The 72,089-nt window shown below is 37.7% G+C and overlaps 1 long non-coding RNA gene across 1 annotated transcript; it reads left to right on the top strand.

Annotated features, from left to right (window-relative positions):
* The first annotated feature begins 21,153 nt into the window (after positions 1 to 21,153).
* Positions 21,154 to 71,751, top strand: LOC131401340 (uncharacterized). The gene is made up of 4 exons (XR_009217643.1): positions 21,154 to 21,256; positions 62,671 to 62,749; positions 62,988 to 63,217; positions 70,927 to 71,751. It is a non-coding gene; the product is annotated as an uncharacterized LOC131401340 (long non-coding RNA).
* The last annotated feature ends 338 nt before the right edge of the window (positions 71,752 to 72,089 follow it).

Here is a 72,089-nt window from a genome sequence, read left to right as displayed (position 1 = left end):
CAACTTCAAAAGCTTAATGTTTTTATTTCTAGTGTAATTATATTTTTGTATGACTTTATCCTCCATTAAACTGTCAACTCCTTAAAACCAGGGATTGTCTTATTCATTTTTTTATTTCCTATGTCTATCACTATGCCTGAAACATAGTAGTATCTTTAAAATATTTTGCTAAATTCATTAATTTGGGCTCACAATTGAACTATATATATATATTTTTTTTATAATTTTATTTATTTTTTCCCCCAAAGCCCCAGTAGATAGTTGTATGTCATAGCTGCACTTCCTTCTAGTTGCTGTAAGTGGGACGCGGCCTCAGCATGGCCAGAGAAGTGGTGCGTCGGTGCGCACCCGGGATCCGAACCCGGGCCACCAGTAGCGGAGTGCCCGCAGTTAACCGCTAAGCCACGGGGCCGGCCCCTGAACAATATTTAATAATAAAAAATATAAAGACAAAATATTTTCTGTGAATAATCACAAATTCAGAACTTCAAGAAAGTCCTGCCTGACTACTAAAATCTTAGTTAATAGCAGCCTTAACAATTGTAAACTGGAAAGCCATAGTTGGCAACTAAGGATAAGTCAAGAAAAGACCCTAAGTACACATGCTCTCTGTAACTGTGTGTGAAGCATTCGGATAAAAGTCAACAGTTTCAGGTATTAATTAAGGATCATAATTCAGAAATTGATAAGTCATGTACATTAACTGTAAACTCAGGTTGCATGTTAAGCAAAGAGAATCCAGATAACCAATAGCTTTACCTATAGTCCTCTAAAAACTTCTAGAGCTTACTGCTTTTAATCTGTGTGGTTTTGACTGAAGGGGGAAGAGTAATTGACAGAGATTTATCCTTGGCTACTAAATTGTGCAAGGGAAAAACTTGAGATTTAAATTGTTTTGCTAATTTCTTTTAAAAGCACTTTATAATTGCCCTTTTTTAAGAAATTGTTTTTGCTTTTGTTTTGGATTCTTTTTAGAATCACCTCTAGCTTCTTAAATTTCTAATTAGACTTTACTCTTAAAAATCTGCCATTTCTAGGGGCCGGCCCGGTGGCGCAGCAGTTAAGTGCGCATGCTCCACTTTGGTGGCCCGGGGTTCGCGGTTCGCAGGCCTGGATCCCAGGTGCACACGGATGCACCACTTGTCAAGCCATGCTGTGGTGGCGTCCCATATAAAGTAGAGGAAGACGGGCACAAATGTTAGCCCAGGGCCAATCTTCCTCAGCAAAAAAGAGGAGGATTGGCATCGGATGTTAGCTCAGGGCTAGTCTTGCTCAACAAAAAAAAAAAAAAAAGAAAAGAAAAGAAAAAAATCTGCCATTTCTAATTGACTTTGGAAATTTCTTAGTTATGTAATTTTAACAGTTTACTTTTGTGTTCTAAGGGTGTTTTCCTCCTTAGTTTAAGCTAAAGAGCATTTAAACTTGGCATTTTAGAATCAGAATCTAGAGCTACATAAGACCAGTTACAGTTAACCTTGTTCAACTGCCTTAGATTTCATAACAGAAAAGCTGAAACTCAGGAATTCTAAGTGTCTTGATCAAGGTCAAACACCAAATAGCACTACCACCGCTAAACCAGATTTCCTGCCTTGTATTTTCCACTAAATAACAGTGTCCTTTTCCAAGTTTGGTTGGCTGTTTAGCCATGATTCAGTAATTCAGTAAAGATTGATTCATGATTCAACAAATATATATTGGATGCTTACAATGTGCCAGGCACTGTGCTAAGAGCATGTATTAATTTTTAAAGCTTTGCAACTGCTCTTTGATGTATGCAGAGGGGATACAGTGGATAAATAAAACAGACAAGGTCCCTGGCCTAACAGTCTGATGGAGGTGCAGATATATTTCTTCCCTCCCCCACCTCACCCCTAGCTCTCACTTTCACTACCCTCTCTCTTCACTAACACATTCAGTTCTCTCCACAGGAGGACAAATGACTCATCTAATTGGTCAGATTCAGTCACTCACTGAGCCATGTTCTTCTAGTGGCTGAAAAGCAGGAAAGAGGCTCTGCTTTGTCTCTTCCACTATCTGCCTCACCCATGGGTAAGAAAGGCAGCATGATCACCACTTGTGGACTCCTCTGTGTCAGCAGACTCTGCTCTCTTTTCCTGCTCCTCCCAGGGTGGGTAGATTGGCCAGATTAGCACTAGGGCCTAGGAACCTTCGATCCAGGGGCTGAGGGAGCAGGAAGACCCATTTTAGCCTCAGGCCTATGTCCTCTATCAATTTTCCCTGTACTTCTGGGTTATTAGCCACTACTCTCCATCCTTTGTGTACATATTCAGTTGGTTAGAACCCAGGAGGGAAGGCAGTGAGTGATGAGCATCCCCCTAAGTCAGTCTAGTAGGAAAGACAGAATCAAACTAATAACTAAAAAACAATTAACCACACTTATACTAAGTACTACAAAAGACAAGTTCACAATGTTACAAGGGCATACATATCAGAGAAGACTTCCTGAGGTAGTGATATTTAACTAGAACCTAAAAGATAATTAGGAGTTTAGGTAAGCAAACAGAAAGGGGAGGGGGTAGAGCAGTCCAAGCAGAAGGACCAGCATGCATGAACGCTCTGAGGCACAAAAGAGCATGATACATTCCAGGAACTGAAAGGAGACCAATGGGTCTGAATCAGATAGTGTGGAAAGTGCTGTATCATTCACTACAAAAAATAACACTTTATTATTACCATTTCTTAACAATACATAATCTTGAGTTAACGCTAACACAATTGCACACACATGAATGAAATTGGAGAAGTATTATGCTTGTAGGGTGCCTATATGTCAGGAGGCTTTGCTGCATAAACGAGTTAATAACACTCAATTAAAACAACAACAACACATCTAGCTAACCAAAATGCCCTTATCTCCAACCAAGCCAGTCAACTGAGGTATGAGCCTAAGGTATCTGTAAAATACCCACATAAGACATGATCTCCCTATCACAAAGCTAGAATTAATAAAAGCTCTTTCATAGCTCCCTGTTTATCCAGTCCCATCTTCAATCGTGAGGATGTCCAATTTATTAACTTCTCAAGATCTGTTTTTGCCATCCACTAGATTTTCTTTTTTCAGCAAAACAAACTGAAATATCAAAAATAATCTATCTTTTTTCTCACTCATTAACCCTTGGAAACAGTGTCAATATGCAATTATTTTTGCCTAGCAATATGCTCTTCTCAGAGGCCTAGTGACAGCCTACCATTGTGACTGCACTGTGCACTGGCCACTCGTTACCCCTGAAGTGCTTGTTGGATTTCAACTTTTATCAGTAGCTTCTGTTTCTTTAGGAGCCCCATCATCACTCAGCATTTGTTTATCTGAAACAACCTGCTTTATTTTTTTTGTAATTGCTGCAGCAAAAAGCCATTATGGTAGAATTTTAAATTAGGCCATAACACAGGCATTCACTTATTTATCTGCACTGTTTGCCCCACATACCATTTCCTTTCTTTTAGAAGTTTAAATTTTCACTCAAGATTCTCTTAATGTTTCTTCAATGTCCTAGATAGTTGAGAAAGCTGAGGAAAGGAAAATCTACTTTTTGTTTCATTCCTAACAGCAACAAAGCAGATTCAGAGAATTTATTGCTGGATGGTACCTTGGTGACTAGACCTTCCCCTCTCATCCAAACCCCAATTCCCCCTAGTACTCCTACATTTTTGGTCTCAGGAAATGATCTATTTTGTTAAAGTGAAATCCCCCTAAAATGTTATCCCCAATCTACTCTTAACGTTATCATGTTTATTTCTATAGTTATTTTGTCTCCCTTTCTATAAATCTCAAAGGAATAGGCAGCACTTCACTTTTTCTACTGCTAAAACGTCTCTTATTCTAGATTTTCTTTCTTTCCGTCTTCCTTTGGTTGTTAATTGTGAAGATGATGATAGCGATGAGGAGGATTATAACTAACATTTATTAAACACTTTCTCTGCGCCCAGCACCACCTTATTTTATCCCCACACCAACCATATGATATAAGCACTATTATCATCCCCATTCTACAAATGCAGAGACCGTGATCCTTATAAATATCTAGATTTTAGGTGATTCATACTTTTTACTTGGTATTTTCTGTACTGTTTGGATTGTTCACAGTGAACTACATACAACTTTTAATATAAAACACAACAGATACAATAGAGCTTTTTTCATAGAAGGTAGTGAATGGAACCATCAGGACAGTTTACTTCCAGTCTTTGATCCTTTCTCCACTACAACCACAAATGGGCCATTCTATCTATCAAGAAATATTTGAGTGCCTACCATGAGCAAAGTACTGTGAGGGAAACAAAGCAACATAAGTGGGAGTTGAGGTCAGTTAACTGTTTCAAAATGGGTGGTGTTCACGCTACCAAGAGTTTAGAGGAAGGAGAGTTCATTGTGACCAGAATATGAGTAAGATTATAGCTGGGCCTTAAATATGAGGGGTTGTCAGATATCAGGAGAGAGCAATTCTCAGAAAAAGGCATGTCCCTATCCTGAGTCCCATCACCGTCTCTAGCCTCGCTCCTTGCATGCTACTTTGCTTTCCTGATTGAGAAGACAATGACAAAAACTAACAGTGGGGTATGAACATAATTAGGAAGACGTCTGAAACCTGGCTTGATTATTTTTCCCATGACTGGCTTTCCTGACAGTTTCTAAGTCATGAAACTAAACCTTGTGTTATTTCACAGTAAGCAAACTTCTAGCTCACTTTCAGACCTGCCTTTATTTACCTGGTTTAGGTTCACTCGGAGGAGAAACTTTTAAGACACATACACAAGAATATATAACAGGAGATATAAAGTGACATCTCCCTCAGTCTTGTCTACCTCAAATAAATTGCAAATTGCTTCTAGTACAACTGTAAGCACAGTACTGGGCACATTAAAGACACTTAATCACTTGTAAGGTGATTGATCACTAACTTCTATAGATTTAATTACCTTTGTTCCAACATTTCACAATAAATTACCAACTCCTACAAGAGTAGAGTTTCACAAACTAAGGCAATTTATCTCTGTTAAGATTTAGAGATTAAAAAAAATAACATTCATGAATTTAAGCTCTTTTTAGTACCAAAATAAACTTCAAACCATAAATAAAGCCCATCAAGAAGATGGGAACCCCACCATCCTGATCCCTTTATATATGTCTCTACAAAATCTAGATCAATTTAATAGATCAGAACATAAAAGTTTATTCCCTTCTTTCATCAACTATATAAATTCTACAGTGTTAGTTGCCATAGCAAAAGACATCTCAAAAATCCTTAGAGTTAGAAGTTACTTCAATTCCATCATATCCAAACACTGAAAGATTGCTTCACTCTTTCTTCAGTATTGATCTTCTCTCATTTTTTTCCCTCAAAGCTGGCACTCTTTTCTATTTTGGAATGCTCATATCTAAAGTGAGATTTCCTAGAAGGTCAACATCTGACAGCATCTTTCACGTTAGGTAAGCTCATTTTCATCACAAAGACTGTAATTACAAGAGAGAAAAATAAAATTTGTTCTTATAAGAAGATCTTTATAAAAATAAAAAGGCATACAATTAATCATTACAACAGCCATAAGATTAGTTTTTATTTTTAAGACCTGACTCCCACTCCAGATGGGTGCAAGTCTAAAAGGAAAGTGGCCCCAGTTTTAACATATCAATTTGTTTATTGAAGAAATTTGAAGGAAAGATGCAAAATGCACAGGATTAGGATCCTGACATTACGAAATTATTATTAATTTTCGGAAAGTCATTTTTCCACATTGGCAAGTAATTAAAGAGTGCCATATAATGCTTTTCTAGGTTGCATAAGAGAGTTAATAAGTAGAAAAGTGTACAGTAAAATTTAAAAGACTCAAATAAGGGCCTTATCTAAAGAAGATTCATCTACACAGACTGAAATTATCCTTTTCTCATTCCACGAAGGTTTAGAAATAATGCCTGATGGGATCATAGCTGCATTGGCCCAAGGGGAGGGGAGGAGTAGACACCAGGGCAGGGTGTGAGTACCTCATACTTGGTTCCAACTGGCTTCATTAGCCAGGAGAGTAAATCTCCCCTATGGAGCATAGCAACAGGAAGTTCCAAGAAGGCAATACTTAAAGCCAGGAAGGTAGAAACATCATAGTCTAGGGAGGGTGATTCATTTAGAACAGACCTCTTGAGCCAGCAAATGGTGGGTCTAAGGAACAGGATTCAGTGGTTTGTGGAAAGAGACTAGAAAGGACTGGCCACAGCCGGGCAGAGCATCAGAGCCTCAGGATAATATAGTTTGGATGTGGAGAACAGACCCAGGACTAGGAGGAATTGGAGTGCCTTGAGACAGAGACTCAGTTCTGCTGATCAGGGGAGGGTACAATTAAGCAAGTATACCAAATGAGGTTAGATGTGCCTCTCTGAGCTTCAGTTTTCCTCATCTGTAAAAGGGGGATAATAAATTTTCCTATTTCATAGGGGTAGAGAGACTTACCCCACTCAATGGCAGAGGCAAATAGCTATCTTTCTATTTGAGTACATGTAGTTATGGAGACAGTTATATAACAGGGAAGCAAGGGGTTGAGGGGAGAGAATATAAGAGCAATAAATTTTCAGTGACAATCGGAAGGAAGAGGGATCCCTGGTATAACTAATAGGCAGCAGCATTGGGAACTGAACTCAAGGCCATATCCATATGATTCAGATGTCCCTAATTATGTATGACTATATATCTATGTCTGTGTATCTACCATTTATTGAGTGCTTAGTGTGAGTCTGTCATGGTGCTAAGCGTTGTACATGAATTATCTTATTTAATTTCACTGATACCCTGTGAGTTAGGTACAGTAGTCATCCTCATTTTACCAATGAGGAAACTGGGGCTAATGTAGGACAAACTGAAGTAAGGGGAAAAAATAGATCAAATTAACAATATTAGATTCATTATTATTGAATGGCATAGGCGGGAAAAGTTTACATTGAAAGTGTATTTGTTCCTTGAAAACAAAGCTAATTGTGACATAAATTATAAATTGAATCTAGCTCAAGATGGCACTACAATGGTACAATGCCAAGTATCAAGTAATTCAGCATAACTAGCGGCCATTCAAGGGCAGCAAAGTGCTAAGAACTGCCAAGGAATGGGTCAAATGTTGCTAACTTGAGAGGGGCAGCCTTGCTGGCCAGAAGGCCAGAGTGGAGGAAAGATTCTGTTTTGAACATCATATTCCAAAAAGAGTTCTCATTTTCCCTACAAATAGCGTAACAAGGTTGGGACAGCATAAAAACACTGAAAAAGGAAGCAAATTTGAAATTATTGAGCCTTTACTAGCTTTACATATATTTTCTCAGTCAATCTACCCAAAAAGAAAGACAGTCTTATTCTTGTTTTACTCAAGAGAAAGCTGAAGATTAGAAAGTAATCCCTATTCCAGTGTTACAGAGCTAGTAAATGTCAGAGCCAGGACTCAAACTCAGGTCTGCATAACTTCCCTCCAAATGTTGCCACAGGAATTGATGCAAAAGAGTGACCAGAACAAAAGCACTCAAGACAGTCTAACACTGAATCTGAGACTAGACATCACAAGGCTGTCACACTGAAGTGGTATGAAGGAGGTATGGAACCTGAAGTTCATGCCCCAAATATAATGATAATAGCAATAATAATAATAGCAGCTAACATTCACTGAACACATTTTATGTGCCAGGCATTGTTCAAAGCATTTTCTATGTTTAATTCATTAAATTCTCACAACTGTATGAGATAGATACTATTGTCTCCATTTTGCAGTTGAGTAAAAGACAAAGAAGTTAAATATTTTATCCAAGGTGGTAAATGGCAGAGCTAGTACGGGATATTGGAATTCAAGATATGGCTCAAGGAAACTCTCAAAAAGACAATTCTAACTATACAATTGTAAATTATAGTGATGTAGCAGAAAAAAAATGAAGTGAATATCTAAATAAACCAGAAAGCTGTCCAGGGTGATGGACGACAGGAGGAAAGTAGACTCCCTTAAATTCTGTTTTGTTTCTGTCTTCCCTGTCAAAGAGAATTATTTTCAGACTGAAAAGTGTAAAAAACAACCATTGCTAAGAAATAACTTGAGCCTAAGATAGTTGAAGAGATTGTAAACACACATATACACACACACACACACAAACCCTAGTATTCTAGTGTTTTAAATGCCTTTCGATCTCCTGGGATGTATGAATGAAATCTAAGAATGTAAAAAAGTGATGAACCTATATTAATTACCTTTGAGGAATGATGGAGAAGAGATGAAATCATGGAAGACTGCTGGAGATGCACTCCTTTCTTTTTTTTTCTATCTTTTTAAGATGAGGAAAAAGGTAGTCTCCATTCTACTCTTTTTTTTTTTTTTGGTGAGGAAGATCAGCCCTGAGCTAACATCCATGCCAATCCTCCCCGTTTTTTGCTGAGGAAGACTGGCCCTGAGCTAATATCCGTGCCAGTCTTTCTCCACTTTACGTGGGACGCTGCCACAGCATGGCCTGACAAGCGGTGCGTCGGTGTGCACCCAGGATTCGAACACGGGCCACCAGCAGTGGAGCGTGCGCACTTAACGTCTAAGCCATGGGCCTGGCCCTCCATTCTACTCTTGCTCCTTTACAATTCATTCTTTGCACACAGAATTAAAGAGCAATTAGACTCTTTGAATAATGTAAATCAGACTGTGAAACCCTGTTGCCTGTTAGAACCCTCCCTGCACTTAGAACAAAGTCTACACTCTGGACCATTGCTGCAACCACGTTGCCTCCCTCTTAAACTCCATTTCTTATTATTGCCCCATTGTTCAGTATGCTTCAGTCACATTTATCTTCTTTCTGTTTCTTGAACATTCCAAGATGGTTCCCGCTCTGGGCCTTTGCATTGCTGTTATCTTTGCCTGGAGTATTTATTCTTCCCCTACATGTTTGCAGACTAAATCGTTGTCAAGCAGATCTCAGCTAAAATACCTTTCTCCAACAGAGGCTTTCCTTGACCTATCTAATGTGACTGTCCTGCCCCCACCCCAGTCACTTTCTGTTCCATTTCCTTATTTTATTTTCTTCAGAGCATTCACCGTTACCTGCATGTAACTATCTTAGTTGTGTGTTTGTTTATTGTCTGACTCTCTCACGAGTACATAAGCTCCATGTGAGCAAAGATCTTGTCTGTCCTGCTTGCTGTTTTAGCCCTAGTTCTTAGAATAGTTCCTGACACAAAGCAGGAAATAAATAACTATTTGTTGAATGAAAGATTGTCTATTTGAGTCATGGAAAGGATTCTAAAATAGATTATTAAAACAATTGTTCACGAGCAACTAAAAATGTAAGCGATGGTCAGCCTTAACTAATTTCATTTTATTATCTGACATGGACAATAGCTTGAAAATCGGAGATACACGGTGTGCAGAGTACACATATACAAAGGCATTTAACAAAGTCTTTCATGGCATCCATGCATTCAAGACGGAGAATCATTGGCTGGAAGCCATTCAAATAGATTTCTTTAAGTGATCGAATAACAGAAGCCAGAGTATTTTCATGTCATTCTAGAATATGAGTTCCTAATTTCTTTGGAACATGCACACCTTCAAGAATATGATGAAAGCTATGGTGCTTTGTCCCAGAAAAAAATACACAAGTGCACACATTTTGCTTAAAATTCATCAAGCTCCTATTGGTTCATGGATTTCAGGTTAAGAACTGCTGTACTAGAATATTCCCAATGGAAAACTTCCTAGTTCTCTCTTTTCCTTTTTTATTTCGTTTTTCTGGCTTAAAACAACAGAAATTTATTCGTTCACAGTTCAGGAGCACAGAAGTCTGAAATCATGATGTTGGCAGAGTTGGTTCTTTCTGGAGACCTCGTTCTTTCATGTTCAACACCTTCATCAATGATTCAGATGAAGAAAGAGAAGGCTCACCTGTCATGTTTGGAGATGGCAGAAGATGGCAGACATATAAGATACATTAACCAAAAGTTTAAAAAGAGCATGAAGGACTGGTTGTGATGGATAGTATACAATAGGAAATTTAAATTAAAGTTTTAGCCAATAGTAAGTTTGATATGGGATAACATTGTGATGTGGCCACCAAAAGCAGCTAATTTGATTTCAGGCTGCATTAATAAAATAAGGCAAATGATAGCACAAACTATTCTGCATTGGTTGCAGCATAGTGTGAATATACACAGCATTCTAGGTGCTACTTTTAAGAAGTATATGGAGGGGCCAGCCCAGTGGCGCAAGTGGTTGGGTGCGTGCGCTCCGCTGCGGCGGCCCGGGGTTTGCAGATTTGGATCCCGGGTACGCACTGATGCACTGCTTGTCGAGCCATGCTGTGGCGGCCTTCCATGTATAGTAGAGGAAGATGGGCGTGGATGTTAGCCCAGGGCCAGTCTTCCTCAGGAAAAAAAAAAAAAGAAGAGGAGGATTGGCATCAGAGGTTGGCTCAGGGTTGATCTTCCTCACAAAAAAAAAAGAAAAAAAGAAGTATATGACAAATATATTCAGAAACACTTAACAGGGATGGTAAAAATCATGAAATGAGTCTTATAGGTAACCACTAATTGAAATGGAAATGTTACGCTGAGAGTAAAGAAGATTCTGGTGGAGAGACCTTGTCAAACATTAGCTGGTTCCAAACATGTGAGAGGCCTCAAGGTGAAAAAAGTAATTAGGCTTATGCTATATGGCTATAAGTCATAAATCTGGGACCAAAGGTTATAAAAAGACATTTTAGTTTAATATCAGGAAGCACTTCCTAAATAGTGAAAGCAGTCCAAAGATGGAATGTGCTGCCTTAAGTAATAGAGGGTGTCCATCACATCTTCAAGCCTATTAAGCTCCTTAGCTTTTTTTATTTTTTTTTACCCAAACACAATATATTAAAAATGACCTTTTCTTTTAAATATATAAAAAATGTTCAGATATCTTCATAGCACAAGCATAAGAATTATGTATGATAACACTGGGAAAAAAACATCTAGCATTTTTTCCTAGCAAAACAATGACTAGTCTTTTCCAAAAGGCAGGCTGCTGACAGTTTGATAGGTTTGGGGAGAGGGGGAGTGCAAGAATGAATTCAATCCTCCACAGCTGCAACAATTTTTGTTAGGTAAAGTGCTGATTACAAATTGCAAAAATGTTTCACGTTTCATATCTATGATAGGATCATTTAAATATGTCACCCAGCAACAGCAAGCAGATCCAATCAATTGTGGACATTGCAGTGGTCTGGTACCTTTACTACTATGAGGAGAGAACTTGCATAAAATTGTTTTCTAAATGTCCTCTACTTAATAAACAGGTTTGTCAAGCCACACAAGATACCCACATTTTCTGTAAACCCAGCAAACCTCCAGAGGGAGAGAAGGAAGGAAGGATTAGTCAGGATGCAAATGGAAGAAGGTAAGGAAGAAATGGAGGGAAAGTATAAGTGGAACATATTTTGATTATCTACTAGTTCGATGTTTGGTGATTTCACATATATTATTAATTCCTCCCCACAAACATGAAGCAGAAATAATCATCTTCACTTTTAAAGGCAGAGTAGCATACTTTAAAGCAGTTAAGTAACCTGCACAAGGGCAGCAGTTAAGAAACGATTGAACGTGGATCTGTCTCACTCCAAAGACAATGATTTTTTCATTATAGCATACTGTCCCCTACAATGTGTTGAGTTTAAGAATAGAAGGTATAATATTTAGTAGCCTTCACTGGCTTTCAACCATCTTCAGCATACAAAGCCCCTGCCCCTGCTCACTTCTCCAGATTCTTCTTTCATGACCTCACCCCTCAAACTCTACAGGCCAGACAGATTGAATACCTTGTGGGTCCCCAGAATGTGCCAGGCTATCTCAGCCTCCTTGCTTTTGTACATTCTGTTCTCTCTGATTTCTTCCTTCACCTACTGCCTAGCTCCTCCTTTTCCTTCAAGATTAATTCAAGCCTAACTTTTCCAGAAAGACTTTCTTATCCATCTCAGCTAGGTAACTGCCTTGCCTCTGCTATTCCATAGTACCTTGAAGATCCTTATATTACATTCTTTATCAGACAGAACGATTTTTTCTTATTTCCCTCTCACACTAGAATGCAGCCTCTCTAAAGCAAGCATTTGGACTTGTTTTCACATTGTACTTCTAACATCTGGAATAGTGCCTAGAATGTAGTAAGCACTTACAAACGTTGAAAGAATGAATGAATGAATGAACAAACAGCAACCATAACAACAGCAAAATGAACAAATGAGGTAGGCAGGTCCAATTTAGTAATAGGCAGAGAGATTGCATGTGACCCTAAGTAAAAGATCTCAGATGAACAATTTCACAATAAATCAGGGAACATTCAATTAAACCAGGAGTCTCCATTTTCTCTTTGTTAAAAGAAGAGCCATATTCTCCAACTAGACATGAATCTTTTCTAAATTGTCCTTCTCCCTCGGTACCAAGGTCGGTGCACTTAATAAGGAGTGGTCTACTCCCTTTAGTGTCAGCACCCACATCTAGGCTCCAAGCAATTTAGAAGCAAAGATCCTGGCAGCTACAGCCTTGGTCCATCTCTCTACTGAGAGAGACAGATGTAATTGCCTGTTTACACTCCAACAATGAGTAGACGTTTGTTTGCTTTCCCTAATGTACGCACCCTCTGCTCCATGCAGCATTTGGATTGCCCTGTCTTGCTTCGAACTATTCTCATAGCTTCCTTTGCCTCTTGATCCAGAGACAAAAACAGAAAGGAACAAAGAAATAAGCCACATATATCATTTTTCAATTTTCTTGTGTAAAACCCTGTGACTGCCTCATTTCAATCAGAAGGAAATTAGTTCTTTGCCCTTTGAAGTGAGCTGAGTCACTCATAATTTGAAAACAATGCAACTGTGGAGATATAGAGGAGTGCCCAGAAAGGAATGCATGTAAGATGACCTGGGTTCTTTCTAGTCCTAGCTGTACCACTAGCCAACTATGTGACCTTGGACAAGCCACTTAACCTCTCCAGGCTTTGGTTTCTTCATCTGTAAAATTAGGAGATTGTGCTATATGATCCCTAAAGTCTCTTTTTGCTCTTAAATTATGTCTTGAACACACAAGCATGGATACAAAGTGGTTTCACCACAGTACAGAACCCTACATTTTAAAGAATTACAAACTCACTCTAGGTATAAACCTATAAGCCTATTCCCACTTTCTACCCCTCTGTTTTTCTGGTTGAATGCACATTTGAAACACGTGAGTCAAATTCAAATACAATATTCTCAGCCTGCCAAAAGGACATTGCTGGAGACTGCAGCCTTGCTACTCTGGTCCAAATGCCCCAGACTGGCTTCTGAAGATCCTGATTTCGTCTGTAGATGTCATTGTGTCGATCCTATGGGAAAGGTCACATCCATCATTCATCTGACCCCATGCCCACCTCCTAACTCACCTGACTGGGTTTTTGTCAACATTGGGAAACTGTGCATTATGGAGAGAGGGTGGGAAAGTGGAACTAAGGGTTTTTATAAGATGTGAAATTCACAGTCTAAAAAAACTAATGGGTTAAAGGTTGCAGGAGGCAATGAGTCATAAGTGAGGGGTTTCTATTTACCAGTAGAGAGCAGTGGTCCAGAAACTAGGTAGACATGGAAATTAAAACCTGAAAAGCATATATACCAATTAGGTGAAAAGAAAGAAAATGGAGAGTCAAAGTCTGGAGCAGGTAGATAAGAACTTGACATGGTCAAACTCCAAATGACAAGATGGCTGGTAAAGCTCTGGGCCAGTGGTTTGGGCCTAAGTGATCCTCCACAATCAAAAGCACAGGACAAGGCGGACAGGAGAACAGATATGAGTTTTCGACTGTCAAAGGGATCTTGATTCTAATCTAAGCAGATACTTTCTGCTGGGAAAAGAATCATTCCAGAGCACACACAGGCAAGTAGATGAGTGAGGCCATCTGACTAGTCTGGGGAGTTAAAAGTAACTGGCAGTTAAAGGTAGAGAGTGACTATCCACCTGGCTCATGGAAGACTATGGCACCACGGTGTCAGAAGCCACCCTTACAATACAGGGATCCTCAGAAAAATAGGACAATATGACCATATTCCCACCCACTTTCAAGGGGTGATCCCATCAACAAGCAGAAAAGTAGGTACACTGGTGTCAAAGGCCAGATTCCCCTCAAAACTTCTCTAAATGTGATGGGAAAAATTTACCCTGGCCATAGCTTACTAAGATAAGGGAACCTAACTGAACATCGAAGAGGAGCTGGCCAGGCAAGATAGGACTGAGCTGATAGAACTGAGCCTAAGAGAGAGCAGCAACTCCCAGTCTAGGAACGGCAATTGCTTGGCAAATTTGCACCCACTTTCTACTTTCAGGTTTACGGCACACATTGCTACCTAATCTCACCACTCCTTCCAGATGAGCCTGGGAATCCTTCTCAATACATAGCTCTTGACAGCCACTATTAATTGATAGGTCAACACTGGCACATGAGATTTAAGTATATTTGCCATCTATATTGCAATTAATTGCTAGAGCAACTACAGCCCAAGACTTCCTGAGGCCTCAGAGAACTTCTTCTGTGTTGACCTTACAACCTCAATCCCCAATGCCACTCTATAGTCCACAGATGCTATCCGGGGCCCTGGGATTAAGGACAAAATCATCTTACTCACGTAAGCCTGCTACATAGATTCGCAGTAATTGACAGAGCCTACCCAACCATGCTTCCGCCTTGCATTTTGCGGTTAATCCTTCATGACCCATAACAATGACCTTAAGGTAATGTAACATGCAGCCAGAACCACTGCCCTGCTGACCCAGCCACAGTGGATAGAGTTTTAGGTTTTAATTCTGCAGGACCATTCCACACGCCGCTCATAATATTTTCCATTTTTCTAAAGTGATCCAATTTCCTGGGGAAATCATTCTTGAAAAAGTTATTACCTTCTTCGTAATTCTTCAGGTAAAATAGTTCCAGAGGCTGGTTGCAATGGCACCTTTCCAATTGAATGTACAAATCAGAAGGTTCGCCTACTTTAAAAGATTTCCTCTTATCAAATAAAAATCTTTCTTTGAAGAAAACCTGCTCTGGTCTCCTGGCCTGATTTATAAGCAATGTAAACAGACTGAAATACACTCCCTTTCTCATTTGAGGGTTCTCGAACAAATGAAAGCAGCTTGTTAAATAGAGAAATGATAGGGCCATTTTGCATGACTGTGCTGAAGAAAATTCTTTAGTGATAAGCTGCCTTATGTTTTCCCATAAGTTTAAGGCACAAGAAGCATCTATTTTTCCCTCCTTTAATTTAGATGGACCTTGATAACATTTGTCAGTTTAAAACTAAACCCAAAAGTAGACAGGTCCTCAGAAAGATATTATATAACTTTCAAAAATCTAGGAAAAAACAGTTGTGAATTTTAGTATTTGAAAGCAAGTTTTAAAGGGAGGTGATTTTATTAAGAGTATTTGCTTCTATAAATGTAAGCAGTTTCACTTTATGGGAAAAGAAACTTCTGTTTCAAAGAATCAGAGTTACTGTTTCACTTCATTGTTTTGCTTTTAGACAAAGTCCTACTAGTTCTCAAATAGATCCCGAGTGCTATAGGACTCTCTTCTAAAGTTAATGGTCCTTACAAATTTAACTCAGTAGTATTTTGAGCACGATTCAAATATTTTCTAAACAAGCATAATAAAAATTAACTGAAGCCCATTCAATTATAAAACAACTGTTGAGAGCTTTGAGATGCTTTTTTAAATTTCTAGAGTGACTGTAAAAATTTAAAAAATAATTTCATGTGACAATCAGGAACTTACATAATTTTTTATTAAGACTTTATGAGGGAGTTTATTCCTGGGCTCTCTATTTTGTTCCATTGGTTTATATGCCTATTTTTATGCCAGTACCATACTGTTTTGATTACTATAGCTTTGTAGTATAGTTTGAAATCAGGAAGTGTGATGCCTCCAGCTTTGTGCTGCTGTCTCAGGATTGCCTTGGCTATTCTGGGTATTTTGTGGTTCCATACACGTTTTTTGATTGTTTTCTCTTTCTGTGAAAAATGCCATTGGAATTTTGACAGGGATTGCGTTGAATCTATAGATGAGTCAAAGAATATTTGACAAAGGAGCCAAGAATACTCAGTGGGGAAGGATAATCTCTTCAATAATGGTGTTGGGAAAACTGGATAATCAAATGTAAATAATTAAATTGGACCTGTATCTTACACCACTCACAAAACTTAGCTCAAAATGGATTAAAGATTTAAACATATGACCTGAAACCATAAAACTTCTAGAAGAAAACATAGGGAAGAAACTCCTTGACATTGGTTTTGGCAATAATATTTTTTGATATGACACTAAAAGTGCAAGCAAGAAGAGCAAAAATAAACAAGTGGGGCAACATCAAACTAAAAAGCTTCGGCACAGCAAAAGAAACAATCAACAAAATAAAAAGATAACCTAAAAAATCAGAGAAAATATTTACAAACCATATATCTGATAAGAGGTTAATATTCGAAATATATAAAGAACTCATACAAATCAATAACAAAAAAAAAACCCTCACAAACAATCCAATTAAAAAATGGGCAGAGAAATTGAATAGACATTTCTCCAAAGAAGACATACAAATGACCAACAGGTACGTGAAAAGATGCTCAACATCACTAATTATTGTGAAAATGCAAATCAAAACCACAGTGAGATCACTTCGCACCCATTAAAATGGCTATCATCAAGAAGAGACAGCAAGTGTTGGCGAAGATGTGGAGAAAGGGAACCCTTGTGCACTGTCGGTGTGAATGGAAATTAGTGCAGCCACTAGGGAAAACAGTATGGAAGTTCCTCAAAAAGTTAAAAATAAAACTGCCATATGATCCAGCAATTCCACTTCTGGGTATATATCCAAAGGAAATGAAAACAGGATATGAAAAAGATATCTGCACCCCCATGTTCATTGCAACGTTATTTACAATAGCCAAGATATGGAAACAGCCTAAGTGTCCATCAATGGATGAATGGATAAAGAAGACGTGACATATATGTATACAATGGAATACTACTCAGCCATGAGAAAGAAGAAAATCCTGTCATTTGCGACAACATGGATGGAATTTGAGGGGATTATGCTAAGTGTGATAAATGAGAAAAAGAAAGAGAAATACTGTATGACCTCACTTATATGTGGAATCTAAAAAAGCCAAACTCATAGAAACAAAGCAGAATGGTGGTTACCAGGGGCTGGGGGTGAGGGAAATGGGGGAGATGTTGGTAAAGAGTACAAAATTGCAGTTAGATAATGAATAAGTTCCCAAGATCTAATGCACAGCATTGTGATTATAGTCAGCAATACTGTATTGTAAACTTCAAAGTTGCTAAGAGACTAGATCTAAAATGTTCTCACCACAAAACAAATAATAATTATGTGTCATGAAGGAGGTATTAGCTAACACTAAGGTGGTAATCATATTGCAATATACAAATGTATTAAATCAACACATTGTACACCTTAAACTTACACAATGTAATATGTCAATTATATCTCAATTTTTTAAAAAAGTCTTTATTGATTTAGAGCAATTTTAGGTTCACAGCAAAACTGAGAGGAAGGTACAAAGATTCCCCATATATTCCCTGCCCTCACATATGCATAACTTCCCCAAGTATCAACACCTCCCCCCACCAGAGTGGTACATTTTTTACAATTGATGAACCTACGTTGACACGTCATAATCACTCAAAGTCCACAGTTTACATTAGGGTTCACTCTTGGTGTTGTACATTCTAAGGGTTTGGACAAATGTATAATGACATGTATCCATCACCACGGTATCATAGTGTATTTTCACTGCCCTAAAAATCCCCTGTGCTCCACATATTCATCCTTTCTCCTCACTCTCTGGCAAACACTGATCTTTTAACTGTCTCCTTAGTTTTGCCTTTTCTAGAATGTTATGTAGTTGGAATCATACAGAATGTAGCCTTTTCAGATTGCTTTTTTCACTTAGTAATATGTATTTAAAGTTCCTCCATGTCTTTTCATGGCTTGATAGCTCATTTCTTTTTAGCACTGAATAATATTCCGTTGTTTGGATGTACCACAGTTTATTTAGCCACTCATCTACTGAAGGACATCTTGATTACTTTTAAGTTTTTGCAATTACAAATAAGGCTGCTATGAATATCTATGTGCAGGGTTTTCTGTGGACATAAGTTTTCAGAACTTACATATGTTTAAAATGGAAAATAGTTGAAAGACTAGATTATTTAACATACTAATATTTGGAATACATCAGCTACATTGCTATTATACTTCTACTGATATAATTAAATTTAAAGGTAACACAACTTAGATTCTTCAAAGTTAAATGCTTGAATTAAGCTTCCTATTCTAGAAATAAAATAGAGCTGAGGTTTACCAGATTCACATGTCTAGTAACCTCAGCTATTCAAAGCCAACAAAAATTCCCAAGTAAGAAAACATGAAAATAGCTAAGAAGTAAAAGTGTATAGTTTCTAGGTCTTGTTGTTAATGATTATTTCACTAACCAGAGAAAAGAAGTAAAATTTTACACAACCCCCCCCACCTTGCCTAGGGAAAAGCAATAGTTAATGGATTAGCCTGGATAGCAAAATCCAGTCCCATTACAGCAACACTGAGAAGAACAGGAAGGGAAGGAGAGAGATCACAGAAAAACAATGGAAAGAGAGAAAAGCAGAGGGGAAAGAGGATCTATGTTATAAAAAACAAGAGTAGTAAACAGAAGACCTACTGACATCTGTGATCAGAGACAGCAGATCACAAAGGAGACAAGAAGCACCTACTAGTGGCCTGGGGGCTTACAGCTAAAGGGAAACCTAAGCTCACTAACTAACAATTGAGAGAATCACTGAGTTGGGGAGTCAGCAGGAAAAAAAAGAAAGAAGCAATGTGTCTGAGGTAGTCACTATAGGTTCATACCGTATTCCAAACATTAATAATTTCCAAAGGTTTTGTTTCCAAAGTAAAAGAATTGACATTTATAAAAACCCTGAATCAATCATATTTAAGAAAACTCTTTACAAAGGCAGTGAAGCTTGCAGTATATTTTAGTAAGATTTTCACTGTAAACAATCTTTTTAAAAAAATGTTTGGGGGATAGGAATTCAGTTCTCTGAAAAAAAAAATCACAAATCCATGACACTTAATACTCAGATCATGTAAGACAACTGAATGATTATTCTACATAAAAATTCCTCAAATTGTCAAATATTCTTTGAAGTAATGCTAATGGGTGAATACAGATGGCACTTTGGGTAGTTATTGACTGACATTAGAGACAGTGTACCAGAGTGCTTAAGCATGAGAGTTCTGGAGCCAGACAGTCTAGGGTCAAATCCTGACTCTGCCACTTGCTCAGCTCTTCTTTGGTGACCTCATACTAAGTAACAATTTAGGTGAATTTCTTAATTGCTCTGTGCCTCAATTTCTTCACCTGTAAAATATAGACAACAAATGTTACCTACTTCATAGAGTGGCTGAGGGAATTAAATGAGATAAGACAGAAAAAGAATTAACACAGTGCCCATCATATAGTAAACAGTCAATAAATGTTAGAAATGATTCTCATTACACATCATTTGGACATGTCAAATAATCTGTCCATTTTTAGTCTCTCCTGATGCCAGTCCTTGCTACCTACTGCCATCACAGTGATTTTCTTAAAACTAACCTCCTAAAAAAAAGTTGGATTACTGTCTATGGTATAACAATCAAGTCTACATTTCTTGTCTTGAAATTTAAGGCACTTAATGTCCTCCCACAATTTGGTACCTTTCTCTCATAATCAATGCTAATTATGTATTAGTATTATCTCCATTTTACAGACAAGGAAAGTGAGGCTCACTCAGTTAAGAAAAATATTGCCCTGTGAAATAGTTGTACAGCTTTAGTTCTGGTTCAGCAACCTGTAATAAACCTTGAAGTTAAGCTAGACAGTAACTTTATTTTTGTCCCCAGATAATATTGCTTCCTCTCAGTCCACCAATAACTTCAAGTCATGGAGATGAATCTGAAAAGGTCTAAAAACCCAAATGATTCTGTATTTTCCATTATCTCTGTATTTTTGGTTGGAGGTGGGGAAGTTTCCAAATCCTTCACAACCAACTTCATGCTTCTATACATTTAATAATATAAAGTAGGAGGAGAACGATTTGAGGTAAAGGGAGAGTGAATGAAGAGGAGAAGAAATGGAAAGGGAGACCAAATAAAAACAAAAAGGAAAAGGAGGAAGGAAAAAGGGATGGACTAAAGGTGCTTCAATTGTTTTCTGGTATACATTTTCGTTTGTTTTTCTGAGAAGAAATAGGCAAAAAGGTGTAAGTATGCACCCATAACAGTATCTTTCACAAGAGGGCACTGGTACACAGGATGACAAGATGAATATAAGTAAATGTACCTCAGAGCAACAGAAGGAAGGTAATTTCCTCACTGTTTGGTGCTTGCTATTGAGCCATTGTCATTATGCATTTCACATCTGTTGTTATTCAGAGTATGTTCTGGGGCACTTGGAGAGTAAAATCTTTATCTGTCATCATACCGAGACGAAGACCAGGCCTTTTTAGCCCCAGATAGAAAATGAAACAAAAAACATAAATACTGTATTGCCCAAGAAAAGCTGGGCACCATAAACTGTTATGTGAATGGCTGATATTTCAGAAGGATTTTACAAAACCCTTTCCTTCACCTGTATTTTTTATATTAAGACAACAGTTTCACAGTTACCTAACCAAATCCACAAAAATTGTATTCATTGCTAGATCTATTGGAGGTCCTTTCTGAGCATTCTAACGCAACTCAATACAATAGGCCTGTAATAAAATATAATAGTGGTTGTTTTCTTAACTCCGTTCATTCTTCAGACTAGAAGGCCACTGGAGAGGCTATCAATCAAGCTTGAGCAAGATTCCATTGTTTGGTTCATACACATTTAGGATCATTATATTTTCCTGGCATACTGATCTTTCTATTAGGATGTGATGCTCCATTTTGTTTTATATATAATTTCCAGAGCTTTTACTTGTTTTTAGCAGGAGGAATAGGGAAAATTATGTCTATTCATTGTTCCTGGAACAGAAATTTCAGAACTTACTTTTAAAAATGAATATGTTAAATTAACTTAAATTATAGGTTATCTCAAAAAAATCAGCAACTAATTTTTTAATTTCCATTAGTTGTTTTCAAGGTAACAGATGAAGGAAATCTACTACTACAAAAAGTAAGGCTACATCAATATTCCCAAAGGTGCAGAAAGAGGTATGTTCAACTTGTCACACACACATTGTAAATTTCAACGAAAATGAGAAATAATCTAAATTTAAGGTAAAAAGTAAAGGATTGCTTAAATAGTTTATAGCACATCCATGGTTGATATTTAGCCAGCATGCACAAATGTGGGTAAACTGATTGGTAAAATATTGAGATAATTTCAGAAAGCTTGTTAATAGTTTCTGCCTTGATGCTCATACCAAGTACACCCCTCTAGCACTCTGGCCCCAGGACAACTTGAAGCTCCACACAATCTAACAGCTAAAAACTTAAGACTTGTGTAGCAGGGGGCTTCAGGGCCATGCTTTACTACTATGACTGGTGCCCATTTTGATTGGTTAAGTCTCATTTCCTACCAGGTATTAAATATTCTGTATATCACTCTTTGGTCCATACATACCACAGAATACCATACAGCTATTAAAAATGAATAAGAGGAGCTCCAGGTAAGCATGGCAGATTGAACAAATATATTTATCTTCACTCACTCCTGAAACCTCAGTAAAATGACAGCAAAGAATTTTAAAAGTCATAAAACCCAAAAGGACAAAAAGAACATGAGAAGAGATGACAGCAGAAGAGAAATGTCAACACAAGTTTTGCAAGCTGGAAAGCAGATGGACAGGTGTTAACTGATTTAGCAGCGTTGATAATACTGAAACCCAAGCCTGAAACTGGGAAAAAGCCAAAAAAATGCAAGGCAATCCAAGCTGCAGAACTTCAGATAGTCTTAGGATTTGGAGGCACCAAGAACCTCTAGAGGCAGGGTTGTGGGTAGGACTGAAAAAAGAAAGATAGATTGGCAGTTGGTATGACAGTATACAGCTCCTACTCCTAAGTTCATTCATGCACTCCAAGGAGTAACTTCCCTTCGACAATGCATATAGAAGACTGGAGGTTTTCTCTTGCTGAAAAAGTTTATATGGCTAAGAACTGGGGTGAGTTATCACAATGAAAGTGAGGACGTAAAATCCGCATATCAAATAGTGCAATCTTCAGTCTCCACCCACTCCATATCCCGGAATATCAGCAGCCAGGCTTATAACACCTTATAGGAATTTGAATATTTCTCTCTGTGGAAACTAAATTGTCCAATAGAAAAAACCTAAAAATACTGACATTTTGGAGAACTCTAGAGAAAAAGTTAAGTTACAACCTTCTCAACTTAGAAGAAAATGTACCACATGACTGTGCCTATTCATATACAAAGAACAGCTAATCAGCTTCTTAGTCTCTTACTGTTTTATATAGACAGGCCATCACGAACAAGGTATCAAGAAAAGAGAGATAAAAACAATTGAACAGAAAAGTGAACTTGTAGGAAACAGAGACAATGTAGGGAACAGAAGAAAACATTAAAAAGACATCTTTCAGAGAGATGAGAATATACAGTATTCATTAACAATTGGCTCTAAAAAAAGAAAAAGGTTTTGGAAGTTAAAAATAAGATAAAATACAGAAACTTTGGAATATAAATTGGAGAAAACCTCCTGGAACCTAGAATAAAAAGAAAACAGGGAGAAGAGATGACTTGGAGATCAATCTAGGTTGTCTAACATTGGGATAATAACATTTAAAGAAAGAATAGAGAAATGGAAAAAAGAAAATTATCCAAGAAATAAAGCAAGAAAATTTTCTAAAACTGAAGGACGTGGGTTTCCTGACTAAAAGAGCCCACCAAGTGCCTAGTACAATGAATAAAAATAGATCACACAAGGGCACATCATAGTGAAATTTCAGAGCACCATGGAATCAAAGTGGCAATGTTGACTCAACAGCAGAACTGGAAGCTAGAAAGCAATGAACCAGTGCTTTCAACAGTTTGAGGGAAAATTATTTGCAACCTAGAATTCTATACCCAGCCAAACTTAATGACAGAATAAAGGAATTTTCAGATATGAAACTCTCGATGAACATTTTCTCTCTCAAATAGCCTTGCACGGAAGGTTCTAGGAGGTTGTATTCAATCAAAATAAAGGAGTAAACCAAGAAAGAGGAATAATGTGTGGAAAATGTATCGAGAAGAGTTTTCAGGGCTTTCTCCAAGAAGCTGTGAAACCTCTACAAGTCTCCCTCCCACCAATGGTTCAACCAGGTAAAAACTATTTTAAAGAGAATATTTGGTGGGCAAGGTTTAATAGGTTTGCCTTGATTAAAAGATAAACCTCCAAAAATGCTAGGCAACAGGAAGTTTTTCAAGGAAAGATTTTCAAAAAATGGCAAGAAGAAATCTAAAGAAGTTGTGAAAGGAGGAAGACAATACAAAATTGTATTTTTGCCATCCACATAAAGAACATCCCAACCAAGGTAGTCATGCAAGTTACTCTGGTGGATGGATGGCAGCCTGGCAATCAGGCAGTCTAACTTTACCTAGAAGTCACACATAAAGGCTGACTTTCAGGAAACTAGGGAAGCAGGTAAAGTTTGTGTAAGCATGCAGCCACTTCTCTTTTCCCTGCCTACATTCAAATGTCTTATGCCAGCATGCTTCCCTTGCCTAGCCAAAATTTACTTTAAGCAGACTTGTCCTCCACTTAAACCAACATCGAATCTTGCAGATCTGCCACCCACCTTAGCCAATGTGAAATCTTGGTCTTGCCAGTCCCTTTCAGGTAATTATCAGAGGTCTGCTATAAATAAATGTGTGCTAAGATCTTAATGACAGATAACAGATTCATATACTACCCATCCAGAGATATTGGCATTTCAACAGACTATTCATGGAGACCAAAACCTTCTAATTTCAAATGAGCTACTGAGAGGAATATTTCTTAAAGGTAGGAGTCCTCAAATTTCACAACATACACAACCAACTAATTAACCTATAGACAAAACTATCTGGAAATCGGTGTCTGAGATGATGTCAATGTATTTTCTGGGACCTAGTTATTCACAAAGTCATGGTGAACTATAAATTGCCCCCCCAAATAATAAGTAAGTCAAAAAAAGAAGAAATGTTTTTCAGATTATCACATGGTTATTCTGGCTTGGGGTGAGGAAAGCCTTGAAATAATTTTAAACATGATCCAAGAGATGTTAGAGGCTAATGAATTTGGCACTAAAACATGCCCCCAATTTAAAATTCAATATGTTTAGAATTAAAGCACTGAGAGATGATCAAGTCCACTTAAAACTGCTTTATATCAAAATGATATATTGTAATCTGACACAAGGAAATGTCTGAAAAGAAATATAATGTTATTACAATAGAAGATACAAAGGAATTGTTTGCAGTCAATTCATTTATATTGGTAATCCAAATCACATTAAAACATGTAGGCTAAGGTAATTGGCAACAGAATCATGCCCAGAATAACACTTGAGTCATATAAGGTCATTCTGAGCAAACGTACTGGACAATTCCATAACTTTGAAATCTAAGGAAAATGATAGGGGACTGAGGGATTTCAGTAAACGCAGCAAGTACATATCTCCTATTCAGAGCTATCAAATTCGCATTGTGAACTTTAGCACAAATCTCACTGCAACTCAGGGGGCATGTTCCAATTCTGGTAATAGCATTTACTGAAGTGTTCTGAGGACTTCAGCTAAGTCATATCTAAGTCAAAGAGTTAAATATAAGTTAGGGCATAAGGAAGAACATGAAAATAAATACATTTGGATATATAAGGTGAGGATATCATTTAAATACTTTGCAATGTACGATGAGGCCAGGAACTCACTTTGGTATGCTGGGTACAGTGGCAAGAGCCCAATACTCAATGCCACATTCTCTGAGGGGCAGGAGGCAACGATGCCATAACATTCCACAAATGTCCTTTCACACGGTAAAAATATTTCTGACAGTCACTCTGCCCAAATCTTCCTATTCATAACACTGTCAGCTGGTGTGTCACTCACAGTGACAGGAAAGGAGAGAGGGAAAGATGAGTGTGGTGAAGAAGATGGTAGGAGGTAAATCACTGCACGGTGTACAAGCAAGAGGCACCTGAACTGCCCATTGTCACGCAGATGGCTGACACACTCCTGACTCAAAGGGATAAGGGGGAAAATATTCCACCTGCCTCAGGGAAACGGGTAGTCCCAATACGCAAATGATTGCAATTCAAAAGAAAGGCATGAAATCCAGTTGAATTAGAATGTCAAAAATGGTAAATCCTGAAGGGATCTTGGTGGGAGGGGCATTTCATCCAGTGATTTTTTTTTTTTTTTTGCCATGGTAGCCTAGCTTCAAATTGAAACTTCCACAGAAGTTCAGCATGTTAAACAAGTCAGAAAGATCTATTTTAATTGAGAGGGCCGTCTAGAACTCCCCGCTCATTCCCTGTAACCACCACAGTCATGTCTAAGACATCCCTAAGGAATTCCAGGACTCTGCACCACACCCTTGGATAATGACATCTCCAAGCCCCAAATTTTTCTGCCCAAGGTCTTCTATGGTGAGTTAGTGTCAATCTGGATTTTTCCCCAAGTTTCTTGACTCCTAAGCCTATGCACGATTCCCAGCAACACATTGCCTGTCTCATGTCATGTAGCCCTCCTTAGTTTCCCCAAATGAGCACATGATATTGTTATCTCTAATTCACTGAGCAGCTTCAGCAAATCAGAAAAGTTTTACTGTAAGGAAATATTTAGGGATATAGGTTATACATAAATGTAAGTGATGTTTATTTCAAAGAATTTTTCACAATCATAGAAACCAACTATAGTCAGTCTTAAGTATAAGTATTTGTTTTTACATTCTGCTACAGTATTTGTTTTTACATTCTGGCGAAATAGGTTACTTGACCCAATGCAAGTATTTGTTTTTACATTCTGGCGAAATAGGTTACTTGACCCAATGCAAGCTTTCAAAAAACAAACTATGTTTACTTTTTCCTGATTAGCATATGAGTTGACATTCTGTGGCATTTTCAGAAAGGATTCATGATGTGCAAACTGAAACATTGTTTTTTTAGGTATGTATAAAATAGGTGATTTTTAGAAACAATTGTCTTTGTAGAAAAGATATTATCAAAATATTTGTTCCATATTTGGTCACACTAAGCTGTTATCTATGTAAAAATGTGTAACTAGCTGTGAAGTTAATAGTCTTTATTTACAGCAAACCCTAGAGCCTTGCATTTAAGTACCACTGTTTCAAGAGAAAAAAATCCAATAGGTTTGCTTTAGGGCATCTTAATGACAAAAACAATCTCATTGTTTCATTTCAGACTCTGCCACTCATAAAAGATGCAATAGATCAAATCCAGAGAGATTTTTTTCCCCTTGCCATGACCATGTAATAATGGTCTCTTAGACACAGAATCGATTTGACTGATTTTGCTTTTGCCTCTACTCTCCTGTGTTCTTTCTGAATGACCGTCGCTTGGCCTGTGATCAGGAGTTTCACAGCCACAGGAATTACTTTTCTCTGGAAGCTGACGTTTTTTTGTTTGAGATTTGTTTTTAAACAACCTTAGAGAAGTTTGTGGTTCTTCTGCTCTGGGTTCTTTTCTTTCATTTTTTGAAGCACCTTCATATTCTGCTTTAGATCTGTTTGGTTTTGAAGAAAGGTGACAAAATGACCCAGGAGGGTAGGCATTCACATCCACAGTTGTCGGAGAATTTTTGTTAGCTCTGTGATCTCCATCTATCCCAGCTCTACTACTCCATTCTGGATGGCTTCTGTTACTTCTACAGGCTAGGCAGGGCGCTTAGTTCTTTTCCCACCTAATGTGCCTGACGTGTTGAAAGTCATTTTACTTTTGGTTCAGTCAAGATAAGGTTGACTCATTGTAGCTAGAGCCTTTCTAAAGAAAATTAAAGAAAAATAAAGCAAAGTCAGAAATATGGCAAGAGATAACATCTCAGAGCAAACTTGTTATTCTAACTTCAAATCCACTTCAGCTCAGTTTGGCTAGTGCGATTTCAAACAAAATCTCGGTTTCTTCCCTTCACCTCACTTTTTCTAGGAAAAAAAAAAGAGTATGTTAGAATAACCTATTCAGACTTTTAATCTAGAGTAGACTTGAGTTGACGTCACTTTCAGATGGGCAGGATCCTTAGTTTCTCATAGAACCTATTTCCCATTCTTTTCTGGACAGCAGTCCTCCAACTCATCCTCTCTGACCCTTGCTTATGCTAGACTTCCACTTGGCAGATGCCTGAGCTCTCTTGAGTCCTACCTCACTCCGGCCTTACTCAGTTCTTGGTGCTTTTCAAAAGGAAGGTGAATTCATATTAGATCTCAAAGATTTCTTCCTCAGTTGCAGGTTGTCAGTCACTGATTTTTCAGTTACCTCTTACAGATCTCCTTGGAGAGCTCTCTGACTATAGTTTTCTGACTCATTTCTCTCATTCTTGTTCACTTCATTTAAGAAAGATTCACCAACCACTTAACTTCCTCTCTTAATGTTCTAGTCATGGTAGCCCCTTCAAATTATCAGAGACTCTTTACCTCTTTCTTTTAAATGAAGCTCTGCGCTCTTTTCAGGAGTACCCACTAAGTACCTTAATTCATTTGCAGAGTTGAGATCACTGGCATGGTGATGGATAGTCAGGACATTCCAGGTTACCTGGTTTCTCCATGTCCCCAGGGGGCAATCTTCCAGAAACCATGACTACAGTTTTATAATGCCAAAAATTCTTTACACTCTCACTAAATATAACAATTTCTAACAAAGCTAATGTTTCTACATAACCACATTTGTCATTCTACTGAAATTATAAGAAGTTACCTAAGTATTTATTCATTCAAACTATTTTGTTATCACATAAATAGCTGGATTGCAAAAAGAAACTGGTAGAAAAAGTCCACCCAGAGAGAATTGGTTAGTGTGGTTGCATATCATAGTATTTCCTTCTCAACTCTTTGATCTATCCTTTCCTTGGACAGGCTCTACAGAACTGAATCCAGAGCGAACTGGTCAAAAAGTAATGGTACCCTTCATTACTTATTCACAAATATGCATAACCAAAATATAAATAATATGTGAACTTTGCCTTCAAAATAGAAGCTAGATAGTTAAGAAATGCAACTTTCAGTAGAGTATTTTTTTCTGTTTTGCGAGGAAGATCAGCCCTGAGCTAACATCCGTGCTAATCCTCCTCTTTTTGCTGAGGAAGACCTGCTCTGAGCTAACATCTATTTCCAATCCTCTTCCTTTTTTTTTTTCCCCACAACCCCAGTAGATAGTTGTATGTCATAGTTGCACATTCTTCTAGTTGCTGTGTGTGGCACACGGCCTCAGCATGGCCGGAGAAGCGGTGCCTGGGTGCGCACCCCAGATCCGAATCCGGGCCACTAGCGGAGCACCCGCACTTAACTGCTAAGCCACGGGGCCGGCCGATCAGTAGAGTATTATGGTTAACATATTTCACAGGCAAAGATAAAGAAGCATGTTGTCCTAGTTTATTAGCTAGTGTAATACTATAAAAACATATATATAATTTTTTAAAGAGAACCACTATGGATATAGTGTGAGTACAATAAAACATGGTAGTTCGAAATTAAAATTTTTTTTTTTGCCTTTTAAGGGCTAATTTGGTTATTTGGGCATGCCTTTCACCAGCCAGAAATTATCAGCCAACTTCTCCCAATATCCATGCTTCCCCACCTCTATCCATTGTCCACACTAAAGTCAAATGATCATTTTTAAAATGTAAATCTGATCGTATGACTCCTCTGATTAAGATTCTTTAATGGCTTTTTTTTTATTCACAATAAAATGCAAATTCTTTAACATAGCCTTATGTAATCTGGTCCCTGCCTACCATTCCCACCTCATCTCATGCTACTGTTCAGCTCTCTCTCTCCAAGCTCCAGCCACAATGACCTTTCAGTTACTTCAGCGTGCCTTACGCCTTCGTAGAGATGTTCTTTCCTCATAGAATGCTCTTCCAGCCATCCTCTCCATAACGGCTCCATCTCAATTTTCAGATCTCAGTTTAAATATTGCCTCCTCAGAGAGGGCTTCCCTTTTGCTCAAGCGAAACAACCAAATTAAAGTATGTAACTCCAGCTATAAAGTATGTAACTATAAAGTATGTAACTCTCTTTGTGTATTCTGTTTCTCTCATAGAATTTATCAACATTTGTAATTATAGATCTATTTGGCCATTTAAATGTCTATTGTCTGTCTCCCTCAGACTGAAAGCTTCCTGAGAGCAGAGAACACGTCTATCTTGTTGTAACAATGTAATATCTAGTATAGAACCTGGCACATAGTAGGCAATCAATAAATATTTCTCCATTAAATAAATGATAAGCAGATAATTTGTTGCCAAAATTTATAGTTTTCTTTAAATAGGGAAAATAAAACAAAATTAGCCAGCATAAAGGATCTGATTTCATTCATAGTTATAAACTTGAGTGCAACTGTAGAATGTTTTTGAGAGAAACAAATATAATTTTAGATAGTATCAACATCAAATATTTCTTGATACTTTTGATTTACAAAAATAAATATAATGCAAGCCTTTTTTAAATGCTTTCTCTTTAATTTAGTGCTTATTTATTAAGAATAATTGCCTTTTCCTATACAGACATAATTTCGTATATTGTAAATAATTTTTTTCAAAGGCACATATTTGGTCCTATACACATTGTAGATTAAAGGAAAGGATCTGAAAATGGTGTCCATTTGTCTCTTTTACTTTTAAAATGAAGCCTGCCAAAGACGACTATGATGCTACATTAATAGATGTGCTAATTGGAGTAACTACCCCAAAGAAATAAAATCTTGAAATTACATTTTAAAAGATTCTTTAGATTAAAGGGTAGGAATGGTGAAATACCTCTGTTTTGACCTGAAACCTACAAAAAGAAAAGAAAATCTAGACGTAGTGCTAACCTTCTAAATGTCTAAGGCTATCTTCCAAAATAAGCAATTCAACCCTGGTTGCATATACATTCACTAAAGAAGGAGAAGGAAGCATTAGAAGAAATCCTTGCCCATGAAAACTATGCCCACTAACTTTCCCTAGGAGCTTACAGACTGTCAAGGACTTGGACTTTTTGGCAATGTTCCCTTCAAAATAATCCAGGAGCCCAGCAGGAAAGCAACAGCTGCCACCACACAAATCCTTTTATCACTGTGCTAACACAGGTCCAAATGGCACATACCTGAACTTGTGGTGAAACATACTAAGCTCTATTTCACTATTTTGGTGCTCTATAGTCTGTTATATTTATTTGTTGGTTTTTAAAAAAGTCTGCATATGAGTACCATACTGTTTTAGTAACTATAGTTTTTGAACTAGGTTCTATTGTTTGTTAGAGCAAGTCTTCCTTATTAGTCTTCTTTTTTCAGAAAATACATGTTATTCTTGGCTATATATTCTTTAAATGGAGTTTAGATTCACTTTATCAAGGTATGAAAATAATCCCTGAGATTTTTATTGTAGATTTTATTAAAAGCATGCATTAATTTGAGAGGACTTAACAACTTGAAAATTTTTGTATTCTCATCTATTTTTCAAGTGTTTTTTGTATAGTTTTCTCCATATAGGTCCTGCACATTTCTTATTGAGATTATTCCTAGGTGTTTTCTATGTTTTGGTGTTATAGTAAATGGACTCTCCACTGTGTTTTATAACTGGTTACTGAAATGTTTAGGAAAACTGGTAAACCCTTAAACTCTCATTCTAGATATATTTCATTCAGATCCTCTTGGGTTAGGAAATCATCTCATTTGCAGATATTAATTGCTTTCCCTGATTTCCAGAAGTGACGTCTCTTATTTCTGTTTCCTGCTTTATTGCACTGGCTAGGAAATTTTTTTTAAAAAAATCATAATGGTGATGGCAGGTCTCCTTATTTTGTTCCTGATTTTTTAATAGGAATACATTTATGCTTTACCATTGTATATGATGTTAGCTGTTGATTTAGGACAGATATTTACTATCTCTGTAAGGAAAATATATGATATTCTTTGTGAATTGAGATGTCTTCCTTCCTCTTTTAATCTTCTCCATGTTGTTCCAAATTTAGCACATATGCTGCAGAAGATAGGACCGCATTACTCTTAAAACTGGCCTGTCATATTTAAATGTCTTTTTAAACACTTTGAGGGGAAAGGTCAATGCCTGTTTTAAAAGCAATCTGCGTTAAAAGTAGGGATAGTGGAGGTCTGTAGCAGATTGGAAAATATTAAGCAACCTGAAGTATTATAATAATGAACGCTCTTTCTGTGGATATGAGCCATTCATCCAGAAGAAGGGGAAGTCAATTGAATGTATTGGTAACTTGGTTTCCACAAGAAGCTTTTCTCTGATTAGAGGCAAGGTATTTAGGAGGAAAATAAACACCAAGGAGAGAGAACCAGAAAGCCTTTTTTGCTGTGAGTATTAAAGAAAAGAAGGCAGAGAACTGCTACTGCCCTCCAAATCTAATTAGCAGCACTAAGAAAGTGAGTTGTTTCCAGAAAGGCTAGAAAAGATAGTTAACAGCTTTTGACACCTGTGGGAGAAAGAGGGAGGCAGATCTTGGAGATATGGCCATTGTTAGTTTGAGGATTGTTAGTTAAAGTAGTAGCTAAAGAAAACTACCAGCACTCATCAGAATGCTGTGAAAATAGAGTGCCATCCCTTTTCAATGCCTGGAAGCATTGTAGCTGAGAATGGTAAACGTTTTCTTGAACAGAGAAAGAAACACCAAGCTTTACTTAAGGTGATTAGTAACAGTTGAGCTTGGTGAAAAAAGAGGCCAGCCTAAGTAGTGGTAGTATTTTTTTTTATTTCATACATATTATATATCTAGATTTATACCCACTTGATACAATCAGTATTAAATGTTTACTCTGCTTTCTTTCCCTTTTGTGTACAAGGTCTTTATTCATTCCAACTTAAAATATAATATTTCCATAACACATTTTGGTATTTAGAAGCATTCTATCACTCTATCTGTATATAAACTATTGTTGCTTGTAAGAGAAATAAGCATTTTTAAATACTACAATTTATAAGTTTAAGAATGTTTATTAACATTGCCTACCCTTTTGTACTATTTGAATTATTTTTCATGTAGGTGTTACTTTTTCAGTTTAAAAAACTGGTCCATTTAAAAATATATTTTACAAATAATATATATTCATTGAGACAAATTCAAAAATAGAAAAGCGTATAGAGTGAAATTTGAAAGTAGCTGCCATACTCTCCCCACTACCCCCAGGTAGCAACTGTTAGGGTTTTGCTGTGTATTCACTGTTAGTGATTTGCTGTATTCTTTGAGACTTTTTCCTATGCATATGCAAACATACAAACACAAAGACTTTTTTTTTCAAATGTGACCATACTATAAAGATTTTCTGCAATTTGCTTTTTTCCCCATGTAATTGATATCTTTCCATATGTACGCAGCAATTTTAGACATAGTCATATTTTTGTAGAAAAAGCAGAAGAACCTAAGTTCCTACTTTTTTTCTGTTTTAGGTTAGCCCTGTCTGGGTAAACTTCACAATTGTACCAAACCTGTAAACCCAACTTAACACCATCCACCTGATGGCAGCTACTGGAATTGTTAGACAAAGTCACAAAGTAATGACACTCATATTTTACATGCATCAGGTTTATACCACATAATTGTCTTCCCACTCAGTCCTGGGAGGATGATTTATAAGTTTCTTGAGAGCAGGACTATGAAACTGAGAGAATAGACTTTCCCTTCTGAGGACTACTATATCTCTCAATGATACACAACAAATTGCCTGTTAACAATTCACTAACACAATACAGTTGTCCTTATAAGCAGACCAGGGAGAGAATACATAAGCCCTTGTCCCAAGGATAGCTCAGCCCAGTGTTTTTCAAACTGTAGTATGTACCAAAAATCACCTGGAGGGCTTGTTAAAACACAGACTGCTGGGTTCCACAGCCAGAGTTTCTGATTCTCAGGCTGGGGCCCAATAACCTGCATTTCTAACAAGTTTCCAGATGATGCTGCTCCTCCTGGTCCCAGGACCACTTTTGAGAACCACTGTCTCAAAGGAAACCAACCTTTGTAGTGGGCGTTCATTTCCCCACATATTTGACTTAAGACAAATGTCACAGAATTGAATTCACCAAAAATCAAAAAAGTAGACCCAAACTAGAATTTCCGTATAAAGTGTTCCTTAATCACTAGCTGTTGAAACCTAACTGCAGTGAGAAATGTTGAAGCCCTCATCTCTATTCCCTGGGTTGAAAATACAACTCCTTTTTTTTTTTTTTTTCAAATCTTCTTACCTCCAACTTAGCTAGCTCCCCCAATTAAGGTTGAACAGATGCCATCTGAGAGCCATCACTTTTTTGAAACCTATTGTAACCGTAGAGTGAACAATAGGAGCTTAAGAATGGTAAATAGCATATTTCTGCTCAGACTAAGTAGAAGATCCTGGTAAGAAATTGAGTCTTTCAAAGGAAGCCTTTCTTCACTGCCAACACTAACCTAGGTTCTTCTACTCTATTGTCCAACATTCATCTGAAGAACTATAATGAAGGGGTAAAGAAGACTAGGCTCCAGTCTCAGCTTCACACTTCCTGCCTGTGTCATCTGACCTCTCTACCTTCAGTTTTCTCATCCATAATATTAATACAATAATAACATCTTGAAAGGTTATAAGGATTCAATGGGACAATGTGTGTAAATCACTTAGCATAGTACCTGGCATATAATAAATGTTAAGTAAATAGATATAGCTACTAATACTTCTACTTCATAGTAAATAATTGGAATAGAGAATCAGGTTCCTGGCTATATCTCTTTCTTTCAACACAAACATAACTAACAATGTGCCATTAAAATTATTTTAGCTTGAGTGTTACATGATCAAATTTGTTAGTTGAATGATCTGTGTGACTGCTGTATGGGGAATGAATTATAGGTACTCAAAGATGAAAGTGGGAAACTAGCTAGGAGACTATTGCAGTAATCAGGGTGAGAGATGGTGGTGGCTTGGACCAGAGTGATGGCAATGGAGGGGAATATGAGATTAACATGAGAGATTTTGGAGGTAAAAACAGACTTGTGAATGAATTAGATATTAGGAAGATGGAGAAATATAAAATAGCTCTTTTTTTTTCTACCACAGGCAATTAAGGGGATTGTGATATCATTAACAGAAATGAGAAAGAAGCAAAGGTTCATGGGACTGGGAATGGAAGCAAAATGATGAGAGTTGAGGACAGTCCTCCATGGGCCAAAACACCCCTGCATGTCATTGCCCAGTATGCCAGACTGTAAGTCCTAACCATCGTCTGACCATGAGTGTTTTCCGTAGCTAGTCACATAAACGATGAAGCAGGTCAAGGCATGGCTACCGTGTAACTACTATGCAACTGCTCGCTCTCTGTAGTGAGACATTGGCTTGTTTACTGCTTGCTACAGAACGTGTGGAGCCCTTAGTCCTGGGTTCCTCAGGTTGCAGTGCAACTCATTGCAGGCATAGCCATCAACTAGGCCCATTGTGGCACTACACCGGACTTAGGGCAGGGGAAAGAGCAGTACCATGTGAATGCTCCTGCTTGCTGTGCTGTGAGTAATTGACATGCTCTAATTCAGGAATCAGAAAACTTTTCCCGTAGAGGGCCAGAAAGCAAATATTTTAGGCTTTATAAGCCATCTGTAACAACTACTCGATTCTGTCATTGTCGCATGAAAGCAGCCCACAAACAACATGTAAACAAATGAGTGTGGCTGTGTTAAAGTAAAACTTTATTATGGACACTGAAAGTTGCCTGTCATATAATTTTCATGTGTCATGAAATATTTTTCTTCTTTTGATTTTTTTAACCATTTAAAATGTAAAAATAATTCTTAACAAAAACAGGTGATGGGCTGGATTTTGCCAGAGGGTATAGTTGGCTAAACCCTTCTCAGAAAAACTGACTCAAGTTGTCTACTTTTGACACCCATGGCACTATGACAAGCCAATACATTTGCTTGCTTAGTCATCTCTTTTGGAGTTTTATTCTTCCTTGCTATTCCCTATGAGACTGGGATTCTTTTCTCACAATGGAATACACTTTGAACATGTTTAGTTTGATGTACCTCTAGGAGTATAAGACATTCAAGTGGAGATACACATTCCCGTCCTTAGGAAAGAACTCAGAGATAAAGATATATGTACATTTGAAAGACATTAGTCTATAGGTGGTAGCCAAAACAAAGAGAATGGCTGAGTTTTCTCAAGAATAGCATGAATAATGAGAAAAAAAGAGAGCCAAGGGTATGCGATCCTGGAAAACAGGTACATGTAGAGCAGTGGTTCTCAAACAGGGGTGATTTTGTCTCCCAGAGATATTTGGAAATGTCTGGAGACATTTTTGGTTGTCACAACTGGGGAGTGCTACTGGCATCTAGTGGGTAGGGGCCAGGAATGCTGCTCAACATCCTACAATACGTAGAATAGCCCCCCACAAAAAAATGATTTCGGGCTGAAAATGGCAATAGTGCAGAGGTTAAGAAATCTTGATTTAAAGGGAAAGAAGAGAAAAATGTGACAGAAAACACCCAGTGCCCAGATGTTGGGCTCTAATATCATTCCTAGTGACCCTTAAAGAAACGGCTGATTCTAGGCCTGGGGTAGAAAATATACAAGTGAGCTTGAAGCATCTTGTGGTGTCAGAAAGTAAGTACTAATACGCACACACGCACAGACTAAACAGGTATGCCAAAGGGACACAGAAGCCACTGAAAGAGCTCCCAATGACCAAAGCCAGAACAATTTGAGCAACAGAATAAGTGCATTGTGTTGGATTATAACCCAAGAATAATGAGTCCATACTGATATAAATGAGTGATTGAAGAAATAAATAAATGGGGGAGAGAAGACAAATCTCACATGCATGAGAATTTCAAATACTTTATGTAGATACCCCACCCTCAAGGAGGTGGAATAGCACTACCCATTCCTTAAGTATGGTATGGGCTATGCATATTGCCTTCCTTCCAAAGAGTACAGTTTGGGAAGTGGGGGGAAAACACTACCTCAACAAGGTGATCAAGGTCAACATCAACAGTGATAAATCATGTTGATGTTATGAACCCTTGATATAATGTGAAGAGAATGGCACTTTATCTCTGTGGTTTCCTCCCTAAAACCCATAACTCCAGTATAATTATGAGAAAAACATCAGACGAATCACAATGGAAGCACATTCTACAAAAATGCCTAACCAGTACTCCTCAACATTTTAAAGTCATGAAAAACAAGGAAAGTCTAAGTACCTGTCACAGCCAAAAGGAGCATAAGGACACATGACAACTAATTATAATGTAGTATCCTAGATGGAATCTTGGAACAGAAAAGGGCATTAGGTGAAAAAACTAAAGAAATCTGACTAAAACCTGGACTTTAGTTAATTATAATGTACCAATATTGGTTCATTAATTGTAACAAATGTACCATATTGTTGTAAGATCATAATAATAGGGGAAACTGGGTGTGGGGCATATGGGAATTTCTTGTGTCATCACGTTTTTTCTGTAAATCTAAAAATTCTAATAAATCTTTTAAGTTTATTTAAAAAAGAAAAAAGACCCAGGAATGGCCAGAGAGGTAGGATAAGAGAAGCGGCAACGTGAAAACCAAGAAAGAAGAGGGTTTCAAGGCAGAGGGATGAGTCAACTGTGTGAAGTAAAGACAGAACAAACAAGAATGATTAAAAAGTATACATTATGAAACAAAAAAAATAAAATAAATAAAAAAAATAAAAGGAGCCGCTCAATAATGTAACATTTCTAGAGGTAGAAATTTCAAATGCAATAAAAACCACCAATAATATACCTGAAATAAGACAAAAAAAAAAAAAAAGTATCTCATGGACTTGGCACTTGAGAGGTAATTAGTGATTGTTTCCTAAATGACAGGTGTATTCTTTCAAGAAGTTTGGTTATGAATAAAAATAAAGATATAAGGGCCATAACTGGATAGAGAGATTGGTTAGAAGGATAGTTTTCCTCTTTTTAGGTCAGAGAAAACCATACTTATTTCTACCTTCAAATCATTCCTCATATCTGCAGAAACCACTCTTCTTATCTCTGCCTATCTACCGTCTATCATATTCTTTAAGGCCCAGCTGCAGCCCCGCCTCTCCCATTAAGCCTTCCTCAATTACTTCCACCCACACCAAGTTTTCCCTACCCTACTTTTGACTATAATTTCTGTCTTTATCACACAGTTGGTTCCTTGTTATTCTCATGGGGATAACCCCCTTGAAGGTAGGGCCTCCAACACAAAATTTTGCATCTCCTGGAGTGCCTATCAGTATGTGCTACATGTAACGGCTACCATTTAAAGTGTCTGGCTCACTGAGTGAATTCAAACATTCTAGCTAACTCTAAGGAGCTAATGCTGATCAACTTCCCTAGATTTGGCTTGTGCTTCACCCCATAATTCTTACATATATTCAGTTTGTCTATATGGTGCCTCGTAAAAATCTTCCTCTGTCACTCCTTCCAGTGGTTGGTATGGAATAAGTACTTACTAAATGTTAAGTGAATGAATGGGTATGCATCATGTCATCCTCTCTGGACAGAAACCTTCTCGAGGGAAGATTTTGTTTTTCTTGATATGTCTCCCTAGTACTCAGAACTGGCTTCTTTCACTTAGTACTATGCATTTAAGGTTCTTCCATGGCTTTTCATGACTTGATGGCTCATTTTTTTGAGTGCTGAATAACATTCCAATGTCTGGATGTACCACAGTTTATTTATCCATTCACCTACTGAAGGACATCTTGGTTGCTTCCAAGTTTTGGCAATGATGAATAAAGTGACTATAAACATTTGTGTGCACGTTTTTGTGTGCGCATAGTTTTCAACTCCTTTGGGTAAATAAAAGGAGTGTGTTGCTGTATAATATGGTAAGGGATGTTGAGTTTTGTAAGTTTATAACTGCCAAACTGCCTTCCAAAATGGCTATACCATTTTGCATTCCCACCAGCAATGAATGAGAGTTCCTGTTGTGCCACATCTTCACCAGTATTTGGTGTTGTCAGTGTTCTGGATTTTAACCATTCTAACAGGTGTGTAGTAGTATCTCATAGTTTTAATTTGCATTTCCCTGGTGATACACAATGTGGAGCATTTTTTTATAAGCTTATTTGCCATCTGTATGTCTTCTTTGGTGAGGTATCTATTAAGGTATTTAACGCATTTTTTTTCTGTGAGGAAGATCAGCCCTGTGCTAACATCTGCCAATCCTCCTCCTTTTTTGCTGAGGAAGATTGGCCCTGGGCTAACATCTGTGCCCATCTTCCTCTACTTTATATGGGACCCCGCCACAGCATGGCTTCACAAGCGGTGCGTCAGTGCACACCCGGGATCCAAAGCTGTGAACCCTGAGCCGCCGAAGCAGAGCACGCGATCTTAACCGCTGCACCACTGGGCTGGCCCCTGACCTGTTTTTTTACTGAGTTATTTGTTTTCTTATTGTTGAGCTTTAGTTCTTTGTATATTTTGATTAACAGTTCTTTATCAAAACATCCTTTGCAAAGATTTTTCCCTAGTCTGTGGCTTGTCTTCTCATTCCCTTGACAGTGTCTTTCACAGAGCAGAAGTTTTTAATTTTAATGAAGACCAGCTTATCAATTATTTCTTTCATGGATCATACTTTTGGCCCTACAGTTGGTGCCTTTGGACAAACTGAATTGTGTCATTGTTGGATTCGATTTGCTTTGGTGTTGTTTATAAAAAGCCATTGCCAAATCCATGGTCATCTATGTTTTCTCCTATGTCATCTTCTTGGAGTTTTGTAGTTTTGCATTTTACATCAGGTCTATTATCTATTTTGAGTTAATTTTTGTAATGTGTATAAAGTCTATGTCTATATTCATGTTTTTGCATGTGGATGTCCAGGTGTTCCAGAACCATTTGCTGAAAATACTATCTTTTCTCCATTGTATTGCCTTTGCCCCTTTGTCAAAAATCAGTTGACTGTATATGGGTAAGTCTATTTCTGGGCTTTCTATTCTGTTCCAATTTTTGTCTATTCTTTTGCCAATATCCCATTTTCTTGCTTACTGTAGCTTTATACTAAATCTCAAAATTGGGTAGTATCAGTCTTCCAACTTTGTTTTGGTCCCTCAATATTATATTGGTTACTTTGTATCTTTTGCTTCTCTGTATAAACTTTAGGATCAGTTTGTCAATATCTACAAAATAACTTGGTGGGATTTTGATTGGGATTGCATTGAATTTATATATCAAGTTTAGAAGAATTGACATCTTGGGAATAATGAGTCTTCCTATCCATGAACATAGAATACATCTCCATTTATTTAGTTTTTTTTTATTTCTTTCATTAGAGTTCTGTAGTTTTCCACATATAAATCTTGTACATATTTTGTTAGATTTATACCTAAGTGTTTAATTTTGGTAGTGCTAATGTAAATGGCACTGTGTGTTTAATTTCAAATTCCATTCGTTCATTGTTGGTATATAGGAAAGTAATTGACTTTTGTATGTTAACCTTGTATCCTGCAACCTTGCTATAATTGTTTATTAGTTCCAGGAGTTTTTTTGTAGATTCTTTCAGATTTTTTACCAAGACATGGCATTTGCAAATAAAGGCAGTTTTATTTCTTCCTTCTCAATCTGTATACTTTATTTCCTTTTCTTGTCTTGTTGCATTAGCTAGGGCTTCCAATGTGATGTTGAAAAGGAGTGGTGAAAAGCGGTTGTTTTTATATCCACACAATAAATCTCTGTCTTTTATTTGGTGTGTTTAGATCATTGACACTTAAAGTGATTATTGATATTTTGGATTAATATGTACCATATTTGTTACTGTTTCTGTTTGTTGCCTTTGTTCTTTGTTCCTATCTTTTTCTTCCACTTTTTTTCTGCCTTTTGTGGTTTTAATTGAGCGTTATAAATGACTCTATTTTCTCTCCTTTCTTAGGATATCAGTTATACTTCTTTTTCTACTTCTTTTTAGTAGTTGCCTTAGATTTTCTAATATATGTTTACAACTAATCTAAGAACACTTTCAATCAACACTGTGCCTCTTCACAGACAGTATGAGTACATTATAATAACAAAATAGTCCTACTTCCTCCATCCCACTCCTGTATCATTGCTGTCATTTATTTCACTTATACATAAGCATACATAAGCATATATAAATACATAAGCATACATAATAGGATATATCGTTGCTATTATTACTTTGAACTAACTGCTCTCCCTCAGATCAATTAAAATCTCTATTTTACTTTCACTTATTCCTTCTCCAATGCTCTTTCTTTCTTTATGTAGATCTGAGTTTCTGACCTATATTATTTTTTTTCCTTCTAAATAACTTCTTTTAACATTCCTTGCAAGGCAGGTCAACCGGCAAAAACTCCCTCGATTTTTGTTTGTTTGAGAAAGTCTTCATTTCTCTATCACTTTTGAAGAATAATTTCACAGGGTATATAATTCCAGGTTGGTGATATTTTTCTCTCAACACTTTAAATATTTCATGCCACTCTCTTCTTGCTTCAATTGTTTCTGAGAAGTCAGATGAAATTCTTATCTTTGCTCCTGTAGAAAAGATATTTTTTCCCCTCTGGCTTCTTTCAAGATTTTTTTGTGTCAATCTTCCTCTATTTTGTATGTGGGATGCCACCACAGCATGGTTTGATGAGTGGTGTGTAGGTCCTCACCCAGGATCTGAATTCGCGAACCCTGGGCCACTGAAGCAGAGTGTGCAAATTTAACCACTATGCCCCCAGCTGGCCCCAAGATTTTTTTTTTGTCTTTGATTTTATGCAGTTTGAATATAATATGCATAGGTGTAGTTTTGTTGTTGTTGTTGTTGTTATTTATTCTGCTTGATGTTCTTTGAGCTTTTTGGATCTGTGGCTTGGTGTCTGTCATTAATTTGAGGAAATTCTCAGTCATTCTTGTTTCAGATATTTCTTTTGTTTCTTCTTCTCTTTCTGGTATTCACTTTACACCTTTTGTAGTTGTCCCACAGTTCTTGGATATCCTGTTCTGTTTTTTTAAGCTTTTTTTCTCTTTGCTTTTCCTTTTTGAAAGTTCCTATTGAGATATGTAGGCTCAGTTATTCTTTTCTCAGTGATGTCCAGTCTACTACTGTGCCTATTAAAGTGTTTTTTTTTTTTTTTTTTGGTGAGGAAGATTGCCCCTGAGCTAACATCTGTTGCCAATCTTCCTATTTTTGCTTGAGGAAGATGGTCCCTGAGCTAACATCTGTGCCAATCTTCCTCTGTTTTCTATGTGAGACACCACTGCAGCATGGCTTGATGAGTCGTGTGTAGGTCTGTGCCCAAGATCCAAACTTGCAAACCCCAGGCTGCTGAAGTGGAGCATGTGAACTTAACCACTAAGCCACCCAGAGAGCCCCTATTAAAGGTATTTTTTATTTCTGTGACTGTGCTTTTTATCTCTAGCATTTCTGTTTTATTCTTTCTTAGAATTCCATCTCTCTGCTTACATTGCCCATCTGTTCTTTCATGCTGTCTACATTATCCATTAGAGCCTCTAGCATATTAATTATAGTTGTTTTAAATCCCCAGTCTGACAAATCTAACATCCCTGCCATATCTGAGTCTTGTTCTGCTACCTTGTCATTTTCCTTGATAGCTGGACATGATGTATTGGGTAAAAGGAAGTGCTGTAAATAGGCCTTTAGTAATGTGCTGGTAAGTTGGGGGGTGGGATGCAAGCATTCTATAGTCCTATGATTTTATTTCAGTTTTTTAGTGAGGCTGTGCCTCTGGACTGTGAACTTCACAAATGCTTTACCATTTTATTCACCCCCTTAGGTGGCATACAATGGCTATAGAGGGCTGGAGCTGGGTACTTCCCTTTTCCCATGTGGAAGGCCAGAGGCGGATGAAGTTGCATATTTTCCTCTCCTCTGGTTGGTTAGTCTCTGAAAAAACCCAATAGTTTAGGATCTGATAAAATAATTTCTTTTGGGGGCAGGCCTTATTAAGAAGAACAGAATGCTCTGGCTTATTTCAAAATGGTTACTTTTCCCCTTTCCCTTGCCAAAAGCATGAGGAAATTTTTCTGTGGTATTTACTGTTAGAATCAGGTCAATCTCCTAGAGATAACACTTACAAAAGTGTGAAGCTTTCCCTATGACTGAGTCCTCCTGGAGTTTTTAACTCTCACACATGTCCACACTGAGCATCCAGGAATTTGTCAATTACAATTCAGATTTTCCTATCCCATCACTGGTTCTTACAGAGGTTTCTGCTTATGGGTTTCTGCTCTGGTAAATTGTGATTCTCTGTATTCATTCGTCCATCTCTCTGATTTTGGGAGTAGTGGTTTGCCCTGTGACCTCACTTCTCCGAGGGCTCTAAGAAGATTTGTTGCTTTTTCAGTTTGTTCTGCATTTTACTTGTTAGGATATAGTGGCAACTTCCAAGCTCCTTACATGTTGGACTAGAAACCACATGTCTTAGACCTTTTGGGCTGCTATAACAAAAATACCATAGACTGAGTGGCTTAAACAACAAACATTTATTTCTCACAGTTCTGGAGGCTAAGAAGTCCAAGATCAAGGTGTCTATAGATTCAGTGTCTGATGACAGCCTGTTTCCCGGTTCATAGATGGCCATCTTTTCAATGTGCCCTCACATGGTGGAACTGGCAAGGGAGCTCTCTGGAGTCTCTTTTAAAAGGGCACTAATCCCATTCATGAGGGCTCCTCTCTCATGACCTAATCACCTCCCAAAGTCCTCACTTCCTAGTACCACCATATTGGGAATTCGGTTTCAACATTTGAATTTTGGGGGACACAAACATTCATTCTATAGCACTGGACATCTTGAATTTTCATCACACTTGTAAACAGACCTTAAAATAAATGATATTCCAATCTAGAGAGCATACTACTGTTTCCTCACACTATTACTGAGAGATCTAATGGTTTGGCAAAGGCTATGTCTACACATGACATCAACATCCACAAGGAAACAATGTCACCAGCATTCAGGAAAGACAAAATGAAACATCACTTAAAAGTGAAATATCCTACAGTTCCATAACAAAATCAGCATTAATCATGTGTAGGTTCCCCAACACACTTTCCCTGAAGCAGAGATACTTTTTGTTTATTATTTTGTTAATAGGGAACATTGCTAAAGTTTTTCTACTGCTAGGCAGGTCATGTGTGAAACCTCCCAGACCCAGAGGCAGAAGGCCTGATTTCAGGGGCCTTTCCCCACTGTTGAGTAGTGGGATGGCAGGGTCCTTCTGCAAAATGAAAAATACTACTTCTGAATGGACCCATTTGGACTGGTAAAAAATCCAGCAACTTCTTATGTCTGAGTGCTTATAGAAATTGTTTTACTTTTTATTCTTTCAGTTGGTTAGTTTCCATTAAACTTGCCATGCCAGGCGAGATGATTACTTTAGAGGCAGTCTCAGAAAATAGGTAACCCTCCATGTCATGCTACCTTCTTTCCCAGAACTGCTTCAGATGCCTTGCAGCAAACATGTCTTTCTTCCAGCTAACTGATGGGAGCATTTCCTTTTGAGCCAGATGCTGTGTTATTAATTTGTTGGAAGACACACTATTATTAGCAAGACTGGCCTTACACAAAGATGGGGTAGGCAGCCTTTTAGTGTTATTTCAGGGACAACAGGAAGGTGGCCTTTGCCAAAAATATCTCTCCAGCCTGTTCTCTGAGGCTTAAAATCATTTAATGAGGACTTTGCATTCTCTTTCAGAATTAGAGATAAAGATGATAAATCAAATAGTCTTGGGAGAGAGAACTGGGATCCCATAGCCTTTGGCTCATATCTCAATAATAGCACTTAACTATGTTGCTTTATAATTTATCTGTTTGCTTGTCTGTCTACCCCCACGAGGTTGTGAATTCCTTGAGGGCAGTGACTATGCCTCACTCATCTCTGACTCCTCAAAATTTTTACCAGTGCCTGGAAGAAAGTAAATACTCAGTAAACCAAATGGCAAAGGAATAAATTAATGAATGAGGAATCTTATATTTACCATGGTGACTAAAGGACTCAGAAGAAAACCTTTCCTAGGAATAGGGATGGGGGAGAAAACAAAAACACTATCAGGGCCCCAAAAGAGGTATAGGGAGATAATAATGACAGTGATGACTATAGAATACCTAATTCAGGATTACTTCGTCCATTTACTTTTCAAGGCACTACACCTGTGCCATTTGATTTAAGAAAAAAAGTTAAAACCAATGTCTAAATGCTTCATTTCTCAACAAACCAGAAAGACCTAGCTGAGTTCTCCCCCAAGGATTGAGCTTTGCCGATCCTTTAGAAAATTAGCTCTCGCTGCAGGAAGTGATTTGTAAGCAGTTTGACAGAAGACTAACAGTAAAGTCAAACCCCGTATGAAATGAGAGGTTGCCCAAAGTCCTGGTCTGTATTTGGAAAATTAAAAACCCCAGCCCGGCTGGTTAATTCTTATGTTCTAACTGTCTTTAGAACAAGATGCATGTTGCTCAAATGATCCAATTGTAAAAATCAGGAAGGTTTATGATATGATATTTTTATACAAACCAGAAAAAATAAAAAAAGAAAACTCTAACCACTAAATTTTCAGCTCTTAAAAACTACCAAATAATTCATTCACTTTGCAAGTGTTTATTGAGCTCCTACCATGTGATAGGCTCTGTGCTAAGTGCTGGGCATATAATAGTGAGCAAGACCAACAAGGTTGTGTCCTGCCACAGACTATCTTGCCACACTTCTGACTCCCAATCCATGTGTGAGCTTGATCCTTCCTGAGCCTGGGTAAGAAGAACGAGGTGGTAGCTGGAATAAGTGCCAGGAGTGTCTGTTCTTTTATCAAAATAGCTGCCACAAATTAGCTGTGTCATTAGGAATCAGCCTTGGTCAGGAAGAGCTTAGAAGTCTTTGAGAGATTCTTTAATTCAGGCAGAAGAACCTCTGACTCTCTGCTCAAGGCCTACATTCCAGTCCTGGCTCTATCATTACCTTCCTGTGAGATGGAAGGCAAACCAGTTAAACTCTATGTACCCATTTCTTGCAAGGCAAAGTAAGAATCATCTTTCCTGCTATTTCTATACCATAAGATGATTTTTATTATAATATTTATATTAATAAATAATAATAATAGTGCACATTTGGGCACAGCTAATGTGTGTCAGACATGTGCTAAGCCCTTTTATACAGTCTTATTTAATGCTTTCAACACTATGAGCTTATTTCTGCTATTTTCAATTAGTTTACAGATGGATACCCCAGCCACAGCCAGAGAGGCTAGGTATTGCTTACAGTCACATACTAACTGAGAGATGGGATTCAAGCTCAGATCTGTCTGACTCTAGAGTCTGGCCTAGATGTAAAAGTCTACATATGACTAAGCTATTTAATACATTAGACTGGAGTTAGCTATCAACACCTTAGTATTAACTAATTTGTTATATCCTTTGCTATGGAACCTGAAGGAAAAAAAAATGAGTTAATCATACCATATTTGGTGTTCTAGACCTATCCCTCCTCCTTCAACTTACTCTAAGCTATCATTGGGAAAGATCTGATCACAAAATTCACACTAAGACACTATTGCCTGATAAATAATTTTCTGTGTTATCCTTCTAAGGGTCATTAAATTATAACAGGAGATATGAGCCACAGAAATTGTGAAGAAGGCATTTTAAAATTGAGAGTCTCTTTTAATACTCCATGTAATACAATCATAGGCAATCGCTTATTCAGCCTATACATAGAACCAACATTGCAAAGCTTTACTATAATTATTTGCACAAGCTGGGACAATGACTACAGATCAGAATCTAAGAGCATGGTTAGAGGTCTGCTATTCTAGAGCCATGCCTAATCTGTTTATATAGGAAACTTTTCTTGAGCATCTACTGTGTGTGAAGCATTTTTACAAGCAGAATTTCATTTGATGCCCATAGCTACCCTGTGAGATAGGTATTATTATGCTCAATTTGGCAGATGTATTAACTGACAATTAGAAAGGTTAGCCTAATTTGTCCAAGGTAACACAGCTAATAAATGTACAAAGCAAAATCATGAACTCTCTGGTATATATGGTTGGTTTCCTAGCCAACAGTCATTTCTCATTCTTTCTCTCCTAACAGATCCCCAATATTGTTCTGAAAGCAATATGTCCAGACTTAGAGGGTGAATCATAAATAATTTAAGTAAACAATGGAAATCCGATACCCCTTTGTCAGTGACTAAAAATTGTCTGGGGCTTCTGAAAAAGGAGGAGGCTCTTTTGGTGCCACTGTTGCCCTCCTGCATCCTGTGTTAGACACTGTAATGTATGATGTGATACTGGGAGCTACAGCAGCCATTTTCAGACCATGAGGAAAGACACCACTGACTCACTGAGGAAGGCAGAGTGGAAGGATCAAAGCAGCCTGGCTCCTTAATTACATTGTTAAGATGTCAGATCAACTCTGGGACCACCTCCTTGACTGCCCTGTGGTTCAGCTGCTATTAATTAGGTATTCTATTATTTGCAGCCAGAAGCATTTTTTTCTTTTTTCTTTCTTTTTTTTGGTGAGGAAGATTGGCCCTGAGCTAACATCTGTTGCCAATCTTCCTCTTTTTGCTTGAGGAAGATTCGCCCTGAGCTAACATCTGTGCCAATCTTCCTCTATTTTCTATGTGAGACACCACTGGAGCAGGGCTTGATGAGTGGTATGTAGGTCTCTGCCCACGATTCGAACCTGAAAACCCCAGGCCACTGAAGCAGAGTGCATGAACTTAACCATGGCCCCCAGAAGTATTTTTAACAGCCAGTACGAGTACATGAAAGAGTCAAATGAATGGTGTACCAATTAAGTGCTAGTTGAGAGCAAGAAGAGGGCCTGTAGGTTGAGTTTATCAGGGAGCAGTACACGTAATAGGATGACTTGGAGATGGATCTTGAAGGATGGTGGATGTTTTTAAAGATAGGAGGAAAAAAAGTATTTCAAGCCAGGGCCACATTTGTCTTATTCACTGTCATAACTCCAATTTCTAGCACAGTGCACAGCACATGGCAGGTGCTCAACATGGTTGTGAAATGACTTAATAAATGAGCAAAGACACAGGGGCAAGAAAGCATGGAACATTTTAGACAGATAAGGAACAAGGAAAAGAGTGTATGGGATGGGCAGTGGTGGAAGCTAATGTAGGTCGCAGGCAGAGGATGGAGGGTTGAGGCTGTGTCTTGGGCAATTTGCCTCTTCCTTAACCATTCCTTACCTCGCCAATCCTACAATCATAACAAAATCAAACACGTGATTTGACATAGGACCTACAGTATATCAAGTGTACACTTGAGTGACAAAACAAATTAAAAGTCATGGGTCAGACGCATTTCTGGGTGGTCTGAGAAACCCAAATATCAGAGACAACATTAAAATAAAGAATTCAGTGCCTGGGAAGTACTTAACTCTGCCTCTCAGCCTAGATACTAAGCCCCAAGCCCCCACCCCAACAACATTTCTTGGAGACAAGAAATATGCCAGCTTCGAGAAAGGTTTTCTTTCTGCTACCTGATTACTTCTCTTCTGATAGCAATTTCTTAGAAAATTAGCTCTGACACCCTTAACAATATTCTTTTGTAGTTGCCATATTAGGTGCTCTGGTCTAAGAGACCAAATGATTTATCAGGAGCTATTACTTGCAGCTGAAAATTAGGATTAGCATATAAAGGATATTTTCTTCCCCAGTGCAGTCAACAGAGCTAATTTTATAATGTAAAATGACATATAAATGTAGTATAACAAACATCATCCTGAATGACATGTGCAAACTGCAGGAAAAGAAAGGTTATGATTGAATTGGAATGCCATGAAACGGATCTAATCCTCAGCAAGTAAATTTTGTCCCTTACCATTTTCTAACCCCTGACTCTACTCCCCACTTCACACCATCCTACTCTCTCCCTAGAATCCTGGCTCGGGAAACAGTCTGAAACTTGCCCATGGCGAGAAACCAATGACTGATAATAACAACAGCTACAATTTAGTGGGTGATTTTCATGTGCTAGGTACCGTTCTGAGTGCTTTGCATACATTATCTTATTTAATACTCACAACCCTATGAAACAGGCATAATCCAAATCTCACATTTTATTTATTTATTTTTTGTGTGTGTGTGAGGAAGATCAGCCCTGAGCTAACATCCATGCTAATCCTCCTCTTTTTGCTGAGGAAGACTGGTTCTGAGCTAACATCTATTGCCAATCCTCCTCCTTTTTTTTTTTTTCCCCAAAGCCCCATGACATAGTTGTATGTCACAGCTGCACATCCTTCTAGTTGCTGTATGTGGGACGCCGCCTCAGCATGGCCGGAGAAGCGGTGCGTCGGTGTGTGCCCAAGGATCCAAACCCAGGCCGCCAGTAGCGGAGCACGTGCACTTAACCGCTAAGCCACGGGGCCGGCCCAATCTCACATTTTATGGTTGAGGAAAGAGAGGCTGAGAGAGGCAAAGCAACTTAGCCAGTATCACTCAGTAAGTGGCAGGGCTTGTATTTGAACCCAGGCATTCCAGATGGAGCACCCATTAGCTTACCTACCATCCTATGCTACCTCCCTCCTACATTTGTTTTGCTTTTTTTTAATGTCAGAGATAAAACCTTAGAATAAAGAAAGAAAATCCCTTAGGTTGAATATCAAGTATCAGGTGTAAAGGAGGGTATAATTGATTTGGTAGTCTAGCCCCTTTCAGTCCATGTTGAGTATGCGTGAACTCAAAATCCCCAGACTGAGGCCACAATTTCAGTTTTTGTTGAGTTATTTTTTCAAAAAGATCATTTGGCTCTTGAAATCAACCACAATAATTTGATTGGTGTTGCTGTGATCCACCTTCCCATACAACCTATCAAATTACTTGTGTGTTGATTGGGTTTGAGTTCATGCTGATTTAACAAGAGAGTTTGCAGCCTAAGGTTATTTTTATGCCATATCCTCATATTTTTATGTTTATTTTTATTCTTCTTGAGTTTCTTTTTCTAACAACTTGACTCCTTGACTCTGTTTCCCAGTGTTTGTCTAACATGTAGACAGTATAACCCAGACAGAAATAGGTCTCACTACAGTACCACTGCACAAGGAGTACTTTTAGCTCGTCTGCCCACATTGTGGAAAAGAATCCTCATTACAGTTCTCAAAGGAGAACACCAGTTCAAATACATCAACAATAACAGACAAAATTCTTAAATCATGACCTAGAGCTTGAAAAGCTTACCCTACATAATGCACTATGTGTATAATTTATTAACCAGTTAACTTTAGCACGAATATGTACACACAAACATACAAATAATTCCAAGCATCACTAAGAGGAATTTGGGTATTGACTTCCTTCCAGCCCTTTCTTAGGAATTCATGAAACCCTTAGCCAAAATGCTCTGTCCTACTTCTAGCCCAAGTCGTCTTCATCTTTTGTTATCCTGTCCTCATTCATGATCTGTGCCCTCATTTCCTAATATCAAAACAAATATGCAAATTTCAAATGATTCTTAATCTCTCTGTATGCAATTATTCAAAAATCAAACTTCTAAAGCCCTTATTTCCAAACTTGGCTGATCTTCAAATCTATTAAATCAGAATCTATGGGTAGTGAAGCCTAAATGTGTTTTTTAAAGCAACCCAGCAGATTCAGCCAGGTTTGAGAACCATTGAATTAAGTACAATTTTCATCAAATGTATTTCTATAGCTCTTGCTTTCTATTTACTACTGCAATGATTTTTATAAATGTTCAAAGAACTAAAAATGGCAAGATTTTTCCAGCATATGCTCTGTTAAATGTTATCTCCAAAACTGAAGAAGAAATACTTTCTTCTCTCTGTGCTGTGGTGGAGTAAAATCTCTGTAGGGCACCATTTCCCAAACCATAGTCCACACAACACTAATGTCCTCCAGAATGTTAACAAATATTCCTCACTAACAAGCAAAAAAAGTTCTGTGGTCAAAATGAGCTTGGGAAATGGTGGGCTAAAGAAAGGTAAAGAAGTTTCCTTATTGGAGTGATTCTCAACAGTAATAATAGGCTAATATTCAGGACAAATGTCCAAAAGAAGTTTCAGTGTATAGTATTTCCTAAATTAATTTTTTATTGTGTTAAAAAACATAAAATTTACCATCTTAACCATTTTTAAGTGTACAGTACATTGGTGTTAACTATATGCACATTGTTTTGCAACAGATCTCTGGACATTTTTCATCATGCAAAACTAAAACTCTATACCCATTGAACAATTTCCCTTTTCTCCCTCCCCTCAGCCACTTGCAACTACTATTCTATTTTCTGTTTCTAAGTGTTTGACTACTTTTGATACCTCATATATGTGTAATCATACAGTATTTGTCTTTTTGTGCCCGGCTTATTTCAGTCAGCATAATGTCCTCAAAGTTCATCCGTGTTGTAGCATATGACAGGATTTTCTTCTTTTTTAAAGGCTGAAAGCATACATTGTATGTATATACCACATTTTCTTTATCCCTTGATCCATTGATGAACATTTATGTTGTTTTGATATCTTACCTATTGTGAATAGTGCTGCTATGAACATAGGAGTGCAGGTACCTCTTTGAGATCCTGACTTCAATTCCTTTGGATAAATATCCAGTAGTGGGATTTCTGGATCATATAGTAGTCCTATTTTTAATTTTTTTCAGGAACCTCCATACTATTTCCATAGCGGCTGCACCATTTTACATTCCTTTCCCAAATTAATTTTAAACGTGGAAATGTTTTCTCTTGGAACGTTTATTAACATCTCATGGAAAATCAGAATACCAAAGGATATAGTTTGGGAGACACTAGTATAGGGTGCCCCGGCTTTTGACAAGGAAAAGAACAACTTCTAGGCTGAGTGCTACCTCAGACAGTATTCTTCCATTATGGTAGATACATTCTGTGTTTGTTTAGCTATCAGACTTCCTGTCTTTGGGAAGCTCACAATCATTTAGGGGAGAAAGAACTCATTCACATTTAACAATTAGATAAACAAAAATATGTACTCAAGGCTTAAATTTAAGAGATAAGTACATTCTTTTTAATAATGAAATAGTACAGAGAAGTTTTGTATTTAGGACACTTTAGCAATACTGATCTCATTTAAAGCCTCTGAATTTGCTTTGGCTTGTAGGAAAAACAAGGACAGCTGGTCTTCATTATCTGAGTACCCATTATCCATGCCCCTGAAATTAAGAGGATATGAAGGGAGGCAAAAGTCATCATAACACAAATTATTCTCTAATGAACTGACCACCTATAAAATTAGTCTCTACTTAAGCAACTCTTCCTGCTTAGTATGAGCCTATGTTGATCAGTGTCTGGAGGATTTTCTGATATTGTCAGACAATACAACGCAAACCAATCTCAAAGTGAAATTGCAAATCTTGCAAAACATTCAGGATTGCATGTAGTTGATGAAAGTGGTGCTGAACAGCTACTCCGATCATACGCAACACCACTGACAGCTGAAGATCTGGTAGAGTAAGACCAGTTAACAAATAAAGAAAAGAAAACTAACAAGGATGATACCAAGGTAGACACATCAAAAGAAAATGATTTAAATATCAAAGGTTTAGGAGAAGTCCTTGGAAAATTAATAAAGTCCTTGATAATTTTAGCCTTTTAAGCATTTTGTTCTAAAAATAGTGCAAAACTACAAGTTTGCACAAGTTTTGTTAGATTTTGGTGAAATTAAACTTTCACATTTTTTGTTCCCATTTTATAAAAATTGGAATATTGTCACTATCAAGGTTTGACTTGTATAGACATCATCACTAGTCAAACAGAACAGTCCTTTATTCTGCTTGGAAAATTAGCCAAACACATTGCATCTTCTCAGCTATTTGGGGAAAGAATGGTTGCACTTGGAAGCTTTTTTATTTACTTCAGTTTGCAAATATTCTAGACATTTACAGGTGCCAAATATCTGAGCTCTAAATAAACATGGTAGCACTCTATGTCATTTATCTCCCTTTCCAGATGCAGTACCTGGCATAGCACTGAGCATTTAATCGGTGCTCAAAGAAAAAATTAAATTAATTTGAACCCCTTCCCTGAAGACTTACAATCAAGAAAGTTTAGCCACTTTGATTTCCCAAGCTTGAAAAACAAGTCCCTAAGCACTTACAGCTGGATACTTGTTCAACAAAGAACAGCTAGGCTCTCTCTCAAGATACAGTCATTATGAGGACTTTGTGGATGCTACAACCTATAAGGATGGAATCAGTGATTCCTGGACAATATGACAGTTTGAGTATGTAGATGGGGATACGCTTTAGTTTCCTTAGATAGATTCATCAAGGAACAAAGCGTGTAATTTGTTAACTAAGATTAAAATTATGTAGACATAATCTGAACTGGAAAGAGCCAAAGGGTTATAACTTCTTTTCTATCTTTTCAGAACAGTCATGTTTTTACAAATACATGGTATTTAAATGTACTACTACTAAAGTAAAGTATTAAGTATCATTCATGAAGTACAACGAATGTGTTAATGTGTTTTTAAAAATTAAATATGTTTAAATTTATTTTACTCTTCCTGATTAAATGTGTGAAAGGACTTTTTTATCAGCAAACTTAGCACAGAGATTCATTATTACCATATTTACTTAAAAATTTCCCCCTTAGAGGAGGCATTTTTACCCATAATAGAGGAGAATATGAAGGTGAATTCTGAAACCACTGCTACTCCTAGAAGTATAATTTCCTCCATGGATAAGTTTTTAAAGGCATCTAAAGAGGCCTAAATGATGATTAAGTCATTTTCCTTTTACATTAAGAAGAGTTGTTTATCCCTTTTCAACTGTTCTGACCAAGCCTTCAGTGGGGTTACTGCTAGTAAACCTGATGCCTACCCAGAAGAGAAATAAGACAAAATAATTCATATATTTTTCTTCATCACTGGGGAAGAGAAATTATAAGGGAAGGGAATTTTATGAGAAAAGGCAATAAGAATCAAAATTGCTTCCGCCTTCAATAAAGAATTGATGACTCCATTCATTAAATGTATGGAACATTCAGAGATGTTTATGTCTATGCTAGAAAGCTCTATTAAATATAGCAGTTCTCAAATTTTCTCATTCTTCAAGGAAAAACAAAGTTGCACCATCCCTACCCGCTCCATGTAGTTCCGCATCCCTTTCAACCCATCTGTATATCCACTCATGTAGTCAGAATCATTTATTGAGCAGCTTACTATTTACCTGCCATTTTAAACTGGGATTTTGAGATGGTTTAAAGATAATCAGTGTAGGGCCGGCCCCGTGGCTTGGCCGTTAAGTGCGTGTGCTCCACTGCTGGCGACCTGGGTTCGGATCCCAGGCGCGCACCGAGGCACCGCTTCTCCGGCCATGCTGAGGCCGAGTCCCACACACAGCAACTAGAAGGATGTGCAGCTGTGACATACAACTATCTACTGGGGCTTTGGGGGAAAAAATAAGTAAATAAAATCTTAAAGATAATCAGTGTACAGAAAATTTCAGATTCTCTAAGATATTCAAAACATTTATGATGTCCAGAAAGTTTTTACAGATATTTCTTACACAGGAGTTTCTTAATGCCTGATAGTTTAGTTCCTGTTTCAGTTATTCAGAAGCCATTCAAAGTAAATGCTAATTGGAAAAAAAAAAAGCATTAGACTTATATCTCTTTTTTGGTTTTGCTGTAAAAATATAATCCTGAGAGGAATATGTGCTCAGTGGGCCACATGTTGAAGAAAAAGAACATTCATCAAGCTCATTTCCTGCAGAGCAAACCCTCCCACATCATTCAGTCCAGCCACAACATCTGGATAATTGGCTCCAGCCTGGTGAGAGCCCCCCCACCAAGATTTCTGGATAATTCTTGATCATTAGGCATGCAAACTCTCCTCAGCTTTTTTTTTCCTTTTCTCCTCGAATGTTTTTTTCCCTTCTGTCTTGTCTACTGTCTATAGTTTCAGCTGCTCACCAACTATTAAAGCATCTGAAGAAATTTGGGATAATGCTGTTTGAAATAAGCTCTCTTTAAGAAAATACAAAACACCAGAAGTGATATGAAAGTTTCTTTTCCTTGTGGTGATGCAGATGATTTTCTCTCTCCTTCCTAGGCATTACTCCTAAGAGTTTAGTTAACTCTTCCTGTACAGCTCTTTAGGGCTCCAGAATGGAGGGGGAAAAATCCTTCTCCTATTGATCTTATAAAAAAGAAAACCCAATGCTTATCATTTTTAGATTGTCTAAGTCATTAGGATCAGAATTTCCCATCAGCCCAGAGTATTTTTCTTTCTAGATTTAAGATGAAATTTAAAGTAGTTTCCAATCCTCATATAATTCTAGGACTAGCTTGTAAATTCCTTTAGTTCATAGGTCTTATTATAATCAGTACTTTACACAGTGTGTCACATAGTAGGTTTGCAATAGGCATTTATTGAATGAATGAAAGACTGACTTTATGTTTAGGATTCATCTTGTGGAAATGTTACAGCCAAAACTGATATTCAGCTGATATACACAGATACAGCCTTAAAAATTTTCAGGATTTGCAGAGTCACCTTTGTCTGCTGGTGCTCATTGTGTTCTGGTTGTTAAATACTTTGAATATCTCTCTTAGAAAGAATGCCAAAGCACAAGAGAATTACATATATATATGTTTTACTTTAAGCATGTTTTCATAGTGTTTAGAATCCAGGCCCTTCCTTCTGAGTAACAGTGATTGACTTTATCTGAGCTTGGAAGTGGTCAAGGATCAAGTAGAAAAGTGAAACTATCAGGAAAAAAATGACAGGCAGTGTGTGTGGGATGAAATTATCGTATCATGCCTGGGTTTTAAAAATGGAGATTAGGATGTAGAGTTATGGTTTTCCAGAGGTGAAAGTGTCAGGGACACAGGAAGTCAGAGTTAGATTGTAATTTATAGGTCAAGAACAAGGGAGGTCAGATATCTCTTCGAAATCTTGTTTTCATTTCCTTTGGGTAAAGACCCAGAAGTAGAAATGCTTGATCATATGGCCGTTCTATTTTTAGTTTTTTGAGGATCTTCCATATTGTTTTCCATAGTGGTTGGACCAATTCACATTTCCGCTAACAGGGCACAAGCGTTCCCTTTTCTCCACATCCTTGCCAGCACTTGTTATCTCTTGTCTTTTTGATGACAGCTGTTCTAACAGGTATGAGGTGATATCTCATTGCGGTTTTGATTTGCATTTTCCTGATGATTAGTGAAATTGAGCATCTTTTCATGTGCCTGTCGGCCACTTTGATGTCCTTTTTGGAAAAATATTTATTTAGTTCTTCTGCCCATTTTTAAATTGGATTGTTGTATGCCCATCAATGGATGAATGGATAAAAAAGATGTGGTAAATATACACAGTGGAATATTATTCAGCCAAGAGAAAGAAGGAAATCCTGCCATTTGTGGCAACACAGGTGGACCCTGAGTGCATTATGCTAAGTGAGATAAGTCAGACAGAGAAAGACAAGCACTGCATAATATCATATATATGGAAACTAAAAAAGTCAAATCTGTAAAAAACAGAGAGTAAAATGGTGGCTACCAGGGAACGAGGGGTGGGGGGGAAGATTGATATTGTTTAAGGGTACAAACTTGCAACAAGTAGTAAATAAGCCATGGAGATCTGATGCACAGTATAATGAATATAGACAATATTGGACTATAATTGTGTAATGTGATAAATGTCACTACAACAGCAATTATATAAATGCATCAAAGTAACACATTGTATACTTTCAATTTACACAATGTCATATGTCAAATTTATTCCACAAAAAAAAAAGTACATGGGAGGACAGATGCACGGGCTAAAACAAGATAGACCACAAGAGGCCCACCCTGTCCCCAGCAGAAAGTTCAGCTATGCTGACACACAGCACCCACTCTTTATCAGCCTACATCAGGTTAACCAATTATTGCCCCATCAGACTACACCTCCACTTGGGCCTTACTTCTCAAGTCTAGACTGCCAGCTAAATAGAAAGTTTCAGCTTGTGCCCTTCAGGGGCTACTAATCTTCCTCTTCCAGGAAGCAAGGCAATGTTTTGTGTAATGTGTGTGTTTTGTGGGGAAGGGATTGCACTCTGGTGGTAGGTGAGTGTTGTTACTTTGCATGCTGAGTGAAGTCAAGTATGCCAAGATATTCCATTTTACCTTGAAATAGACTTTTAAAATGCTAGACAGACTCATGCAGTGTTCTTGACCATTTGTAGGTCCCAAAGATATGCCATTTTAATATCTCTCATCTTACTAACTTTACCTGAGATTAATATATGGTGTAAAATTGTCAAAGTACTAAAGAAGTACATTTCCACCCCTAATTCAGAAATGTAAATACCAAAATCCTAATCAACAGCTCTCAGTGCCTACAACCCTGAGTTGCACCATCAGACTCAATGTTGCTTAACGATTTCTTAAATAATATTCTACAGAATTACCTTGTATATGGAAGACATGGTAAAATTCTTAACTGGATTCAATTAGACATTTTTAATGGCCCAGAAAAAGGTTCTAGACAGTGAAACAGCATTGCTAAATGTCTCCTAAATCAAAAGAGCAGTTACCAATATTAATTCTACTCAAAATATGCAGACAGAGTGTTGTGACCAACTGAGTCAACAGAACGCAGGTGGCGCCTGCCCCCCTCAAATCTACAGGTCATCTCAGATATATCAACCTCCATTCTGGCTCTGGAGGTTTCTATTAACACTGTGCTTTCTGACTCAAGGTTATAGAGTGCAGATTCTCAAAGAGGAAGGGCCATTCTTGGAGTTGGCCATTCAAAATTCATTTTAAAATGTCCTAGTGGTATCATATAATCTCACGTTACCTTACTTCAGGTAAGCATTTTTGCTTTAAGGTAACAAAAGACAGAAGTTATAGCATATTCAGAGAGTTGAGAGCAAGACACCTCTGAATACTGCAATACTTGCAGCCGTACTAAGCACTGGCCATGAGCGTAAGATGGCATGGCCCTAGCTTGTTAAAGACACTTTCTACAACTCTGTTTCAAAGTTTCTCCAAGGTTACTGACCCTTCAGGAGTAAAATAATAACAGAGTCAATGTGGTTGGAAGCTTCCCCATATATATGCAGTGTGGAGCCTCCACAGAGATGCTTGCACTTGTAACAGTAAGGAAGTGGTACAGAAACCTCTTAGGAAGTGACTAGGAAAACATTCATATCCTTAGAGGTGCTGGTTATAGGAAGTGATAACAAATTTCCTAAAGTGTCCTCCAAAAGACTGAGAGGTTACAGGAGGTCCAAGCTATAGACACCATTTATATGTACTTATCACTCATCTTCTGCCAAGAACTTGAAGCCATAAGCATGTATAAAAGAAGAAAAAACAGTTTAAAGAAATAGGGCAAATGGAAAATGATAAAAGCCAGAGAGAAGAACAGCCACCAGAAATGTTTACCTATGGTCATATGTAGTTACTGAAAGTGGGCTTCAAATTTGGTTTTAAGCTATCTATTGGCTGAAGTGAAGAAGGAAACTTGATTAGTTATAAAACTCACTGTGGGAAGGAAATAACTATCTGAATGCAGCCTTTGCATTTATGTGCTTCAAAGTTAAAATTGTATCTGTACATTGATATGATGTGGTAGCATCTGAGCCTCAGGAACTCATACCCAAAGGGCTATAATAACAGCCTCCATCCTAAATGTACTGAACACAAAGGACAAAGATGTTAAAAAGTAATTTAAAATACATGAAAAATAAGCTTGTTGATGAATGAATTCTCAAAAATCAAAACATCTTGCTTTATAAAAATAACAAAAAATCTTGAAACTCTCAGCAAGCAAAATATAGATTTTAAACCACAAATTGAAGTTTGTAAAGAATTATTTTGCTGCCACAGAGCAGAATGTAAGGGAAAAATCATGAAGAACTGCAAGGGAAAAAATCAACTTTTGTTATAAAGTGGCCACTACAAAAGCTATAGGCTATCCCAGAACTGAAGGAAGCACCAAGTATTAAACCTGATCGAGACCTAAAATGGCAGGACTCACAAAAATTGCTCCACTGAAGCAAAAGGAAAGAGACCCTGAGGATGAAACTAAATGTTAAAAGCCCTTTAACTCTCTATTATACTTCCTGAAAATCCTCCAGTGCCACAAAGAAAAGAAAGCAATATTCCTTATGGGGCTACTACAGCTGTGGAAGCAGAAACACCTAGAAATTCTAAGCAACTTCTTCTAATAGAAACATCCTCAGACTAGGATAGTCCCCCTCCCACCCGTACGCACTCTTGCTGATTATAAAATAGTATTGTGGGGCCGGATGGGTGTTGTGTATTTTAGAAGCCTACTGTAATTTATTTGTATGCTAGAGGAGATGAGAACTACATGATTGCGCAGTTCTTCGCTGCAGCAGAGTTCTATTGCTGAAACCTCCTCAGCTTCTGTTACAAGAATCCCAAAACACTGAGGAAAATGGACCAAATCAAGTTGGAATTTTTGGCTCGAATTCAATCCAATTGCTCCCATGCAGACATATAGTGAATCTTTCTTTTCTGAAAAAAATAACAAGGCAAAAAAATTAAAACAGAAAAACAAAAAAACTTACCAAAAACCCGTTTAACGAAGGCTGATTAAAATCAAACTCTGGAATCCACAGGGCTACAAATGTGATAGTGACATTTGCAAGGTGTGTGCCTATAAAACAGTAATTTACACATTTGAATTATTGGCATGATAACACTAAACCACATTTTCTCCTATATTTAAAATGTTATTGCCTTAGTGTTGAGAGAATAAATGAAATAAAACCAATTATGGTCTGTCAAAGTGACTATTGATAATAACAAACATTCTTAGAACTCGACATGATTTTACACTATTTTTTTAAGAGTGCCACTTGGTTCTTAAAAGACTTTTATCTATATTTCCAGCAGCTTGAGTATTAATGACTTAATTTAAATTATTACAAGTATACAAAATATTCTTAGGAAACAATTTCAGAACCCAAGGAATACATGAAACCCTTAGCCATAGGCTAAGGCCAAATGGCCTACTCCTCCACCCCATAGATCAGAGATAGAGCATTCGGTAGAGTTGTTCCCAATCTTTCCTGTTCAAATCCCTAGCCCCACCCATCCTCTCCAACACTAAGGATACTTAGACCACCTGAAGTGAGATCTCTGTCTCCTCCTGTCTATCTCCAAACCTCACCTTAGCCACATTTCCCTTTTCTAAATCATAATATTTTTAGGGGCCGGCCCCGTGGCATAGCAGTTAAGTGTGTGCCCTCCGCGGCTGGCGGCCCGGGTTCGGATCCCCGGGCACACACCAACGCACCGCTTGTCAGCCCATGCTGTGGTGGCATCCCATATAAAGTAGAGGAAGATGGGCACGGATGTTAGCCCAGGGCCAGTCTTCCTCAGCAAAAAGAGGAGGACTGGCATGGATGTTAGCTCAGGGCTAATCTTCATCACAAAAATTAAAAACAAATAAATAAATAAATCATAATATTTTTATATTGCTACCAATCTTTTCTTCCTCCCTCTCAGAGGATGAGGTGCTCCACTTGTACTCTCTTCTTCCCATCCTATTTCTCCATCCATCCTTGGTCCATCATTCACCCCTTCTCTTGGGGTATCTTCAATCTCTCCCTCTCTACTGCTGTCTTCTCTCTCCATAAAAACATGCCCAGTTCTCTTCTCACCTCCACACTTTTTTAAAAGGCCTTTTATTTACCCTGTGACTTCTTTCAGTTACAGTCTTAATCCTGCCACCTGTGTTATAACCAATAAATGTAAATATTGATAAAACTCAATCCTTGCTATCAAAAAGCAATCTAACAAAAATGAACAGATTTCTCAACCTAATCATCTTTGATTTCTCTACAGAAGTATTTGAAACTGTTGACTATCCCTTCTAAGAGATATCCTCTCCCTCGCATTTTCTGGTGGTATTCTGGTTCTACTTCTCCAACCCCTCCTCTGTTGGCTTGGCTAGCTCTTTCTCTGACTCCATAAATGTGGGTTTTCTCTAAGGTTCAAACCTGAGGTCCTTCTCTCTTTCTACACTCTTTCCCAAGGTATTCTCTTTCTTCTTTTAGCTTCAGCTCTCACCTCTGTACACATTTCTCCTTAGTCTCTTTCTCTACAATTTAATTGCTGTCCTAATACACCACTGTACAGTAGTCCCCCCTTGTCTGTGGTTTCGCTTTATGCAGTTTCAGTTACCATGGTCAACTGTGGTCCAAAAATATTAAATTGAAAATTCCAGAAATAAAAAATTCATAAGTTTTAAACTGCATGCTCTTCTGAGTAGCATGATGAAATCTTGTGCTGTGCCCTCCATCCCACCTGGGACATGAATCATCCCTTTGTCCAGTGTATCCACTATACGTATATACACCACCTGCCCATTAGTCACTTAGCAGCCGTCTGGGTTATCAGATCAACTGTCATGGTATTGCAGTGCTTGTGTTCAAGTGACCATTATTTTACTTAATAATGGCCCCAAAGTGCAGGAATAGTGATGCTGGCAATACGGATATGCCAAAGAGAAGCCAAAAAGTGCTTCCTTTAAGTGAAAGGTGAAAGTTCTCGACTCAATAAGGAGGGAAAAAAAACTTATGTTGCAGTTGCTAAGAATTATGGTAACTGTTCTATTTTATTATTAGTTATTGTTGTTAATCTCTTACTGGGCCTAATTTATAAATTAAACTTTACCGTAGGTATGTATGTATAGGAAAAGACATAGTATATACAGGATTAAGTACTATCTACGATTTCAGACATCCACTGGGGGTCGTGGAATGTATCCTCTGCAGATAAGGGGTAGGAGGACTACTGTATGTTTAAAACAAATTGCTGGATAACACTACAGAATATTTTACCAGCACATTAAACTCAATCTGCCAAAAACAGACTCACCATTTTTTCCTAACAAACCAGAAGCTCTTCTTTCAGACTTCCTTCTATCTGATAATAAAAATCTTAAAAAATAATAGTAACAAAAAAAATAATAACAGAAAACATTTATTGAGCACTATGTGCCAAGCACTATTATAAAATGATTTTCATTTAACATCACACACATCTCAACCTTACAGAACAGACACTGTTATTATCATTATTTTACAAAAAAGGAAACTGAGACTCTAAAGATTAAATAACTTGTACCAAGTTAATAGCAAGTAAATGAGGGAGGCTGACTTCAAACCCAAACACACTAGGCTAAACTATTAAGGACAAGTAATCCAAGCAGCAGGAATTTGGATTTTAAAAAAAATTACTTCTCTGTAATGAAGAGACATCATTTTCAAACAGTCCATTTTGCTCATGGCCAAGGACATCATGACCCAGCAGCTGGAGTTATGAGAAGTTGACTGGAGAAAGGAAGGCTGTGATACTGTTTTCTTCCTTTAATGGGTACCAGTGAGACATTAAACATCTCCTTTATTGTACAATATAATTGCTCTGAGTTCATCCATTCATTCATTTGTTTACTACACATTTGTTAAGTAGCTCCTATGAGCCCAAATGGAACTAGAATTTGAGGTCAATATGCAATTTGCCATGAAAACATGAAGAAACAAACAATTGAGGGGGTGGGAGACTCTTTTATAAACAGAGTGCTTTTGAATTTTCATGACCAATAAATACTTTTGCACAGTAACTCAATGACTCTGCTTGTACCCTTTGATCATAAGAGCATTAAAGACGGCCTTTTTATGTCAATAGAAGTAATGACATACGAGCCTAACAAGAAATGTCTTCACATTAGTCCTTCTCACATGGGGAGGAGAAGAAATACATTGAGATTTATCCAATCTATGTATATCTCATACCCATTCAGTACTCACAAAAGCCCCAAGGGAATGGATCAAGAAGAACAAACATATCTTGACTCAACTAAGTTGCACAATGATGATGATAATTCATATTTACATCGACACTCCAAACTTCAAAGCATGCTCACAAAGAGACATCATTTCACTTTATATAAAAGAAAACACAAGGTTTGCCTTCAGCAAAATAATAAACTGTGCTAAGTGTATCTTTTAGGAATCTATCCAGGCCCCCCAAGTTATACCCTCAAGCTCTACCCCTACACCCTTCTGCCATGTTCTTCTCGTTCTACATATCCCCTGGATTTTTTTTTTTTTGTCCTATGGCCAATCACCTAACCTAGAAGAATAAGTCTTTAAGAGAGAACATACCTCAATACTTAATTCACCGAACAAACATTTATCAAACTCCTACTATGTGCCAGGCACTATGCTAGATGTTGAGAATAAAATTGTTTGCAGAAATATAGTGCATTCCTTAATTGGGGTTGCTCCACCACCAACACAGAACACTACAAATTGGACAAGAGGTAAGTGTCCTGACTCCATTTTATCAGTTCTTGTATCAGATTTGTCCCTTCCAACTCTGGTTTTTGTTTGCTCCTGTTCAGACTTAGAGACACAGTTTTTTGACTTAGGTTATCAGAGCTTGGTTCATCAGCAACTCTACTTTTACACTACATCCAGTCTTTGTCACCCTGTATCCTGTCTATACTATTCACAGAATCTGCCAATCTGGCTTTGCTATTTCTACCTCAGCAGGAAGAGCTTAACTCGTCTGCAATCCCACTACGGAAACTAAGGTAAGATCCCAGCCTCCTTTCTTTGAATTCTTGATCTTACATCTCTCTTTTATTCTATTATCCTCTCATCCATATTGGTCTCATTTTCCCCTTCCGTGCCTCTTGCTTCACCCTCTTTGTCCTCTAGCCTGCACCCTTTAAAACTCTGGTAATCTACCCTGGCAATCTCCCAAGTCACTCTATAATAAGGCCTGAAAACCTATAACACATTTCTTAACGGATTGTGCATATTTTGCAGACTTCCTGCATCCCAAGGCTGACATAGTTTTCATGGAATCCAGCTTGCCCTACCAAAGAGACCTATTTCAGTGAAGTCATAAGAGTCTCTCAAAACCAACTGATCATCTCTGGAATGTCAGAATCTTCTTGAGTAGTCAGCCTTCTTAAAAACATCATCATGATGGGTCATTTGCTCTTCATGATCACCATTTTTTTTGAGCAAATATCCAAGCTTCCTGCTTGGTAGAGGTAAGGCTTTGGATTCTGGTCCTCTCCAAGAGGTTTTGAAAGCCTACCAAATTTCATGACATAAGAAGATGCCCATATTGCCTCTGTGGAAGACTAGACCGTAGTCTTCAAACATCCCTTGGAAACAATGTAATGTAGTAGAATGAACAATGGATTGGATGTCAGAAAATCTGGGTTCCTTTCCTTGCTATGTCACTGATTTACCTGGAGACCTTGGACAAGTCCTTTGTGGCAGACTTCTGGTAACTCACACACAGAATGTAGAGGCCATTCTAGGTTAGACTATGGTTGTTTCCAGCTCATGATGTCCACAAATCTATTTCTGTAGCCCCTGTAACCAATAAGATAGATTTCTGTATTCATTTTATTCTATTCGAAAAGCCAAATAATGTTTATGGTTTCCTAGACCATTATGGCTATGCTGGGTAAAGCTACATAAAAACAAATAAACAGAACAATCAGGATAATATGCTAGCTGCAGGTGCTTCTGTTTCACATTCAGACACAACCAAATTCTAGAATAGCCGAGTTCACAGTGGTCAGTGTCATGGAAACCGCCGCCTGGGAGTGTTACAAGAATCACCAGTAAACTGAAAGCACTGTTGCTGGTTGAGGAGCTAGAAGTGGAGAGGCCTCTGTGCAGACGAGTTTCCTCTTTTAATTGAACCACTCCAGTAGCAGGAACCAAACTGCTACTCCCTTAGACATTTAAATGACATTCATACTTTAGTGCTTGAACATCAGCTCTGTGAACACCTAAAACGGGGCTAAGTGAAAATTGGATAACATTTGGCTGACATTGTCATTGGCCTTTCTGTAATGTCAAAGATGGATTTGCATAATTATGCTGAAAGCTAGGAAACTGCATACAGCAGGAGGTTTCCTGGCTGATGTTAGGTTTTAGTCATGCTCCAGCTGTGACTCTCAAGACGAAGAAAATCTTTCAGAAATGAACAGAGTGCACACTTTCGAAGACAGCATAGTAACAGCTTAACGACAATTTAACTTGCATACTGATTTCCAAGGTATAATTAAGATAGGCCTGATAAGCAACTGATTGACTGAACAACGTTTTGCCTGGCATCAAAAGGGTTTCAGAGAAGAGAGAGTCCAAGCGATGTTACCTCATAAACCTCTTCTTGATTAAAATTCTTTTAAGCTGGCCAGATGCCTGATAGAAGCAAACTTTTAAAGACTGCCACTGTAACAGGTGTGTGTAATTGTGCGACCCTGTCTTTCCAAGGTCACTGCAGTCATAAAATGTCTCTTTTGAATGTGTCTACAGGGGAAAATGCTGAAGTAGATGAGGCCTCGTTAGTCTCCAACTTTTACCCCTTCATGGGGCACTTAATAACCTCAGGCTCTCTTTCCCCAAATGCTTTTTTATGATCCAACCCTGCTCTCACGAAAGGATTTGAAGCCTCTTAGCCTAGAGGATCACTTCTCTTAGTCTGTCATGACTAAGGTCCTGAAAGACCTTAAGAATTCTGAAGCTCCAACTAAAAGGGAACATTCAGATTGCAGTCAACTAGTGGACAGACACATTTCTGAGGGCAGCCGGCTTACTTGGCACTTGAGAAATCACAGCATTTGGATCAGCATTAAGATCAACTTTCCAAAGGAATATTTTCATGGAAATCTAACAATATATTTTACAGTGAGATTTTACGGCTTACAAAGCCTTATATGCTTTTCAGATAATATAATATATTATATGTTTTTCATTCGCCCACTGATTAAAAGGATTTCTATACAACATCTGCATTTCACTACGGAATTAATAGATGTCTAGGGTTATTCATGGGGCAAAGCAAAGATCAGTAATCCTTTGTCATTCGCTCACACTACTTAGTAGGTTCAAAATGTGATTGTTTCTTTGGTTTTCCAGCTTATATGGCACTATTAAGCAGAATCTGCACATGTAGTTCTGCTCTGACCATGTTATCCTGTACTGTATAGGAAGAACTTTTACCAGACTTCAAATGCCACAGAGCATACCTTCCAGCTTATTTCTAGTTTGAACTGGAGGTTGCAGCTTCTGCAATTTGCTAAATGGCAATTTGCCCTGGAACAACCTCATAATCAAAGAGTAGGCAGATGGATTGATTAAGAATTTCTGATTTTTTTTGAAGGATGAGAGCAAATGTCTAGCTTCTCTAATGCAAAAAGGCAGCAGCACAAACAAAAGCCATATCCATTTTAACAGATTATTATTATTAAAACATTGCACTTGTACAGCACTTGACGATTTACAAAGCCCTTTTACAACCATTATCTCATTTGATACCCACACCAACACTGTGGGACAGGTGTTCGTTAATATAGGCATTTGACAGATGAAGAAATTCAGGCACAAAAAGGTTAAGTGACTTACCCAAGGTTGCACTGTGAGTTGGTATGCATAAGAATTAGTTGCCTTTTGTGTTAGATAAATGAGGAATGGAGGTATCTGAAGAACTCACAATTCTGTCCCCTCTGAGTCCTGATTGAGAGGAAAATCTCACAGCAATATGTGGCAAGCTCATCTTTATTTCAACTAGTGTTTTCGGTATGTTAAACATTGTGCAAGAGAAGCAGACATGCAGGTTGTTCAGTGAAATTGGCCTGAGGCAGATGTGAGAGCTAATGTTCAATAATGAGCTAATGCTCAATATCATGTGCCAAATAATCAATGTGCAGTGTGACTTAAGCACCACAGAACACCCTAAGGTGTGAATTCGTTTGGATTTCATGATTGTTTATTTCCTGATAAACTTAGTAAATTAAAATCTACTCAAGCAAGTCAGGGAGTAATTTTCTTATGACGTGATTTTTACCAACCATCAGCCAGCCTACCTAAAAAATGTCGAATGTTAGCCTGAGTGAGAGACATCTCAAAACTGAGATAGTCTGAGAAATCTATTGGAATTAATTTCCAAGACCTAAAATAGCCATGTTCCCCAATCTCTTTGGAGTCTAACAACAAATATCGATTAATGAGAACCCGAGGATACCTTCTGCTCCCCTTCCTGCTGAATTTTTTTCCAAAAAGGAAAGAAAAATGAAACGGAGGGTCTAGCATATTCTATGAAGGCAGGCTTTCAAAAATAAGAAATGGAAAGTTTGCAGCATTTGTAGCAAACTTTGCTTTCCTCAGAGGTGTTTTTAAGGTAACTTGATATTCTGTATTTTAAAGGCAATTTCTACAGGGGAAAATGAGGTTCATTGACCAAATTTTATTGTTGAAAATAGCTACTAAACCTGCTAGCTGAAATGTATTTATGTGAATAGCTGCACTTTGAAGAAAGTAATTACTACTTTTATATGTTTCCAGTGCCACTGCTCAATTCTCATTTTCATAGTTTAAAAAGAAAAACAGGTTTAAATAATGCAATGCTTATTAGCGTGTGAATATAAACCTAATTGTCCCTTTTAGACTCTCAGAAGTAATTGGCAATGTCTTCTATGCAAGTGGGTTAAGGAATGTGCCATGTATGCAATTATAACTAAAAACTTTCATTTGGAAAATTGCAACCTTATCTTCATTGTCTTTTAGTAGCACAATAGCTGCCTGTCACTCTGCACTTTCCTTAGAGGATCTGTTGTAAGAATACGTGTAGAGCAGTAAAAACAAGTATACCCAGTATGCTGAATTATAGCAGAGTCATTCAGTGCCCTGTAGCACTCTGTAATATCACACATGTTCAGGTTGCATCTAACAAAACCAAAAGGATAGTTGAAAAATAAAAGTAAAATGGTTATTTGGCATGAAGTAGACCTTGAGATGACCCCCAGTTTTTCTTTTTATTGGATTCAGTTTCCTTTTCAACTGGACAAACCGATTCAGGAAGTGGCATAGCCTGAATGTTCTAGAAGTTTCTCAGAAATCTTTGCAGTGACCTTTCCTAAGACTCAATGAAAAATGTTTCCGCCTAACACTACAAGTTTCTTTTTCCTACCAGCTTAGAAAATGCCTGCCGCATTTCAAAACATGTGCCAGAGATTGATGAGATTTTAGTTAAATTTGCTTGATGATTATAAACACTCATTTTAAAAACACTAGGCTCATTTCTATACATGACTGCTCATCCTGTGAAAGTGAAAAATTCTCTTAAATAACCAAATTTCTTTTTGGCTGTGTATTGCCAAATACTGGTTTGCCCAATTGTGTTTGTTTGGTTTGTTGGATTTTTATCCAGAGTGACTAATCAAATTGCCATTTGATAGACCCCCATATATATGAATTTCAAAATATCCTTGCTATCCACACTTTATATGCCATGAAGCCAATTTTCAGTATATTTGTTTTATGTTATACTGACATCTATGGACTCCATAAGAGAAATTCAGCTTTTTAGAAAAAAATCTGTTCGCTGCTTATAAGCAACTTAAAATGGAACTCAACTATGTAGACTAAACGTCTCTAAATTTGCTATAAGCCACTGGTTTATCTTTGAACCTTATCAATTAGATCATAATCATTACAAAGCTCTTCTACTTACCTCCAATCAAAACTTGGGGAAGAGGCACTGAGTCTCCATTAGTGAAAAATTAGCATTTCCTCTCTAATGAAGAGTGGTCCTTATTAGTGAGACAATAAGGAGGATCCTGTCAGGGCATATACATTCATTTATCGTATTTTTACAATAATATCCATTATTGTAATTACTGTGTGCTGAAAACTTCACTAAACAGTATGGATACAATACTAGCCCTGCCCTCAAGGAACTCACAGTCTAACGGAGGTGACAGAGAAATAAAACAGGCAATTTACAATAGAGTATGACAAGTATTTGTTAGGTTAAGCTAAATGCTATAACAAACTTCAAGATATCAGTGGCTTAACTCAGCAAAGGTTTTTTTTGCTCATTCAAGTCAAAGTCCAATGTGGTCAGAAGGAGACAGAAGGGGCTCTATTTCAGCCAGTCATTGAGGGACCCAGACTCCTTCAATCTTATAATCCAACCATCTTCAACACGTGGTCTCTAAGATCATCATGGAGGGTAAAGAAGGAAAGTGTGGGGAAAAGGCATTCACTTTCATCTGCCTCTGCCCAGAAGAGACATATCACTTCTGCTCACATTGCATAGGGGAGAACCAGTCAGATAGCCCCATTTAGATAAAGGAGGACTGGGAAAGGTATTTCCACTGTGTCCCTAAGAAAAGGAAACAAGCTTGGTGAACAACTATCGATAAGCAGATATAACTAGTGGCAACTAAGTAACTTGTTAGCTGGAGGTAACTAGAGATAACTAGAGGAAGACAAGAAACTACAAAAAAAAATTCAAATCTAACTTCTTATTTCTTGTTAGAATAAGTGAGAACTATAGAAAATGAGAAAAAATAGAGGATAAAGTTAACTAGTAACTAGCTAACTAATAACTAGATAACTAGAATAACTAGAGTAAGCCAAAAGCCTCAGAATGATACTTTCCTCCTGACTCTAAATTCTCATTTCTTGCTTGAATAACTATTGATAACTAGATGTAACTAGTGTTGACCACACAACTAGTTAACCAGAGATAACTAGAGTAAACCACAAAGCTAAAAAACTCATTCCTTTCAAATCTAACTGCTTATTTCTTGTTAGAATACTGAGGGAGAACTATAGAAAACTAGAGACAAATAGAGAAATTTACAATTAGTTAACTAGTAACAAGCTAACTAATAGCTACATACTACAGACAACTTGAATAACTGGAGGAAGCCAAGAGGATCAGTAACACGCATTCCACTCAATTCTAATATCCTATTTCTTATTTGAATACTGTGGGTTACTAGATGTAACTATTGTTAACTAGGTAAATAGTTAACTAGAGATAATTAGAATAACTAGAGGACACCAAAAACTAAAAATCACATTCTTCTCAAATTTAACTTCTTATTCTCGTATTCTGAGTATTGTCCACCTCTGCATTTCCTCATTATCGTAATATGTCCCCTATTAGGATGCCACATTGTTTCACTGTAAATCCTATCTGCTCCTATTTCACACTGCTCTGATGTTGAAGACAAATTTCTTAATGGAAATTAAATGTCTTAATGTCCAAAATGTCTGATTCATTACTGGTTGGAGTCTAATACTGCTGGATTGGTGCTCACTGGTAGTGGGCCACCAAGAGCCAGGTATGGAGTAGGGTCCTGTTTATACAGAAGGAGGAGTGATTGCTGGAACACAGAATATACCTGAGGTATGGAGAGAGCTAGGCAACCAGATAGACGATGGCAGTTATGGGAAAGTACATTTGCAAATGACAATCCCAAATCAAAGTCACTTGAAGAGAAAAAGGAAATTATTGGCTCATATAATCAGGAAATCCAAGGTAGATCTGGAATATCTCGCCCAGACACTAAAATGATGCCATCAGAAATATCTCTGTCCATCTTTTGCCTTTGATTTCCTTTGTTTGTTGGCCTCATTCTCTTCTAATAAGGTAGGTTTTACCTTATGGCAGGAATGATGACTGCTTGTAGCTTCCTTTCTTCTAGATATATGTCCTAAAAAGCAAGCCCATTTTTCTCTAGCTCAAAATTGAAAACCTCAAGGAAGGACTTGAATTGGCTAAGCTTGGTCACATGCTCAACCCAGAACAATCAGTGTGGTTAGAGGAATGGAGTTTTATGTTTGGAGGGGCTTGGGTCAGAAGCCCACCCGTGTGACCAGTGAGATGGGGCACTATGATTAGCAGCTGCCTCACGAGAATCACATGATTGTACAGGAGGAGAAGCAGTTCCCCAAAGGAAGTGGGGGCGCTAGACAGAAAAACCAAAATATAACCACTACAGGGTCCAAGGTGTCAAAGATGAACTCTCCAGATCCAGGAGGTGAATTTGAGCCACAACTGGAGATTTAATAGGAAAGATAGGGAGCAGGACGTTTGCCTAACAATGCATATATTTGTGCATACTTTTGAGAGAATCCAGTTTCAAAACAATAGATTGCACCAAAGCCCTAAAGTTGTGACACATCCATGATCAAATCCAGAATTATGAGGGCCTATGCACAAAACAGTGTTGGACATGTTAAATTATATAACACATATAAAGTACTTTTAGCACAATGAGCACATATCGGGTCTTCAGTCAATGGCTCTATTATTATTATTACTATGTGCCTAGAATTATGCCAAGTATTTTATACACATTATGTGACAATAACCCTATTTAGATAGGCATAGTTACTTTATTTCAAATAATTTGCTAAAATAACAGAAATGTTCATTTGCAGAGTTGGAATTTAAATCTAGTCTATCTGACTCCAAGGTTTGTCTTTTTACCATTATGCCACAGGTCTCTCATGGAATGCAAGTGATATCTCACGAAGCCAAGAAAGGCTAGGCAATTTATAGTGTATTTTTGATGCTTAGAGCACGGTGTGCACCTTGGTAGTTAGCATCTTTATTCCTTATAGATGAGAAACCTGATATTTTGAAGGTTCAATTGACATTTCTGGAGTTTTTCATAGAATTGATGCTGCTGCTAGAACTGTCCAGAATGAGGTGTTCCATTCACTCAAGCAAGGACATTATAGTACATCACATTATTGCTAAAGTAGACTGACAATCCCACGCTGTTCTAGTCCAGAATGAAATATAATGTTCATAAATCTCTGGGAGACTTCAGGGCGGTTGCACAGACGGATGTGAACTGGTATTCACATTATCTATATTCAGTTGGAAGGTGGTTTCCTCCTCATCCTCCAAATTCGTATCCATTTGTATGTCTTTCAGAAACCTAGGCAAGAGAGAATGTAGCCTGGGAAGCCATGGATAAGAGGTTTCAGTCATCAATCCTGGACAGTGATGGCATTGAAGCCTCAATAATAGTTATGGAACTGGAGTGGAAAGTAGGATGTGGTAGGCTGGGTCTGTGTAAGCAGTTTAAAGAAATTGAATTTACGGATTTGAAATTTAGTTAAACATTTTGGCAGAAATCATCACTCCAGGAATTTTGGAAACAGTCTAATCACACTTGAAGTTGAGGACATCTCCTTGACTTCTTACTTATTGAGCTCAGTTCTGAATCCTGAATATCTGGGATGCTGCCCCAGGGCAGCCTTTGTCAATTCCTGGATGGTTGATATAGCCTCGCCAAGACGCTACCTACTCTCTGTGCTTCTGGGCTTCCTAGAACACTAGGGTCCCACCACATATATATTGATGTTGTAGGGAGAAAAAAAAAGTATGGTGGTCAAAATCTTTGGGAAATAGTGGTTTAAATGTTCAACAGGTTTATTATTTATTACAGGACTTCTCAGAGGTTTTAATAAGCTCATATATGCTATGAATCTTTAGGAGAAGCATCTAGCATGAACTGTTTTTCAAAAGTATTTGACCAGGGATTTTTTTTCTTTTGTTTCTTTCTCTTTTTTTTTTTTTTTTGGTGAGGAAGATTAGCCCTGAGCTAACATCTGTTGCCAATCCTCCTCTTTTTTTTTGGTGAGGAAGATTGGCCCTGGGCTAACAACCGTGCCCATCTTCCTCTACTTTATATATGGGATGCCTGCCACAGCATGGCTTGATAAGTAGTGTGTAGGTCCACACCCGGGATCTGAACCTGCGAACCCCGGGCCGCCTAAGTGGAGCACATGAACTTAACCACTATGCCACTGGGACGGCACCTTTTTTATTTCTTTTTGATGACCACATACCAGCATCTCATAGAAAACTAGTATGTTTTATGAAATACAGTTTAAGGAATGTTAGTCGAGTATAGTGTAGCAATAAGTATGACATATATCAATTAGTATCTATACTGGAGGACCAAGGCACTGTCAGAAGTTCCTGGCAGCAAACCTAAAAGTTCTTAAGTCAACCCAGGAAAAGCTTGATAAGAGTGCTATCCTCACCAGGTAGCGTGTCCGACAAGTCTTTCAATCTCAGGAACCGGTGTG

The sequence above is a fragment of the Diceros bicornis genome, chromosome X, assembly GCF_020826845.1.
Source record: "Diceros bicornis minor isolate mBicDic1 chromosome X, mDicBic1.mat.cur, whole genome shotgun sequence".
NCBI lineage: Eukaryota > Metazoa > Chordata > Mammalia > Perissodactyla > Rhinocerotidae > Diceros > Diceros bicornis.
The sequence above is the reverse complement of the archived record's forward strand: the minus strand, read 5'-3'. Positions and strand labels throughout refer to the sequence as shown.